This window comes from Pan paniscus, chromosome 8 (genome assembly GCF_029289425.2).
Source record: "Pan paniscus chromosome 8, NHGRI_mPanPan1-v2.0_pri, whole genome shotgun sequence".
Lineage (NCBI taxonomy): Eukaryota > Metazoa > Chordata > Mammalia > Primates > Hominidae > Pan > Pan paniscus.
The window spans coordinates 74916065-74985115 of NC_073257.2; the positions used below are offsets into that span (position 1 = coordinate 74916065).

The following is a 69051-nucleotide window of genomic DNA, read 5'->3' on the forward strand; positions in this document are numbered from 1 at the left end:
GCTTGCAAGAGGTGTGCGGTGTATAACCTCTGGTCTCTCAGCTCCAAGCCCTGCCTTCTGTGCTCTGCTTGGTGATGCTGGAGCCAGGTTCTACAAACCGTATTTCACCTTCGCAAGCTGGGTCTTGTCAGGTGCTGCTCATGGGGGGCGGGCAGAAGAGGAGATTGGAGGGGAAGGTGAAAGGACTTGCTCATTCCTGTTCTGCTTCTTGTTTCTATCGTTTCTTTTCTATGGCCTTCATCCCAGCTATAGTAGCTGGCTCCAGTTTCCAGAGTTTTGTCCGCACTCTCGAACTGCCCCAGAGGAACCTGCACCAGCTGGCCATGCCCCACCCATACACAGTGGTCTTGATCTTAGCTCTGTGTACCCCTTTCCCCAAGCTTCTAGGTTCCTGACCACTCCAACATCCTCCCTCTGTGCCTCTAGCTGCTTCCTGTAGTGAAGATTTATATGATACCTCCTGGGTGTATTTTCAGTCCTCCAAAACCTGTTTACCTAGCTCCTTATTAAACTGTTACTATTGAAATATCTTGCGTGATTTCTGTTTTCCTGACTGGACACTGACTGATACTGTCCTGCAGGAGATAGGAGAAAGGCACAAGGTTTAATTAAGATTTAAATGAAGATGAGAGAAGTGAGGTAATAGCCGAGATACCAAGATAAAAACAAAGGTAATACCAAGGTACAACCAAAGTATGATAAGATATGCTTCCACTACAGCCCAAAGTTGTGACTGTGTTCCCACAGTGAAAGCGAGGAAGTACTATGGTTGCCTTTAATTGGTGGCAAAACATCCGTACCTCAAAGTTCAAAATACGTTACAAACATGCTTCTAAAGCAGGTTTACATTAGGGTGGAGAGGAATAAATCTTTTTGTGTGTCAAGCGCTCTTGTTGGATAACCTTATGCAGAAGTCAGGCCATTTATAAAAATCTTGAGATTTACTGTTGAGCCTGTCTAATGGAATTCCTGCAGATTGAACCCACAGGGAAAAGTGACACTTTTCGGGGTCCCGATTTGTCATTAACATAGTAAGAGACCCCCTATGGAACACACTGGAATTCTTCCTAATTATGGGAAATGCCTTAGAAGTGTCCTAGAAGAGAAGACAGCCAGTAGGGAGGCTATTGCTTGTTGGAGACGATACTGAGCACCAAGGAGTGGTCTATCTTCTCAAGCACCATGGAAACCAGAAAGAGGTGTGGAGATGACTTTCCACGTGGGTTTAGAAGTGAGAGGATCTTCAGTGATCTTAGTAAGTGTAGCCTCTGTAAAGCGGGGGTGGCAGAGGCTGGTGTGGACAGACTCTAGGAGTGAGTCAGGGCAGATTTTTGATGCATCATTTCACTAGTGCTTAGGAGTTGCTAGCAGGCAGGTGCAGAGCTGAGTGGTGTCTGCTAACGCCGACCTCCAGCACTCTGGTTGGCACTGATTGCTGTCTGAGCACAGCCTGGTGCATAAACTGGATCTAATAAAGCCTGGGGAATCATATTCTCCTCCACTCAAAATGCGTTTTCAAATAGACTGCAATAGATTTTGCCCTCAACTCCAGTAGCCCAAACCCAATAGATGATCCAAAAATGGTTAGTATTATTCTCCCTTTCCTACTACAAAATTTTTAAAATGCATCCTTTTGTCACAGAAGGAAGACTTTCCCCTCTGTCTCTCCTTTATGGAAGGGAGATGGATTGTGTCAGTTGTGTGTAATCTCACAGAGGATGGGAGGGAGGATGGAGCATGCTGGTCAGTCCCTGGAGCTCTGAGATTGAATAGAGCTTGAGTCCCAGCTGACTCACTTACTTATTGTGGGCCCAGAAACTTAACTAACCTGCCTGACCTGCAGTCTCTTCATCTAGATTGTAAAGGACATGACTGCATCTTTCCCAGTGACCTGTTATTGGAAATAAATTAACCAAGTGTCTAGTACCCAGCCTGGTACAGAGCAAGTCTACTGGTCAATATGAGATCTTGTTAGTTGGTTTTAGGGGCCTATCTAAAAAGTCCTTAGGTTGCATAATTCTATCTGACAAAATTCCTTCAGAGAAAAATAACTATTTAAACTCTGTTTCATATGCTCTGGGGAGATTTGCAAGGAATTGGAAGATCTCTTATTTAAGGACAAACCTGCTGATTACATGTTGGTTTTTGCCTCCTCACATCCTTTCAACATGGTTAGAGCTGTATCTTCCTCTCGATGGATATCTGGGGTTAGAGGAATTTAAGAATCTCTGGGGCTAAGGAAAAGAAATAAAGGCAACATCTCAGACTGAAGTCTCAATTGCTCTGTTCCAGACCATATGTAGTGGGACCCTAGACTGCAAAGAGGTGTAATGCACATCTGAGATTTTCCACTACAGCAACTCTTCCCCTTTCCTCCTGAAACAGCATTGATTTCTTGGGATTGTTCATTTGCTGGTTTGCGGTGATCTATCTTCCCTGACTCTCAGCCCCACAGGTTGTAAGAATCCACCCTGGTGTGTTTGTGACCTAAACTGATCCAATCATGGTGGAATTTCAGGGATTTAGCACATAATTCAGTAATTCTAGGTCAAAATGTTTGTTCTCTTTCGGTGAGTTTGGCCCTGTGATAAGATAAACCTGAAACTTCTGGGGCACATTGTGGAGCCTGGAAATGAATCCAACATAGGAGAAAGCAGAGTCAAGTGGAGATAAATTGGACTCCAAATTAAGTCAAAACCAAACCAGCATTTTGAGTTTTCAATGACCAGAGACAGTAAGTTCCCCATTACACTTAGGCCAGATCAAGCCTGGATTTTTGTCACTTATAATAGCAAAAATTGTGACTGATACTAGAGGCAACTCTAGAGAGTATTTGAACAAGTATTTACCAGAAGAGAGAAAATTCTGATTCTCCCTGAGCTGCTACAGAATTTATGATTGAGCACTTTCTTTCAGACACTGCTTTGTATGTATCTGCTGCCTTAGTCTGTTCAAGCTGCTATAACAAAATACCATAAACTGGGTGGCTTATCAACTACAGAAATTTATTTCTCACAGTTCTTGAGGCTGGTAAGTCCAAGATCAAGGCACCAATAGATTTGATGTCCAATGAGGGTTCGCTTGCTGATTCATAGATGACACCTCTGACTGTTTCCTCATGTGGTGGCAGGAGCTAGCTAGCTCTCTGAGATGAATCTCTTTTATAAGAGTACTAATTCCAATCATAAGAGCTCCACCCTCAAGACCTAATCACCTCCCAAAGGCCCCCTCTTCTAATACCATCACCTTCGGGATTACCATTTCAACATATAAATTTGGGGGCGACACAACTATTCAGACCATAGCATCTGCCAAAGAAAATCCCATTGACATCCTCCAACAGAGAAATTTAAAAGAAATCAGAATACTTTCGCTTAAATTCATAAGTGCCTTATGAACAATTTTAAATTCCCTGTAGGCTAAACTATGGTGGTCATTTTTAAGATACATTCAATTAACAATAGTATAGCGTAGGATAATGAAAATCACAATAAAACCTTGTAACTACTGATATCATACCAGGGGGTGTCAGAACACAAGAACTTTCAATGAGATGCCATATCTTTGAAGAAGAGAACCCTCCCCCCACTCCAGCATTGAGCAATGCTTTCTCCTTCAGGAGCTATGTCTCCAGTGTTCTGTGGGCACCATGTGATGCCACTATGCAACCAAAAACTAGCTTCCTTAGTGGTGGCCCAGATGCTAATTGCTTTGAAGAGTGAATGAGTCATAATTTGTACCAGAGATGTTGCTGTAATTATAAAACAATGCAAGAGCCAGAACTTTTAATTGTTTTTACTTCAATAATAGACCTTGGGTTTCTTTGTGGGCTAGAAGCTAAGAAGATCAGCCAGCAGCAGGCTCAAAATCTGATGTCCTTGACTCTTTGTCATTTCCATTTCTGCCCTGAGGGCCAACAAGGTAAATTGTCTCTTTGTCTCCAGCTGCAGAGGGGTCTCTGGCAGATTCCTGCTGGGTTCCATGTGAAGCAGTATCGTACTGTTTTTTTCTCCTGAGTGCTGCATGTAACAGCTGTTCTGTAGAAGGACACAGAGGCCATCCAGTGAAAGAGGTTTAAATGATGCCAGTGGAATCCATCCATCTTCCCTGCAAGCCCAGCATTCCCAGGAATGTACCTTTTAACACACTTCTACCTGCCTGGTAACAGCATGGTGGGAAAATCCGTCTTCCTTTTCCTTCCTTCCTTCCTTCCTTCCTTCCTTCCTCCCTCCTTCCCTCCCTCCCTTCCTTCTCTCCTTCCCTTCTTCTTTCCATTTTCTTTCTTTTTTAGCAGAGCCTCTAAAGGGCTTGGAATTCTTCCTTAAAGACTTCTGGCAGATAAATTAAAGAGATTTCCTTGACTTCTAGTTTCCACCATTGATTTTGTTGTTGCTGTTGCTGTATCAGCTAGGGCTTTGTAGTTTCAAGCTGCAGATACTGATCCTGGAAAACTTAAGCAAAAAGAAGAATTTATTGAAAAGAAGTAAGATAGCTGACAGAATTGAAGGAAAAACTAAAGAATCTGGCATGGAAAGAGAACCAGAGTAGATTTAAAAATCAGGTAGCAGCACCTATGAATAATCTTTTTAGGGCTCTGCAACAATCATTTTCCTTTTTTGCAATAACTTTGCTGAGAAGTCAAATTCCTGGAGAGAGAGTCTCATGGGACTAGATTGATTCAGCTGTCTCTGGCCCTTCAACTGCCTGGGGCTTGGCTTTCAGGCACCTTGATTGACAGATCCACCAAATCAGCTCCTAATAGAGGAGGGGGAGTTCCTGCAATGGTTTATCCACAAAAAAAAAAAAGGGAAAAATGGCATCAGGGTGAACAAAAAACAGTTGATGCCATTTATAGTATATTTGATCAGGATGCTTTCTCTATCTGGAATGCCCTTCTCCACTGCAGACCCTACTCAGCCTTTCAAATCCAGCTTGGACATCACCATGTCCAGGAATTGTTCCCTGAGCCAAACACATACCCTCACCAGCTGCTTAGTTAGGCATCCCACAGCCTCCTTGTTTCCTTCTCTTACTGCCTTTAAACAATGAAGTGTAATTATCTGAGTGTCTGACTTCCTTGAGGGAAGAAAGAATTTATTATTGAATATTATTCAATCTTCTATTCCTAGCACCTAGAATGTGCTCATCAGATGCTTCTTGAATGACCAGTTGGAAAGAAAAATGGATAGTGGTGAACAAGTTGGATCCTCCTCCATCCTCCCTCTGGCTGTCCCAGACAAAGTGAACATGTTTTCAACCTTATTTTCAACTATTTTGCTAATATGTACCCCAATAAGGTGAGAAAACCTCGAGTGTAGCCTTAATCTAGATGATGTCTGCTTTTAGTCTAGACTATGCCTTTGTGCAAATAGAAGAAGGCATCCACACTACATGGTCAGATGAGAAATAGGTTCCTCCTTGGGCACCTAATTATAAGATACCATTTAGATAAAAATTAAATAATACACCAAACTTTATATTGTTAACATGATATATTAATATATTATGTATTTATATATATGTTGCTTATATATATGTATATTATATATATCTACATATTTTTTAAAACACATCAAAAGATGCCTGCTCTGGTTGGATGCAACTATGCAAGGGATGCAGACCTGTGCCAGGGGTATATCTTGGGGAGCAGAGCATGGACTGTGTTTCATGTCCCTGCACACCTTGGTCAGCATCTCTGTGAAGTGAAGGGACTACCCACGCACACATGGCCTCTCTGCCCTAGAAGAGCCCGGTCTGCAAAGAACAGAACTTGACATAAAGTCAAACTATGCATATCAAATCCGTGAGGTACAGTAGGGAGTAAATAGACCCATAGGCATTATCTAATTGAAGAGTTAGTTCATTTGAAAAGATATTAGCAAGAAATAGAACCAGTTATTTTCCATTTGTTTTTTTAATTTTAAAACATCAAAACACAGAAAAGTACATGTATCTGCATATATGCCACCAACCACCTAGATTTAACAATAACATTTTATTACATTAGGTTCCAATCTTTTTTAAGTTCCCCTACACCAAATCACTGCCATCCCTGTCTCTTTCCTTCATCTCCAGATTGTCCTCGAGTGATGACATGCTTGTCCAGCCCATGTTTGTTTGTGATACATTCACTATGTATTTTTACATAAACAACATGTGTCTTTAAAAATATATGATGTAGATGTATATAACAAATATATAAGCAACATATATCATATATAAATATATAATGTATAAATATATCATGTTAACAATATAAAGTTTGGTGTGTTTTTTAAATTTTTATCTAAATGGTATTTTATAATTCAGATACTTGTATAGTTTGCTGTTTCTATTCTTATATTACCTTTCAGAGATCGATCCATACTGGCATATGTAGCTCTATCTCATTTACTTTAACTGCTGTATAGTACTGCATTATATGACTAATTCACAACTTGTCCATCTTTTCATTGATAGGCATTTAAATGATTTCCAGTTTTTGCCTTTACAAACAATGATGCAATGAACATATGTTCACCTGTCACTTTGTATACATGTGCAAGAGACTTTTAGCTTACATACCTAGAAGTAGAATGACTAAATCTTAGGATATATACATCTTCAACTTTGACAGATATTGCCAATGCACTCTCCAGCATAGACTCACCAACTTACACTCCCACCAGCAATGTATAAGAATATTTGTTTCCCTGCATCCTTGACAAACTTGGTTTTATCAGATATTATCATTTTTGCCAGCCTCAGGGGTTTGAAATCATATCACACTATGGTTTTGATTTGGATTTCCCTTGATATTAATGAGACTGAGTTGTTTCTTTCTTTTTTCCATGACTGTCCAGTTCATATTAGTTGTCCATTTTTATTGGATTATCTTTTCCTATTAATTTGTAGGAATTATTTAAAACATACATCTGTATCAAGAATTTTTGCTATCTGTAGGCATTATAAGTATCTTCTTTCAGTCTGCAGCTTATATTTTAACTCTCTATTGTGTCTTTGTTGGCACACAAGTATAATATTTCAATATAAGTCTCTTCCTTTGGATGTATGCCTTTTGAGACATAGCTCTGATGTTTTAAAGTGCCCTATGTTTGCATCTCAAAGTTTTAAACTTTCCCTTTCATACTGAGGTCTTAATTCCATCTGTAATTTACCTGGGTATAGAGTATGACATAAGGATATTTCTTTTTTTCCATAGCTAATTATCCCAGCACTTGAGTAGTTCACTCTTCCTCTGCAGATTTGTGTTGCCATCTCTGTTATGAACCAAATTTCCATGTATTCATGGGTCTGTTTCTGGAACTTTTCCCTCTCAATTTGTCTCTCCCTATGCAAATACCAAACTCTTTAATTACTTTCAGAAGGCAGTTTTTACTGACACCTCACTATTTTCTGGGTGAGATGTGAATACCTCCAGGAAGGGTGATGCTCTAAATCAATGACAATGCCATGTGCATACTGTCCTTAGATTCCTTCCAATCTGTCAATCCACTGAGAGGAAATTTTGGTGGAGAAAATCCAAGGGAGATCCAGAGAACACAGGGCTCCAGGAAAGGGGAAAGGAGAGAGACTCAGAGAGAGGGTCTCTCAAGCAAGAAGCAAAACATAGCACCTCCAATTACTCAAACTTTTTCTAGGCTTTATCCTGAACATAGATATATTTGCCCAGAAATAGCGTATTTCAATATATAAATGTACCACACAGCATTCTATAACACTTATCATAAAATCATAACCAGACCATAACTAATATTTATTGGCACCTAGGCTAAACATTGATAGTAAACATGACTTTATTAAATCCCATAATGTGGGTAATTTCCCTGAAATATAGATGAGAAAATTGAAGCTCAGAGAAGCAGAGTGATTTGCCCAAGGTCACACAGCTAGTTAGTGGCAAAACCCAATCTACCTTCCTTGCTACTATATTCCACTGACTCCATGTTGTAGAATGTACCACATTAGAGTGGGATTACCTGCTTTTGAAGGGAGAGAGTGAATCTTGTTTTACCATTACGTTCTCAACCCAAGCACTGTGTTAGTCACACAACAGGCTCTCAATCAATACTTGTAGACAAGAATGAATAGATGCATGTTAGCTGTGGAGTCTGTGGTTTCTGAGTCATGAAAGGTCTACGTGGTTTATTTAGTTGTTTGGGGGAGAACAGTCTTCACCTTACTTCCTCTGAAAGCCACGCCAAGCCTCTTTTCTTCTTACCCTCAGATAATGAGCTGAGTTACAAATACACAGCAAAGTCTTTCCACCTACACAGATCCTAGGAGTGTACAAATTGATTTGGGGGTGGGAGAACCAGGCACACAAAGGTCAGTGCCAGCAGCACTTCCAGCTTGGACATTTGTTTTCATCTTCTAGAAATAATATTCCCATTTCCCAGATGTTTCGGTGTCATCAGCTTTGTTTCTCAGCAGAGGCAACTGCAACTCTTCCTCCTCATGAGGCTGCGTGCTAAATCTGAAAAGCGTTTGCAGCTCAGCCCCACAAAGATTGCTGCTGCAGTGGGGATTCCCAGCCAGCACAGAGCCCTTTGCTGCCGAGTGGATTTCCCCGACATAAGAAGTGAGTGGGCCACTGGTCCCTGGGGGATTGTCAGCACCATAACTTCTTTGAAAAAAAAAAGTATTTTGGGGTGGTGGGGTTGGGAGACAAGGATCTGTAAAGGGAGGCTATAGTGCATTGGGAACTGGTTTGGAAGACATGGCTCTCTCTTCTGCAGAACAGAATGGATTCATCAATGATGGCTTCACAGCAGTTAGGCCTCCATCACCAACCACCTTGGGTTAACTACTTTACCACCTCTGAATTGAGCTCAGCCTCAGAGCTTCTCAGGGCCCATGTGGGCTCCATTCCAGCAATAAGCATTTGGAAAGCTTCGCATCTGAGAAAGTGCCTCCCGTGAGTTATCTGTGCTAGGAACTCACATCTGCTGTCATTGTCATTCACTTGGATTCTGACTTTGATCCAGAATTTCCTAGAAAACACGGTGCTTTCTGACTACTGCTGTGATTTGTGGCTCCCAGATCAGCTTTTACCACCAGCCCTTACCACACGCCTTGCTGTGGCTTCTTGCCTTGTCTCCATAAGCATTGCTCTCTGGAGCTCGCACATGACTTGGCAGGAAACCCCTGGCCTAGAAAAGTCTTCTTACTTTCAACACTCCATTCACTCATTCAACAAACATTTCCTAACACCTGCTATGTTCAGGCACTCGTCTAGGCATTGGGATACAACAATAAACAGGCAAAGTCTGTGCTCTCAAAGTCTTGCACTCTAGTGAAGAGGATAGAAAATCTGCACATAGATAAAGAGCTATTGAACATAATATTCAGTAGTAATGAGCAGCACCATGAAGCAAAAATAAACTAAGATTAGAGAATTGAGATTGGCCTGGGGAGGGGGTAGCACTTCAGAGAGAGGGGTCAATGAAGAAGATAACATTGAAAAAACCTGAACAGATGAGAGAGATTACTGGGGGAACATACCTGGTAAAAGGGCCGAGGTGGAAACGTGCTTGGCAAGATTAAGGACAAAAGTAGGTCAAGGTGCCTAGAAAAGAGAGAGAGAGAGAGAAACAGAGAAGGTATGAAAGGAAACAAGTGTATCATGATGTGCTCCTAATCAGCCAATCCTCTTAGCTCATGAGACCTCAGCCTAGATCCCCAAACCATCACCTGCCATCTTACCCAAATTATAGACACAAGCATAAAGAGAAATGGAAAGTTTCATGCATTTACCCTTTGCTAATCGATCCAATGACAGTAAACTCCAAGGAAGGCAGTACTAGGAATTCCTGAAGCCTATCTGGGGCCAATGAACACTTAGAAATTAGATATGACTGTGGAGTAAAGCAGAAAAAGGCCCCTTGGTAGTCCTGGCAAATACGTGGTACGTGCGTCACCTCTCCCCACCTCCAAACCCAAGCTCACAAGCCCAGTGCCAATCAACAATGTCATTCTCATTCATTGAAATGGGATTAGTCAGCCTGACAGATTATTGACATTCTGGCTCCAGAGTTACCTATAATGGTCTAGTTTCTTGAGATCAGACAATTATTAAGTATCCTTTGGCAACCTTCTATCTGTGACAGCTTTCAGCCACGTTATAAATGAAGTAGCAAAGGAAATATATTTATTAAGCTTTAATCTGAACCCTTTACATAGACTATAGTGTTATGTTTCAGCAAAGCTCATCTTTGATGACAGTTTTAATCACACTCAGGCCCGCTCAGGCATACAGTGCCTTCGACAGTCACCTACTCACCTCACTGTGCTGTGTTTGACACGTCTGCCATTTCTGAGTGATTCTGGATGTCTCACACTTTTGCCTAGCTGCTTCCCAATCAGTACTCCAATTTTGCCATTCTTCCTGCACATGACACCAGGCAGTCAAACCATATATGTACTTAATTCTGCCAAGGATTTCTGTAATACTCTTAAGGTCTCGTGCTAATAATGGGAATTTCTGGAATTGTGACAGAACTTCTGGGAAGAAAGAGAGGAGGTCTGGGGGAGGAAGGGCTTTTAGCACTTTTGCAAGCATTATATCAGATAGGCAACCATCCAGGTAGGTTGCCATATATCATTGCTTGCCACAGAAAGCTAGTTCTTCTCTGCTTATGTCCAAAATAAAGGAAGTGAGTCTTGCCAAGAGCCATTTTTAACCATATCTGGGGCAGAAGAACATTAATGTGCTATCTTGATGCTTTCAAAGCTCTTCTACTAATTCCACATGCATAATACCTCAGGGTCCAGGTGTCACTTGGGTGGACTTCATCCACACCAAGCTACAGGATGAAGAGGCTCAGAAGGGAAATTTCTTAATCGTGTATAGTACTCTAACCACATCCTGCCCAGAAAGGATGGGCTGAGCTGTAGGTCACTGTCCAATGCATCTAAATGCATAGACTATTTTTTTTGGTTGTTTATTTTATTTGGGGCTATGGACTTGGACTTTTGAGAAAATTCTCTGTCATCATTATCAACACAATCTTTCTTACACTTCAGGGAGTTTACTAACCCCACCCACACAAATAGAATGACTCATCCCAGAGGGGTCTGAGTTGGTGTCTGGAAAGACAGTGAGATTAAACAACAGCTTCAAAAAGCAATGTCTTAAATTGTCCTTGTAGCAATTGCCCATCGGAAGAAAGACCCAAAGAGAGGACATCCAGATACTATTTCATAGATATATCGGACAGGTCCCAGCAGAAAACAATGGCATGCTCAAATTGTGTAATAGGAGGAGGGTTTATGATAAAGAGACTCTTTTCAGAGAAGTGGTCAGGGTACAAGGGAAACCACCAGAAAAATCATGTAGCATTTAGTTCTGGCAATTGTGGTACTCCCCATACTTCTCCAGGCCTGAAAAGATGAGGGGAAGGAGCTGTTTCCAAGGAGAGAGAGAATGGCAAGGAGAGGTCCCTGACAGGAGGAAGGAGCTATGACTCACAGTACTAGGACCCAGACAGTCTGCATTGCCCCCACAGGAAGGGAGTCAGGGGAATCAATACCCCAATTTCACTCTCATCTGCTCACCAGATCTCTTTCTGGTGCCTCCAACTGGCCAATTCCAACAGGAAACCAAGGGCAAGGAAGCCCAGCAATGCAGCCAGTGGTCTGCGGGCAGAATGCAGGGTGGTGAAGAGTGGACACTGGGTCTAGAGGGCTGGTCTGAAGACACACAGTAGATATGATACATGTGTGTATATTCAAGTGATTCAAGTCCAAGAAAAAGAAGACCTCTCTGTAAGCCTTCTTTAGCTAGAAAATTCTATAACTCTAAATATATTTACCTTTTTATTTCATTGCCTGTTTTTCTTTCTTTTATTTTCCTTTCTTTTATTTCCCTTCTTTTATTTTCTCTTTTTATTTCCCCTTGGACCACTCAAGTACTCCCTTAAAAGAATGTCTAAATCCAGGGTAGTAAATGGATTTTTCTCACACATGTCAATACCAAGCAATGGGTTGTACCTGACTGTAAGGTAATGTTGAGGATTCGGGGGCCCCACTGGCTTCAACAGGAATGACTGCCATGTTGGTGATCAATGTCTGCCATGGACTCCGGAAGGGTGAGGGCCAGGGAAGTCCACAAATTAATATCTACATGATCCAAAGCAAAAGGAGGAATTAAGGTAATTATCTATGTCATCTGGCTAAAAATAAATTTAACAAAAATATTCTCTTTAAGTATGTATATGGATATATGTTTATGTAAACTTCAACCTATTTACTTTCTCCAATACAAAAAAAAATTAAGATAAATATTGCATACATTATATCATGTCCATTTCTGGGAGCATGAATAGATTGTCTTGATACTTCTGATTTTATCCTACTGATGGTTTTCATGTTCACATGTACAAATGACATTGATGATGTTACAAAATGACTTGTTATTTTTATGTTTATGTTCTAGATCTGTGCTGTCCAGTATTGTAGCCATGAGTCATATGCAGCTATTTAAATTCAATTAGAATTAAATAAAATTTTAAAACTCAGCTCCTCAGTCACACACACACACACACACAAACACACACTTTAAGTGTTCAATAGCCACATGTAGAACAGTGCAAATATAGAGTAGTTCTATCATTGCAGAAAGTTCTATTGGAAGGTGTTGCTCTAGAACCCAAGGCTAATTCTTGGACACAGTGAAACTGATGTGTTGATAAACATCACTTAAGCTTTCAATAATCCTATTATGTACGAGGCAGCAAGCTAAGTCCTTTATAAACATTATCTCATTTAATCTTCACAACCACCCTATGAGGGAGAATTATTCCTGTCATATTACAGATAAGGCCTGGAAAGGTAAAGTAACTCATCCCATAACCACAAGGTAGTAATTAAAAGAGCTCAGATTCAAAACTAGATCTTTCTGACATTAAAGCTCATGCTCTTTACCATTATATCTGCACCTGTGAAAGAAATAACAACTCTATGGAATAATTCACTTAGTTTTGCGTTTAACACCTGAGACACCCTAGAGATATTAATAAAGTTGAAATGACAATTTATTTCCAAAACCAACATTTTTCCTTACATAATAGATTGTCATCTGTTGTTCATAATAAAGCTAAGTATGATATGTTCTTGAATTAACCTTGTTGCTATCTTTAGTATTGTGAATGTGAGTTAATAAGCAAATGAATAATTGTTGTAATACTCATCCCATCCGTCTTAGTCAGGGTCCCATTAGAAAACAAATGGCACACTCAAACTGGGCAATTAAAGAGAGTTTAACTATGTGATTATTTATCAAGGTGTGGACAGTGTCCAGGAAAACCAGCAAGGAAAAGTGGATACTCACGGCGAATAGGAGTGGGAGCCATTAGTACCTAAAGCCTACAGTAGGGGAAGAGCAAGGAAAAGAATACTTCCTAGAACCAGAAGGGGCAGCTGCATGGAGAAGGCATCTGATGGAAGCTGTGGCTTTTTGTAGAGGGACACAGTCAACTTATTGACTCAGCAAGGAGAGAGCCACTTCACTCACTTCCTACCCTCCCAGGTAAGGGCAAGTTTGTCCACTAAGACAGTCCATACAGTGCAGCCTCATGGGGTACCCAGCAAGATGCAGATGGTGGAGAAGGCATCCAGGGGGACAAATAGAAGATGCCATGCACATTATCTATTAGAGTTATTTGGGAAAAGACAAAGGACAGCCATGCATGAGGTTAATATTAATAGAGATAAGGTTAACCAACACCAGACTTCTCTAAATCACAGAGAGTCACTTATGGCTAGTTAGATCCTCAAGGTAGAGGAGATGCCCAACCTCAGGGCCAGGCAGGCCATGGGTCTGCTTAGTCTGGAAGAGATTGGTTTTCATTAAATTTTAGTATACCAGTTCAAATAAGTAACTAAATATGGAACTTCCCTGTGGGATTTCCTTCATGCCATGGCCAAGGATGTGGCAACTATATCATGGGATTAACCTGAAGCCAACAAGCACAGGCTTGATTGTAAAAGCTGCTAGGTTAGTGGTCCAAGAATTGACAGCTAGACTCACAGTATTGAGAACAAGGATCATGGGTAGTCTAAATCCCAGGGCCACTTTTATGGAACAGCAGAATTTAACTTTGGAGACTAATCTTTGAATCACTATCACGTGCCTACTACATCCCAGATACTTGCATTCCAATCATGCAGCTCATCCCATGATTTCCAGGCACACCATTTTCTTTCCTGCAGTTATGACTTGGAACATGATGCTCCCTATGGCTGATTTCCCCTCCCTGGCTTGGTCTGATAAATTCCTACTCTAACTTCAAAACCCACCTTGGGTATCACATCCTCTGAGAAGCCTTTCCAATTTCTGTCACACAGACTAAAGGGCTCCCTCCCTGAGACCTCTGTGGCTCTTGACTCATCCTGCCATGATAATGGGTATCAGAATAGAGTGAAATTAATCTATTCAGCTAGTGGGGAGCTAGTGCTTAGCCTGGAAGAGGTTGGTTTTCATTAAATTTTAGTACATAAGTATCTTTGAAAGGCACTGTATTGGGCATTGTGGGGGTGGGTGTGGGAGTGGTGGTGATGTGGGAGGAAAAAGGGAGATAATAAAGGGTAAATAAAATTACCCATCCCTGCCCTTAGAGACGGGGCTATAAGATAAAACGCAGAATGCCCAGTTACATTTGGATTTTAAATAAGCATATGAAAGATGCTCACATCATATGTCATCAGGGAAATGCAAATTATTAATAAAACAACAATGAGATATCACTACACACCCACTAGAGTGGCCAAAGTCAAGAACACTGACAACATCAAATGCTGGTGAGGATGTGGAGCCACAAGAATATTCGTTCATCAGTGATGGGAATGAAAACTGATATGGCTCTTTGGAAGACAGTTTGTCAATTTCTTACCTAACTGAACATACTCTTACCATATGACCCAGCAATCAGGCTCCTTGCTATTTACCCAAATGAGTTGAAAACATGTCTGCACAAAAACCTGCACACAGATGTTTATAGCAGCTTTATTCATAATTGCCAAGCTTGGAAACAAACAATAGAACATTATTCAACTCTAAAAAGAAATAGCTAGCAAGCCATGAAAAGATGTGAAAGAAACTTAAATGCATATTACTAAGTGAAAGATGCCCATTTGAAAAAGTGGCATACTATATGAGTCCAACTATGTGACATTTTGGAACAGGCAAAATGGTGGCGCCTTTTAAAAGATCTATGGTTTCCAGAGGTTGGAGGTGAGAGGAGATGGAGCATAGAGAAATTTTAGGACAGTGAAACGACTCTGTATGATACTATAGTGGTGGATACATTCCATACATTTATCCAAACCCATACAATGTACAACACCAAGAGTAAATATACCCTTAGGTTAACTATGGACTCTGGGTGATTGTGATATGTCAATGTAGGTTCCTCAATTGTAAGAGAAGTCCCACTCTGGTGGGAATGTTGATAATAGGGGAAGCTATGCCCCCTTATTATCTGGGGGTCGGGGGCATCTGAGGTATCTCTGTACCTTCCTCTCAATTGTTTGTGAATCTAAAATTGCTCTTTAAAAATTTTTTAAAATCTCTTGAATTTCAGGTGGGCAACAGATAATTTTTAATATAACTTTTAAAAGTATATGCCATGCAGGCAGGGCATGGTGGCTTATACCTATAATCCCGGCACATTGGGAGGTCGAGGCTGGTGGATCACTTGAGGTCAGGAGTTTGACACCAGCCTGGCCAATGTGGTGAAACCCTGTATCCATAAAAAAATACAAAAATTAGCCAGGCATGCTGGCACATTCCTGTATTCCCAGCTACTCGGGAGGCTGAGGCGAGAGAGTTGCTTGAACCCAGGAGACAGAGGTTGCAGTGAGCTGATATGGTGCCACTGCACTCCAGCCTGGGTGACAGAGACCCTGTCTCAAATAAATAAATAATGTGTCATGCAAATAGACTCAAATATTCGTGGGATATAGATAAACAAACAAAAACTTTTTAAAGTAAATACAGCTATGTTATAACTATTTTATTTTGATTTTTAAAAAATGAGTCTCTTGATTTAATCAGGGCTTTAGGATCATAGGAGATTAGTCACTATCATAATGATGCATTTATTCTGGGAAAAATTTAACTTTCTTTGTCTTCTTCAGGAACAGCTGCAAGAATGCCTAACATGAAAGTAGTGGCCATCTAGCACACCTTTACTAAAACTTGATTCCCTGGGGCAGACGAAGGTCCTCACTGTAGTTGACAGTACTAATAGACCTTCACATGTGCCGTTTCCAAGCATCACTGCCAGACTTTCTGCCACCACCAGTGTGCTTTTCTCCTCTAAATGCACCTCCAACCTCAGCCCCACTCACTGGAATGTTGACATTTACAATGCCATAGTTTGAATTTCATCTAAAATTCAAATTTAACTGGCTGTATTTTAATTTGCTAAACCTGGTAACCTTGCTCAAAGGATTCATATTCTGGATTGCTGAAATAATATGTGAATACATGGACCGTTTGTGCTACCAGCCAGGGCATACTATGAGCACAAGAAAGGCACAGCCAGGGAGTGCTAAGGGAAGCCCAGAGACAGCCCTCCCTTGCCTCTCAGTACAGAGGATTCCTGCCAATAAACATGGCTTCTCTCAGGCTACTCTGGCTTGCAGAAGCATGGTGCACTTGAAAGCACCCTGGAATTAAAAGAGAAGACCTGGGCTTAAGTCCTAGGCAGGCCACTTATCAGCTGTTTGACATTCAGACAATCACTTAATTTCTTTAAGTCTCATTTTTCTTTCCCATACTGAAATGCTCATAAACAATTTTCTTAAAAGAGTGAGGAGTCCTTTTATGTACTTAAGGATTCACACAGGGCCTACCCTGAGAAAAATCAGAATCTTGCTCTAGCATCATCCATTGCCCTCCCTCTTCTGCCTCCATATTGCTAACAAACACTGGCCCCCAGACATGATCCAAACCATGACCCAAACCATCTAATGCTTATGCATTCTGTGTCTCAGCCCTCAGAATCTTCTATATCAGCGATCAGAAAGCTTTTACTGTAAAGGGCCCAATAGTAAATATTTTAGGCTTTGCAGACCATATAATTTATAAATTGTAAACTATTTTAGGGTTTGTGAGTTTCTGTTGCAACCACTCGACTCGTCCATTGCAGTGTGATGAAAGCCGCCATCGAAAAAATGTAAACGAATGAGTGTGGCTGTGTTCCAATACAATTGCATTTATAAACCCTGAATTATGATTTTACATAATTTTCTTGTGTTATGAAATATTATTTTTCTTTTGACTTCCAAAAAGCCTACAGAAATGCAAAAACCATTCTTAGCTCACGGGCCATAGAAAAACAGGCAGCAGGTTGGGTTTGGGCCTGGGCTGTGGGCTGTGGTCTGTTTACCCCTGTTCTTTAGGACTGGGTTGCTAATGTCTGATAAACTCTCCAACTTGGAAGCATGGTCCATCTCCTACAATTGGTGACCTAGAACAGAGTTACAAAAGGAGAAGATCTGAGTTCTTATCCAGCCCTGGCCTCTGTCGTTAACTTACTATGCGAATCCAGGGAAATTATGTCAGTACTTCCTGCCTCATCCTTCATCTGTTTAAAAAAAGACTGGGAGTGAGGGGGCATTATATTTAGCAAGCTGCTAAATAAAGTGATTGGGAAATACAAATGAGGAAAAGAGAGACATACTTAGCAGTGACGGTCCAAGTGTTGAGTAACATTAAAAATCATACAGCAAGAGAAATAGAGGAATCAAATTGATTTTCTGAGAAAATTTCCATCACTGCTTTTTACTTCATGGAAAGCAAAGTAATGGGTGAGGTCATTTTTCCTTCACACACAATTCACTTTCATGAAGTTTGCCAAAAAGGGGAAGTTTCTCTCAATAGTGAAGTCCTGATGCCCGACTGAGCCCCAAGGGAGCATTTTTTCACAAAAGCTGTTTCTGTCCCTCTCTGGCCCCTCTCCTCTCTTCCTGCACCGCTTCCCACTCCATCTCAGACTACTGTCTGCAAATCCCACTTTTCCCAGTTATTGACTTCATCCCTTTCTCCTGTGGGATTATGGTGCTAACAAATACCAGGTATATTGCAGAGCCAGAAACCAACACAAAACTACAGGGCTTATCAATCGTTGTTTTGATGAGATGATATGAAGAAACTTTTAAAACTGAAACAAAACCCTTAAAACTTATGAAAATAAAACTTCCAGGTAAACAGTGACACAGAAAACTCAAGTATAGAAAAAAAGAAGGTGCATGTTTTAATAACATGGCTCTTTTGCTGGTGAGACATGGCAATCAACCTTAAATGACAAGCCTAGGGAGATTAGAAAAAGGGCCCTCCAGGTGACACAAGGGGAAAAGATCAGGTTTTGTTAGAAGTAGAAAGCATCCACCAGAACAGAATAATGATTAGAGATAATTACAGTCAATTACAAAGGTGCCAGAGTACTGGTGTCTACCCAGCAAGTTACAGTACAGTTGAACCTCATTTTTAATCACTTCGAATGTGCCACTTTTATTTCTTGGCTGATGAATCTTTCACAGACAATCTCAAGTGTATTTACAGAGCATTTTGGTTCAACCAAGGTCAAAGAAAGTAAGAGATACATTCTCCTTAGAGCCTCATTCTCTCTCAGATGCTTGAGTAAGTGGCTTAAGAGAATCAACTTGGGGCCAGGCGCAGTGGCTCATGCCTGTAATCCCAGGACTTTGGGAGGCCGAAGTGGGTGAATCACTTGAGGCCAGGAGTTCGAGACCAGCCTGACCAACATGGTGAAACCTCATCTCTACTAAAAATACAAAAATTAGCCAGGCATGGTGGCGTGCACCTGTAGTCCCAGCTACCAGGGAGGCTGAGGCATGAGAATAGCTTGAACCCAGAAGGCGGAGGTTGCAGTGAGCTGACATCACCACTGCACTCCAGCTTGGGTGATAGAGTAACACTCTGTACCAAAAAAAATAAAATAAAAAGGAAGCAATGTGGAGCACAAAGGGGAATGCTAGAATTCAGGGCTTGGTCCTGCCTCTTTTGAGGCAGGTAAACACGAACACATTGATTTCTTTGAACCTCAGTTCTTTCATCTGTAGAATGAAGATAATGTCTTGTCCCACTTGCCACATATTCCGTCAACTTCAAACAACTTGAAATATAAAAGGACTTTGCAAACTATAAAATATAGGAGTGCTCTTTATGATTACTATTGTGATTGAAGGAGGAACAGTCATTCAGGTCAACTGCTAAGCTATTGACCGGCTGCTTCAGTCACTTGAACAGATGACTTGTGAGGGTTAATAAGCACATGGCTTGGTCACCGCTTAGGCCTGGTGAGTCAGAGCCCCAAGCACGAGGGCCAGATCATGGGCTTCATGGGACCAGCTCATCTGACCTGGACAGCAGGAGCTTCAAAGCTAAAGAAATCTGGGATTGACTCCCATCTCTGCCCATTTCTCACTAGGCAAGTCCCTTATGGGTTTCTCCATCCCTGAAACTGAGAAAATAATACTACCTGGCAGAGTTGTTGTGAGGCTCAGAGATAACACACATAATCTCTGGTGCATAGCAGGTTTTTTCACAAGTAGGAACAAGTGTGGCTAAGGGAAGAGCTGATATCTCTGACCCTTACCAGCTATTCTGCAAATGCACATGGAGATGGCTTATGTGGACAATCCGCTCAGATTCCTTCTTACTTCTTGGAAAAAAACCCAAAGACATGGCTTATGGGTGATGAGATTTGCACCTACAAATGATAGCACATTATAAACCTACTATTTTCAGTTACTTTTCTTATTACAATATAGTTCCTGAGACACCAGAAAGGAACTTCTGATCATTTGACTTGAACTGGTCATAAGACTGCTCCTTAATCTTATTATTCCTGTGCTCAAAACTGCCAACCCTCCCCATCCCCCAACCCTGCCTCTGTCTACTGTAGTAAATCCTTTCCAAACTTCTACCTCACTTTGCCCCTGCATCAACCCAACATTCAAGCCAAACTGGACATCTCATTATTTACCAAAGTCACCCTCTTCCTGGAAAGCCTGACAGTGACTTAAACCAGGCATCCTGGAAAAAGACACTGAAATGCTGAGATTTGTGTGTAGGAGGCTTACGGGAAAAGCTCCAAGGAACACCTGTGAGGGGCAAGGACAGAGAGATTGGGCAAAGGGAGATGTTCAACCATGATTTGTCCACAGCTGAGGACTTAGCTCACACCACAAAAAGCTCTGGAGCTGAGATGACCCCTCAGAGTTGCCGTAAATTGTGTCAAGGAGCTGTGACCTCTACCTATTGACCAGTCTCTGGAGATGGGCTGCCCCCTGGGAGGGGACATAACTTTTGGATAAGGGCAGTGCTCAGAGAGGAAGTCAGCTGAGATCCATCAACAGCCAGACCTCCCTGGGGAATGTGTGTCTCCTCCTGAGGGGGCATCTGGGCCGCCGCCCACCACACTCACTATTCGACTGGCCAGCCCACAAGGCCCATCGTTGTCCCTGCCTCACTGTGAAGCCCACTCTGACCCTATTTCTCTCCCTGTTCATACATGAGATATGACCAACACACTTGCAAGACACTTCCAGGTGTCTCTTGGTGTCACCACTGAGTTCAGAGGTCACAAAGCTCAAAGCCTATACGTGGTGCCACTTCTCAAAATTCCAGTGAACGCAGAGAATGAGAAAGTTATACCCCTCAAAAATATGCCATGATGTGTAGTATTCTCATAGTAAAAATTTCCAAGATCTCAGCATATTTAAGTATACTGAATATTTCCTAGGGTGGTTCCTCATTTTGTTTATAGGAAAGAATATTTCATTGGTAATGGTACAACTCTATTCTTACACAATATCCATTGGGGTTTTCATTTCCTTTATTTGCTGAATAATTTTTCTTTATAAAGTATTCTGTTGAAAATGTAACAAGAAGTTCTACAGACTGAAAGGAAAATTCAGACTAGATGAGCAGAGTCAAATTAATAAGAAATCTTCCAAATTTTACCAAAGTATCAACCATAAAGAAAATATTATTGTAAAGCAAACCCAGTATTCAGCTTAAATATACCTGTCCAGCTCCCTTACAAACTGAAGAAATGAAGATTAGTGTCATCATTTCACATATTGAAATGATTTATTGGATCAAAAACACAAAAATTGGTGCTTTGAAATAAATAGATTGCATAAATTTTAAAAAATTGAGTGAATGAATGAAGTCATACGCTTTTACCAAAGGGGAGAGATTACTGGTATATAAAAGATATACATAATATTTATATATGCACATTTATAAAAATATATACATTAAATCATATTAGTTTATATACATTATATATGCTTATTTTATATGCATTTATATATAAAATGCGTGTGTACACATGTGTGCATTAGGTGAATACACACACATACATACACATATATCCCTAACAAATTATATATGGCTGCTGTCTTTCGGGAAATTGTACCACTTCACTGTGACAGACAATTGCAAAGTGAAAGGCTGAAGTTTCTCCAGCTCTAGTTCAACAGTATAGCTGTCTACACATCGTCCCTCCAATGCTTCCAATCTACAATGCAAGACCCTACACAGTACCACCCTTAGATCCAGGCCTATGACCCACCCTGCACACCTCAGGTTACCTGCACTTTGGATGTCTTGTGCAAATTTTTCCAAGTCTTCCTCAGGTGTCTGGGATCAGGCACCCCATCCCACACTGGGACTTGCATGAGCTCTGGCCCCCATTTCTCCTTTTCAGGATACTCTCCAACCCTCTGCCCCATTGTGGGGTTGACCACATACCCCAAGGAACCTCTCTGTGGTTATCCAGGCCTGTGATTAGGCCCTGTTCCAGGAGAGTGGCTTGGTAAACAGGTCATCCCTACGGACAAGTGTGGTGTTTATTTTGCAGGATCTCATAATGTTGTGCCAGAGTGGCAATGACATACTGATTTGGGGTGATTCACTCATGTTGGACACAGGATTATTCAGGGTTCTGCATTCACTGCCCATCCTGGACTTGAGTCTGCCTTTTGTGGACCTATCAGTGTTTCCACGGTGGTGCTGCCTCCGGTCTACAGAACCCCAGGCTGGTAGGGCAGTAGCAGGTGTCCTTCATCCTATGCCACTCCCACCCTAACTTCTGACTCCACCCTTACAGGCTCCTTGCCACATGCCAGATGGTCAGGGGTGGCCTCACCCATCTCTGAGTTTTCTGGAGACTGTTGCTCCACAATGCAAGTGGCCATGGATCTTTACAATAGACATTCCCTCATCTTATCAATGTGGACCTTGCATTTTCCCACATTGATCTTTTTGTGGGAATGAAACTACTCTTCTCACTAGGCCCATGGAAGGAGAACCCTAGAATGCAATGAGTATAGCCCAAAGCATTCAAGAAAAGACACACTTGAAAGGCATGTTATTCTACATTTATACTATAAAGATGCAAATAATAAATTTAACATGACCAAAAAGTGAGTTATTGTTCCCATTTTTTTACATACTCTAAGTAAGGCTTGCATTTGTGATGATCATCTAAGAAGCACAGTAACAATCCTAGAGAGTCACTGGAGGCCAGTATTTACAGTGTGCACAAGGGAGGATGAGGTGCCATAAGTAATGGTATCACCAGCACTACATAAATGGTTATTAGGGATGTAAAGAGGCAAGAAAGTCTATCCATATTGCTCCCATACAAACAGGCTCCAAAGAGCTGTATGGGTATTATAATACTCTCACAGGCTCTGTGAGTATTATAATAACATATTTCTCACCTTTTTCCCATGGTGGGAGATTTGAAGTTAGCCAGAAATGGTGTATTTGACAACAAAGAACACAGAGAAGTGGTTTCTGAACCTGAATAGGAAGCAATGGTGCCTGGACACCATGAAGAATCTTTACATGCACTGACTGGACAATAAACAAATATGTAAGTATCACTTCTTCATCCATTATCCTAAATCTTCATTAATAAATGACTATACCTCACATGGGTCCTTGAATTTTATGTGCTTTAATCCAGTAGTTTATATAGATAGGGGTCCTGCAAAAAAAAAAGAAAAAGAAAAAGAAATTTCCAGGGCCCTGTAAGTCTAGAGGTGGCCCTGATCCCATATGAGTTAGAAAAATCATCCTGAGACCCAGAGATACCAAATGAACAATGACTTTCACAAGTACTTTTTGAGTGCAGCAAGTTCTCTGAACATTTCCCAGGCTGTGATGAATATCATTATTGGATTTACTCGACGGTACTTTGTAGTAATCCAATGGAACATCTTCCAGTGGAATTTTTGGGAAATACATTGACTTATTAAAGTCAAAGTAGATCTTAAGAGGCCAATAAAACCACCTCCCTTGCCCCATGTAACTGATATTTCCCCATTTTCTCCATTATTACCTCCTGTTTGTGATCCACTAAAGTGAAAAATTCTACAATTGTTTTAAATGTCAAATGGAAGTAATTTATATTTACAGATAATCTAGTATAGCACTAACCCAAGATGCTCACTAGAGCTGGCCCAGCTGCTTCACCCAGCTGTCTCTCTCTCACCTTGAAGTAGTCAAAAACCCACATAGACCAATGAAAATGTTTCCTGTTTTTCATAACCTCCTGAGAAGGAGACTGCATTGTCTCAATTACCCACCTTAATGTTTAGCAATGTTTACACTGCTTCTATAGGAGGCATTCATTCTCCATCTGATGAACCCATCTCTGGATTCATGGTCCATGTCTCTGGGTCTCTAACCACCCAATGACCCCATCCTGTTTATCCAGGCAAAGGAGAATTTTTTGAGGGACGACTAACTTTTCCATGAAGACGTGCCTTAAATCTTTCCAAATTTACCTGCCACTCTTATATATGGACTCAAATTACTTATTTCTTAAAACTAAAAAATTCATTCCCAGAGATATTGGTAATCTCTTCCCTAGAAGAATATTTAAGCTCCTTTGACTAACTCTGTGTGGTAAGCTGTAAACATTAGTCCATTTTCTTTCTAGTTTTATTTGTTTTGGTTTTTATACTTCTTCCATTTTCTTTTTTTCCTATTTGAAATCAAGTACTCCTGATTTTAACTCATGTGAAAGAAACATATTATTCAGCCTCTTCTTTGTCAAGGGTTTGCTTGACAGCTTTCCTCAATCCCTAAAAAGTAGAAAGGTCAATTTCTATCATGCCAGCTTGTAAGTGAGACTCTACTGCGGTAATACACCCCCATTGAGCCCTTCTTTCCACCCTCTAAAATTTCAAAAGAACATGTTTCCCCTCAGATCTCCTCTAGCAAATGCCTGATTGCTTTAGAGGCTTTGGGGCACATTTGACATCGAGATATGAGAAGTGAAAGCTCAAATGCAGTGATTCACATTTGTAGCAGTTATGAATTTTACATGTTAAAACAAAATGGAGCTCTCTTTAATTCACTGTAAATGAGCTTAAATTAGTTCACAAACTCATAGCGGAAAACTTAAGCTTGACAATCAAGGTAAACTTAGTCACTTCCGGTTTATGCCAGTCTCCTTGGGAGGGCATCACCAGTCATTTCAGAAGGCTCCCTTCTTTTTCTTTTTTCCTTATCCCCATGGGGAGATACAAGCTGCAGGAGGAGGCGTTTGAAACTTGCTGGCATCAGGCAATAGGCATCAGGCCAAGGTCATCAGTAGGTGTGATACTCAAAAGGTGTAACAAGCAGTTGGAACAGACACTGACTGGTATACAGTGGGGTCTTCCTGATTAGTGCTAGCTGATGGTAACCCTGCCTCCATCCACAATGGCTTCCAAAGGAGCATGTTCTTTGATCTTTGGGACCGTCACCAGGGCATCCAAGGCTGAACAATCCACTTCCTGCTCTGTTCTCAGGCTGCCGGTTTCGAAGATCACACAGTTGATTCCAGAAGCTTATAAGCTATTTGACATCTAAATAAGAGAAAGGAAAACTAGAATGCAACATGATTAACATTTATAGAAGTTATGGATTTTATGTGTTAAAAAATGATAAACCCAAAAGGCCACTCTAATACTCATCTCAGGAGAATGGGAAATGTTTGGCTCTCTGGCATCTCCTGAGACTGCAGGCCTGTTGGGTACTGCTTCAGGATTTCTCTGCCTAGACCTTCCTATTGCTGCTGCAGAGCCATGCTGGAATGGGAGACTTATCTACAATCATTGCTTCCTTTTCCTAAAGCTTCATCAGCAAGCAAGATACAAGGCAGCAAATGCATCCTATCCTATGCTATCATTAGGTTCCCCAAAGACTTGGCAGGAGGTGGATAGGCACAAAGCACTTTCTCTGGTTCCTCACCAGCCTCTGTCCTCAATTTCTTCTCCTGGCTGCCTGTTGCTTAAACCCGATCTCCCCATAGGCAGGAAAATACTCATGAGCCATTCCTTCCCAATCAGTGGTTTCCATGTGCCAAAAATTCCAGGGTCTTAAGCTTTTGGAGTTCAGGCTCTTGCATTAAAAGTCTCAGCTTTCAAGAGTATTGTCTCTTTTAAGGCATTAAAAAATAAATTCAGAAACTCAATTGACTTTCTTATGAGTGATTTTAGCTTTCTCCTAAAGAAATAAATTCCACTGGCATAATGGGTGGAGGGTTGTAAAGAAGTAAGAAAATTGTGAAAAATAAAACAAACAGTTATACAAAAAATCTCATTATCTCTAAACTGTGTTGGTTGCATACATTTGGGGATAGTTTCTTTCAATATTTAAGACAGAGACCAGAGGCCCATAAAATAATTTATATTGATGAAAACCAGTCAATCCTTTTTGGCTGTTGTAATTAAAATGTACATATCAACAGTTAATAAATAAGATGTGATGAAGATATTTAAAATATAAAATGTCTTCATTTTAAAAATTCTACTCCATGTAATATACACTTGTTATATGACCTCAAGTCAAAAGAAATTCAAGATAGCACAGTTATCCTTCCCTTTTTTTTTCCAAAGAAAATATTTCAAAAGACCACACTTCCCACATATGTGGCATCCTATTGTAAAGGCCTCCCATCTGTAGAAGGAAGGAGGTGACTTTAAGGACAGTTAAGATTTTCACACTGAATTTTAACAGCAAATGGCATTAGTCACCCCCCACCCCCCGCCGCCGGGATGCTAACAATTTGCTTCCTTGTTACACAGTTTAAAAGGAATACCTCCCATCTTGTTTTTTCCCCCAAAATCCAAAGACTAAACACACACACACACACACACACACACACAGGTTGAGTATCCCTTATCCAAAATGCTTGGGACCAGAACAGTTTTGGATTTCAGATTTTTTTTGTTGTTGAGCATTCCTAATTCAAAAAAAAAAACACCAAAATCTGAAATGGTCCAATGAGCATTTCCTTTGAGCATCATGTCAACACTCAGTTTCAGATTTGGAAGCATTTCAAATTTTGAGTTTTGAGAGACAGAGATATATATATACACACACACACTATATATATACATATATAATGTATATATTATATATGTTATATTATATAATATATTATTATATTTTATATATTATAGTATATATTATTATATAATACATACATTTTAATCATATACAAGATATAAAAATACATCATTTATAATTTTGTATCTTTAATAAGATAGAAATTTATATATAATCTATTTTATATATGATATATTTCATATAAAAATTCATATACATAAGATATAAAAACATATCTTATATATGAGTACATATATTATTTATTTTATATATATATATATATATATATATATATATATATATATATATATTCAGTTTCTGAGGGACTATGAAAAACTATGTTTAGGCCAGGCATGGTGGCCCATGCCTCTAATCCCAGCACTTTGGGAGGCCAAGGCAGTTGGATGGCCTGAGGTCAGGAGTTCAACAGCAGCCTGGCCAACATGGTGAAACCTCATCTCTACTAAAAATACAAAAATTAGCCAGGTGTGGTGGCGCACACCTGTAGTCCCAGCTACTCAGGAGGCTGAGGCAGGAGAATCACTTGAACCTGTGAGGAGGAGGTTGTGCCACCACACTCCAGCCTGGGTGACAGAGTGAGACTCCGTCTTAAAAAAAAAAAATGATGTATAGTCTCCTGGTAACAAAGGCATCAGCATCTCTATCAGTCTTATAGCCAGGTATATGCAACAGATCATCCCAGAAGTAAGAGTGGAAACTGGACCCAAGGTGAGGAGGAGGAGGAGGAGGAGGAGGAAGGGCAGGCACTTATATTTGCACAGCATCTCAAAGAGTACAATAAACTCTTCCTTTGATCTCATTTGACCCTGAAAACAACCTATGCAGTAAGTGAGGCAGACATTATTATCACCCTTATCTAATAGTTAATGAAACTGATGCTCAGAAAGATTGTGTCCCATGCAAGGTCCCATAGCTAATAAGTGAAAAGCTAGGACAACTACAAATCCAGATACTCTGATTCCAAATTCCACACTATTTTTGTCAAAGCACAATAACATCTCCCATTAAATGAATATAGATTTGGGAGCTGTAACAATTCCCCTGTGAGAGTATTTCAATCTACCAAAAATTTGTCCGTTTTTACATATCTATTGAAGGCTATGGCAGAGACTGCTACTACTCACTTACATGCATATTTCTCCTCTTCTAGGAATTTCTAGAAATGTCTCTGCCTTCCTAGGTAAGACAATATGACTGAGTTATGCACAATGAATTGTGGGCAGAAACGAGGCATGCCACTTTCACGCCTTGTTTCTATGATCACCATCAGCCATGAGCTTTCTGTAATCCCATCCTTCTCTAATCCAGATCTAGAGAAGCCAGTGGAGAACACTAAATGGAAAGGATAAGGGTCCCTGAGTAACTGCATGGAGTAGCAGTAGCCTGTGACATGAGTGAAAAATAAAACTTGAAGGTGAAAGCCTCCAACATGTGGGGGCTCTTTCCTACAGCACTAGTAATTTATCCTAACCAATACAAAGAGCAAAGAAAAGATCATATTTTAGCATGCAGGATGCAGTGACACCAATATTTTAAATGATAAAGAGAGGATGGAGGAAATTGTCTTCAGTTTTTAGTGTTCTCTTATATTTGACACGAAAAATCTTAATGATTGGTTCAGGAGAGGTACAAGATGGCGAGTCTCTGTCTCTCTCTCTCTCTTTCTCTCTCTCTCTCTCACACACACACACACACTGTCACACACACAGAGACAGACATTTTGCTTTGCTTTGTATCACATCAAATTGTTCTTAGATAAGGTGGAGTCAGGCTTTGAAAAGACAGAAACATAATTTCAGGGGTCTTCTTGAATAACACAAAATTACAAATAGAATTAGGCACAAAAGTAAGTATTTATTGGAAACTACAAAATAAATCACAACAAATTACATATTTTAAATACCACAAATGTAACCAAATCCAAAAAGAGAACTTAATATGTTTTATTAATAAACTGCCTAAGTATATAATATTCATTTTTACTTTTTTGGCTGTATACTCTTTTATCACCCCTTTCTATGACAATGATTTTATAATTTTATAATAGAGAGCACAAAGATAAATACCTTTCTTCCAACATATTTCATCAATATTGTTCTTATTATTGATGGTAATGTCATGTGTACTTTTAGGATTATTGCCAACTTTGGGAAAATCTCAGTCAAGTTTCTGCCATATAAGAGCTGTAATATTTGGAAACATTGTACACAGACTAGCTTTCAACTCTGTATATTTCAATCCTTGTTTCTCCTCTTCAATTTATGTACTTCCAGTGCTGGAGACCATCAGATACACCAATATTAAGACAGAACCTCTGCCCTAAATCCTTGTGTTATGATGCCAAGTGAGTTGGCACAGTGGAAAATAGAAATGTTCCTGGAAGACATACTGATATGGTTTGGCTCTGTGCCCCCACTCAAATCTCATCTCAAATTGTAATCCTTATAATCTACATGTATCAAGGGCAGGATCTGGTGGGAAGTGATTGGATCATGGGGGTGGTTTCTCCCATGCTGTTTGCATGATAGTGAGTGAATTCTCATGAATCTGATGGTTTTATCAGGGGCTCTTCCCTGTTCGCTCATTTGTTCTCTCTCGCCTGCTACCATGACTGTAAGTTTCCTGAGGTCTCCCCAATCATGAGGAACAGAGAATCAATGAAACCTCTTTCCCTTATACATAGTACTTTATGGGAGTGTGAGAATGGATTAATACACATACTTATGCCAGGATAACTTGCAATAACATAGAAGTGACTGAAAGCCATATAAATGTGTCCCTTTTAATCCATACAAGTCTATCCCCCATTGCACTTTCTCTAAGTCAGATCAAAACAACAAACAAATCTATGGCTGCCCCTGTAACACCTGACAGGAGGGGAATTATAACAAAGGAAAGTTAAAGAGAAAATAATGAACTTAATTGATTGCAGCTAAAATATCTAGAAATTTCCCTAGGATTGAATGTTTTAATAAAGTTTAGGCTGATGTCCAAAGCTAGCATGGTCCATGGCTTTTGGGGTTAAATGCTCCACTCCTAAATTGCAAACTTCATTCAGGAAATTATAAATTGGCTTCATGACCATTTTTGATGAAAACTAAACTTTTTTTAATGTTTTCATCAGATACAATATAATAAAATCTCTTTTGGAAATGGGTCCAATCATTTTCCCAGGTATCTCTCTCTCTCTCATTGTAACATAGACAGTCTAGAAAATAGCAGTTATATTGAATTTTGTGATCATCCCCAGAAGCTAAGACTGCGCACCAAGGTGCCTAAGGTACAATGTCTATTGGCACCTAAAAGTTTCAAAGCAGGCACATTAGCTAAATTATGAAACGCTGGATTTTTAAACTACTTAAGAGTATTGTGAAATGGAAGAAGAGTTGAGATTATCCAGGTAGGTTAGAAACTGGGTGGAATTAATCTGGGAGAGCTCCTTAGGGGAGATGTGTAACTTGGGGCACTATAGGACAGTGGTTAAGCTCCATGGAGGCAGGGACTTTGTTTTGTTCTTTGCCATCTTCAGTGCCCACAATACTGCTCAGTATACACCAAGTGCTCAACTTTGGCTTGGATGGAAGGAAGGAAGGAAGGGAGACAGGAAGAAGGGAAGCAGGAGAGAAGGAAGGAGGGAGGAGGGGAAGAAAGGAAGAATGGAAGTATGGAAGAAAGGAGAGAAGGAAGGAGGAAAATAGGGAAGGAAGGGAGGGAGGAAGCGAGAGAGGAGAGAAGGAGGGAAAAGGGAGAAACAGAGGGAGGGAGAGAGAGGAAAGAAAAAGAAAGAGGAAGGGAGGAAGGAAGGGAGGGAGGGAGGGAGGGAATTGGTTGGATGGAAGAAGGATGGTTGGCAGGAAGGAGGAAAGGAGGAAGAAAGGGAGGAGGGAAGGCAGGCCTTTGCACTAGGTAAGTGTGTTTCAGGTTCCTCACCTGTAAAATAAGGATAAAAATAGTCCCTCCCTCATAAAGTTGCAGTGAGGATTAAATGAACTAATATACAAATAATTTATAAGAAGGTCTGGTACTCAATGACTTAGTTATTACAATGAATATTTGCCCTTCACTTAGTTCCATGGGGCTGTCATTCATAGCATCCAACAAGAGAGGATATTGTTACTGATTGGCACAGAGAGAAGGAAGCTGAATTAAGAATAATAGGAAATCTGCCAAGGGGCCTGAAATCTCTATTCTGAAAATTCGTGAGAATTGGAAGATCTGGGATTTGATCTGCAGGCTGGAATGAAAAGAAGAGGGTGCCCTGCAATGTGGCAGGAAGACCCATCTCAAGCCCCAACTGGGTAAACGCAATCAATAACATCCTGTCAGGAACTTTTTGTGGTCTCATGTAAATTTAGGCTACCTGAATAAAAGATAAAAACTGTCATTTCCTCTATCATCATGTAGCGTGATGATTTATCTATGCCTTTGAAAGAACCAAACCAAACCAACTAATGCTTAAACGTTCCTGGTTATATGTGTCCATTGTGAAATATAAGAGAAGAATAGTGCAACATGGTGAGATATTTTAGGACATTTGCCTAGAGGAACACTAGAAAGAAAATGAGGAATAATTAACTCGAGACAATGGGCAAGTCATTATAATTATTCCTAAGGCAGGCTAGAGGGAAAAAGTGTCATGGGTTGTTTAATCAACCCTGAACTGCGGGGGTGACTAGTTATAACTTAGGTGTTTTCCAATTAGCTAATACCAAACATTAATAAATGGCCAGCTGCATTCGTAACACAATGCTTCCATATACTTACAGAGAGTTAGTGTAGCATCCTCTTAAAAACTTTAAACTTGACTTGGGATGCTCTTAGAAAATTCTACTTCTCAAAAGTTGTTATATCTTGTTTATTTATCAAACCCATGATCTTCAAAGGCATTTAGGCTCACAAAGGCAATGTGAAAAACCACTATGGCAGGAACCGAGGGTGATTTTCACATATAGGCAAGTCATTGTGTTCAATACATCCTTTAAAATGGGGACAAGGTTGAGGTCTAGACTTATGAACTGTGTTCCACATAAAAGACTAATTCACAACTTGTCTCCCACCATTTGCAGTCTGATCTTGCTCTGAAGGGCAGGGAGTGTCATATTCAACACTATCCATATTGAAAGCCCCTGGTTAAAAGGATGTACAGCAGAGAGCTTGGTGTTTCAGATGATCCTGTGGAGAACTGTAAAAACAAAATCCTGCAGAATTACGAGGAGCAATGGCTTCCTCATTTGGGCTCAGCCTGAAGGCTCATCTCATCTCATCTCAAGGTCAGAACAAAAGTTGACCTCGTCTAGCACAGACCTTCAAGACCTAAGTCCTCCGGAACACATACACAGTCTTACTGTGACCAAGTGGAAGGGAAAGATGGATTTTGTTTGTCCTACGCCTCAGCCAATCTCTGAAAAATCTACACTTTGGCTCATTTGTATCAACAATGCTAAGCCCTGTTTTCTTTTATTTTTCTTTTTTCTATTCTTTTTTTTTTTTTTTTTTTTTGAGGGAGGGTCTCACTCTGTCACCCAGGCTGGTGTGCAGTGGCACAATCGTGGCTCACTGCAACCGCCACCTCCCAGGTTCAAGCGACTCTCCTTCTTCAACCTCCTGAGTAGCTGGGATTATAGGCGTACACCCCCATGCATGGCTAATTCCTATTTTCAAAGGCATCTTTCTGGAGTAACTTGGTATTATTTTAGAAAAATCTTCACTTGTTTGTCAGAGAGGTCAATATTCATTAAAGATCAAAGTAAAATCATATCCACTCAAACTCCATTAACTAACAAGGATGGGGCATAGAGAAAAGAACTTGATCCATGAAGTTAGATAGACCTTTAGTAAGATCTCAACTTATTAGCAACAGGACCTGGAATAAATGCCTTGACTTCTGAGGGTCTGAGTTTCTTCACCTATAAGTGGGACTGAGAAGCCTCACCTTAAGAGATAATTGTGAGAAACAATACATATCAAGGGTTTGGCACAGTGTCAAAAAATAGTAGGGGCACCATAGATACTCTTATGCTATTATTATTGTTATGATCAACATGAAGATTTTGTGATAATTCAACCAAGAAAACATTAGTAGATCTAAACTCCACTCTTGAAGACCCAAAACTTAGCTGTGTGACTGAGATCAATCAAGTTCGGTTTCCACACCTTTAAATGAAAATTGTAGTTGGAATCGCAATATAGCATATACTCTCAATGGTGAAACACAAAAACATAAAATTTTTTACAGTTAAAAGCACTCTGTGGAGTGTTCCTTTTTAAATTTAATTTAATTATTTATTTTAAGTTTTGGGATATGTGTGCAGGATGTGCAGATTTGTTACATAGGTCAACGTGAACCGTGGTGGTTTGTGGCACCTATCAACCCATCACTCAGGTATTAAGCCCCGTATGCATTAGCTCTTTATCCTGATGCTTTCCCTCCCCCGAACCCCCACCCTGACAGGCCCTGGCGTGTGTAGTTCCCCTCCCTGTGTCCATGTGTTCTGATTGTGCAGCTCCCACTTATGAATGAGAACATGTGGTGTTTGGTTTTCTGTTCCTGCATTAGTTTGCCAAGGATAATGGCTTCCAGCTCCATCCATGTGCCTGCAAAGAACATGGTATCACTCCTTTTTTATGGCTACATCGTAGTCCATGGTGTACATGTACCTCATTTTCTTTATCCATTCTATCATTGATAGGCGTTTGGGTTGATTCCATTTCTTTGCCATTGTGAATAGTGCTGCAATAAACATATGTGTGTGTGTATCTTTATAACAGAATGATTTATATTCCTTTGGGTATATACCCAGTAATGGGATTGCTGGGTCAAATAGTATTTCAGGTTCTAGATCCTTGAGGAATCTAATATTGTTATCATTGCTGGTACTGTTAGAATGGTTAAATACCCTTTGAGTTTGTGTTTTTGCTGCTTTTTCTGCATGTTTTCAGCCGAATGCACCAGAGTCTTAGATTCCATCAGCTAGAGACTACCAGAGTCATGGGGGTGAGACCAAACCACTTTTGCTCCTCATTTGGTTAAAATATGGCATTTTTTTCCAAGCTAAGATTTGACACTTCTCAAAAGAATGTGGTAGGTGCTCTCGAGTGAAACGTCTGAAGCAATTTCTCCCCCTGGAAATGTCCAAGAGAAGTCCTCACTTATTGAGCTGAGCCCAGTTGTCAGGGATGCCTTCCTCCACCACCTATGTGGTCCTTCCCTTCTCAGTACTCCCCGAGCTTGCCTGTTGCCCTTTCTCCTGTTTCTGAGCCTTCTGGGTGTGCCTTGTCTCCAGTACTCTTCTTGAGGCCAGGGTCTGTATTTTCATGTTCCTTGAATCTTCTGTGTCACTTCCCACTCCTCTTCATGTGCTATTGGTTGATTAATTCTAACCTCTGATATATGCTTCTTTTTATCTATTCATCACCAGTCTAAACTTAGCAAAATTGTCCAGCAAAATAATGGAGGAGCCTGAGTTCCACCACCTGTTGAAAAGAATAACACTTCCTAATGATGAAAATAATGGCAATTATAATAACTCTTACTGAAAATTTACAATATCCCAGGCATTATACTAAGTGCTTTACTAACATGACTTCATTTCATCCTCCAAGCAACCTCATGAGTTAGCTATTGTTACCTCTCATTTTTAGAGAAAGAAACAGAAGCACAGAATAAAATAACTTAGCCAAGCAATAGAGTAGTCTGTCTGTTTGTGGATTTGGAGCCAGGATCCTGACCCAAGTCCATACCACCTCAGTATCTATAACCCTCTGGTTTTTACTGCACCAAACCAAAGCTTTAAAATTTACTTTGGAACATCAAAGTCCTTGCATATAAACCTATTGCTAATTGGAAGATTTTGATTTGTGGATTTGTATATACATCTAATTAACCTTTCTCATTTTATGAACCAAACCCATCTGTAACATGCATTGCCTTTTAAAGAATGAAACTGCCCTAACTCATAAATATCCCGTTTCTTCAAATTGTACCGAGGACAGGGATTGCTTCTTGTTGACAGGGTCAACTTATCCATTAGGTACGGCAGATGCAGTGCTCACATCCCACAATACTTTTACAGCGCCCATGAAAAGTGTTTTAATTTCTTTTAAAATAAGAAGAAAAAAACGAGCTTTCAGGTGGAAGGAAATATTGTGACATATAACACGAACACATTTGTCTGTATATCAGTGTAGCCATAAAATAGAATTATGTATTTATTTATCTTTAGGAAGAAGAAGGCCTACCATGGCAAAAGTGCCTAGGACCCCCGAAGTCCTAGTGTGGCTCGGCCTGTTGCCCATGCAGGGTTTACCAGAGCTCTCTCTTCTGGTGGAACTTCTCATAACACCTTCCTTTGCTGCCCCTACTATCAGGTTTCTGCTGCTTTGTAACATCAGGCTCTTCCATGTGGATTTCAAGTCCAACAGGGAGGCCTGGCTGGTAAAAATCATGACAGCTGCTTTTTAGCATAAATAGCACACAGCGGAACCCTGGTGTTAAAGGGTGGTTTCCTTCTCCCTTTCCACATCATGAGGCAACATAGCTGGATGGCACATCTAGAACACTCACCACGTGAGGGTTTTCTGGCCACAGATAGTCTTGCCACAGGAAAATAGGCCACAACAAAAAGGATATTTCAGAGAGGAAATTTTTGAAATGGCAGGAAAAAAAGCATCTTAGCTGTTTAGCAAGAATGCTCTTAAGTTAGGGTTCTAAGAAATGCACCTGTCACCACCAATTATAATGACAGGCTCCCAGAAAGCCTGGAGGCCAAGGTCCTAGAAGGGAAGACTGTCCCCAAATGGAGACTGCTTTGTGTCACTTCTTTCCCTCCTCATGCCCGTAATCTTGAGCGCTTTTTAGCAAGCTCAGAGATTCCAAATGTCTACCGAAAATACTTACAAAGCTTGAGGCAAGTCTCGGGTTAACATGAGGACTCGGTGAGGGGATCAGTGTCATCTTGACCCCAGCTGGACTGGGAACTCACTGAGAGCTGTGGACTTTAACTTTTGTTTCGTTTGAACTTTAGCGACCTTTATCCCCAAGTCTGGCCTGTGAGTAATGAATACGAAGCCTTCCTTTCAGCCTCTTGGTTTAAAGAAAGAGGAAGGAAACAGTCCATTGTTTTTCTAACTTCGCAGTTTCCTAGTGTAAAATGGAAAATTAAGGATGGCCAGTGAAAGCGGCAGGCATCGCTATAGAAGGACATCCGGTGAGGCCCAGGCCTGCAACAGACGAGCATCTGTTCACCGTGGGGCAATGGGGGACGGGACCGAAAACAAGCCGAAGCAAGTTTCCTTAGCAAACGGACGTGAATACTCACTATGGCCAACTCTTTCCTCCAAAACCTAATGTACAGCCTGTCTATCCTGTGTCTGGAACCCAGGGAAAGGAAACCTCGTTAGATTTACAAAAGTGGGAAAATATACCAGAGCAGCAGTTTCCTCCAGCTCCAAGAGAGATTTTGTTGTACCCAGAAGGCTAAAAGGGACAAGAGTAATAACAACAACAAAATTTTTAATATTCTGTTCTGTTCATCCACTAATGTGGTCAAAAATAGCTCTCAAGTTTGTCCAGCACAATTCGACCTTCATAATTATGTGGGTGATTTTGGGGCCCTATTAGAGCTTTCAAAACACTTTGTACATAAGGGGCCTTTAAACATTTTACTATAATAAAAACAAGCTCATAAAAATCCCACACATTTCACATAGGCCTTTGATAACCCATCACACAATAATGACCTTGAGTGACTAACAGCCTGTACTACATTCAAACAGGTGGCTTAGAGGTAAAAGGTTTTTTCTCTTATTATCTCTGTCTGGAGTCACCCAGGGGCTTAGAAAAAAAAAAATACTAGCTTTGCCTTTAGATGAGCAAATTCCATGAGTCATCAGAAACAACCTCTTTCTTCTTTGGCTGCTTCTTCTTGCAGGCACGTTTGTCAGAGTGGAAGGCATGGATCAGGGCACAGGTGACTTGGGCCCCAACCCCAGTCTGGTAACCACCTGTCTGTGGAGTCTGAGGTCCCTTCCTCTCTCTGTGCCTTGGTTTCTCTTCTGTAAGGAGAGGGTTGGACTAGAATCAGTGGAGTTCTGTGCAAGCACTCTAGGGCCTTCAGGTTGGGGAAAATCAAGCAGGGAGGTGCTACCCACCTCCTCTCAATCAAAGCAGACCCCTCTATATTTTATAGACAGGTTTATGAATTATGTTTTATTTGGAAAAAAAGTTTGAAAGCCATCATATGAGATGATCTCTCTAGGGCACCTTTCAGATTGTGAATCTATGAGTGCCAGCAGCCTACCTTGGGTGAGCTGCCCTTCAGGTTAAACAATTGCTGGGGGGTTGGAGGGGTCTTTTCTAACCCATCAGTATCCATTAATGAATGAATAGGGATGATTTTATCCTATTTAGTAGAAAGTCGAGTTCTGAAGAAACAGGATACAGAAGAGGTAAATCTTGATATGGAAATCAAAGGAAAGAAGTGTGGAAAGATCAGAGGAGGCTGAGTGCACCGTAGGGCCTTGCCTTAGGACAGCAGGCCTCAGTGGGCAGCTCAGCAGATGGTAATGGGTACCCAGGGACCCCAGAGAGGGCACTGGGCAACAGCCAGAACCACAAGCCTTCACTGACCACTGGCTCTCACACATGCCATCTTAGCCTTTACAAAGGACTAATCATGCCCCCATTTTCCAACTGCAGGAACTGAGGCTAAATCATGATCCAAGATCATCAGGTAATCAATTCCAGAGTCAGAATCCCAGCACAAGGGAAGGAGAGAGGTGCCAAAATAGGAGGGGAAAGAGAAGGGCAAGTTTTCAGGCCCTTGTTCTGATTTTGTTCCAGGTACCTGGTAAGTTCTACAGTGAGTGAGTGAGTCAGTCAGTCAGTCAGTCAACTAACATTGCTCACATTTATACTGCAGGCTGGTGCTGGAAGAAAGGCAAAGAGGAACAATTCTTGGCCATTACCTTCCAGGAGCTGATGACTAGTATAAATGTGAATGAATCCCATTGTGGTAATTTAATGTTAATTAAAACTTCTTTCAAAGTTTCTGCATCGTAGGCTTACAAACATGGATAGAAAGTTTTGGTATATTTATTTTTATGCCAGTTACTTAAACAGCCATAACAAACTCCTAGGGAGAAAGGGCGTGTGGGGGAAGGGGAGGAACTCGTGAAGCAGGAATGGGAAATATAGAAGGCGCTTCTATTTTTCTTTTTAGAGTGATCGCCAATTTCTCTGAGTTTGTATGGCCACACAATATCTTCAACCAATTCTCAATTTCAGCCTTCCCTTTCTATGATTATTCAAAACACTACTGTATTACTTGTTATAAATTAAAACTCTCTGTTCTGATGTTTTTCTCTTCCATCGAGAAGTTCTCTATATCCTAATTCCCCTCTAAAGTCATAAAGCCACATTGAAAGTAAGAAATAAGCTACCATTTGCACTGTGGGCCAAGCTCTTTGCTTTGTGTCAGTTTCCACACTGACCTTCAAAACAACCCTGTGAGGTGGGCATGCTTGTTACAGACCTGACAAATAAGGAAAATGAGGAGTTTTTAGGGGCCAATACCTTACTCAAGCCCCACAGCCAGTATATAGTGGGAACAGGTAATTTGCCTTCGGCACCCATTTGCTTATCTCACCAGGAGCGTGCTAAGGGACACGCTCCTAAAAGTGGCTTGGGCATCTTAGACCTCAGCCCCTTATTCACCCACCATGTGGCTTAGGAGCAGAGACGGGGCCAGATACACAGGGCATTCTGGGGCACAGACAGACAGACACAGAGCACGGAGGCCGCCCACCCCTGAGAACAGACTGTGCGGCTGGAGGCACCCAGCCAGAGCTCATTGTCCTGGGACGCTTATGAAAGAAGGTCTTAAAATAGCATTTGCCTATCTGGAGACACACAGATACCTTGTGTGACTAAGCTCTGGAACTCCACGAATACCACTGAAATCTACACTCTGGAAAATGCAGGGGAGTCAGGAGGTCTGTGTCCAGGCCTGGCTGTGTCTTCAACAAGCTCCATGACCTTAGCTAATAATAATGGTAGACAGAACCTAGGCAAGGAGTACAAACATGGGTGTCCAGTGCTGGGCTCAATGCTTCCCATTCATGCTCTCTTGCATTTACTCTTCCCTAAAACCACATAAAAAATAGGCATTGTTATTATCCTGCATTTCAGAGATGGCAAGTGACAAGTAAGTGACTTGTCTATTTATTACACACACAGGAAGCAGCAAAGTCAGGATTTATTCCAGCCATTTCCTTTTGCTGGGCCTCAGTTTATCCATCTATGCAATAAGAAGTCTGGAGCATCTCAAAAATCTATTTTTAAAAAATCTATTTCAGCTCTAAAATCTCAGCTCCTTCATTCTGTTGCAAAGTTCTGTTTGCACAGGCACAAATAGCCAGAGAAAGTGAGATATTTAATCATCATCATGAATTTGCAGAAAACCATTGTACCACTCTCCCTTTGCCTAACTTTGTTAGAACTGGCCAGAATGGACCAAACTCTAAGCAACACAGCTCTTTTTTTTCTGAAATTTCTAAACATTAGAGAGCGCTTGGCAAATTCACTATGAGATTAATCCCAATGGCAGAGCTGATAATGAGAAAAAGATTGATGTTTAAACATATCTCCTTTTCTTATAATAAAATAGTGTGACTCTTGCCTCATCCTGGTGGGTTAGATTTATATGAGGAAGTGGTTTGGAATTAAGACCAACTTCACCTTCTTTCCACAGTGCTGAGGTTAACACTGCCTCTGGCTCAAGTTCTAAATGAATTCACAATTTTATTTATTTATTCGTTTATTTATTTATTTGTTGTCATTATTATTATTATTATTATTATTATTTTGAGATGGTATCTCGTTCTGTTGCCCAGGTTGGAGTGCAGTGGCGCAATCTCGGCTCATTGCTAAGATTACCTGGGAACTTGCTAAAAATGCTGAGTTCTGGGCCTATCCCCTGAGAATGATTTTGCAGGCTGGGATGGAGACCCAGCAACTGCTTTCTTAACCCCACTCCTCCACCCTGATCAAGCAAGACTGAAATCTATGGTTTCTGGACCATACATTTGAGAAATGCAGTCTGATTTTCATATTAGACTCACTTACCCTCATTTTCCTCAAGAGAGATATGGACTGTCCTAGCCATTTTGGCCAGACACAAATCAGTCAGGTCAGGTTAGATGACCGATTCAGTTGTGGTTTGTTTACTTTGTTGGGGAGGTTTTATTGTTTTTGTCAATTCAGATTTTAAAGCTGTTTAATTGTGGCATACAACTGATATCCAATAAACATACTTTCACACTGAACAAAATTGCTGTTTGACTTTTTTGTTACACAGCGAATAGACAGGTTTTTTCATTGGATCAACAGGCTCTCTTACTTGTTTGGGGCCATTAGTCACTGCCTTCATCCTATTTCACATGATTTTTCAATAGCACTTTATCCTATCCCCTCAAAAAAGTTGAATTTGGAAGTACCACCCTAGGGCAACCATGTAATTTATCATCCAAAACAGGCCACCTGTGAGACTAAAAGGAAGTGCTATTAATAATTTCACTAGGGGCAGCCATGGACACATGGACATAGAGTGTGGAATGACAGACATTGGAAACTCGGAAGGGTGGGAGGGAGGCCAGAGGAGAGGGATGGGTACAACGGGTATCACAATTATTCAGGCAATACATACACCTAAAGGCCGGACTTCACCACTATGCAATGTACTTAAGTAACAAAATTGCACTTGTAACCCTTAATTTTAACTATTTATTTATTTATTGAGACAGAGTCTGGCTCCATTGCCCAGGCTGGAGTGAAGTGGCGTGATCTTGGCTCACTGCAACCTCTGCCTCCCAGGTTCAAGCGATTCTTCTGCCTCGGCCTCCAGAGTAGCTGGAACTACAGGCACCCACCATCATGCCCAGCTAATTTTTCCATTTTTAGTAGAGACGGGGTTTCGCTTTGTGGGACCAGGCTGGTTTCAAACTCCTGGCCTCAAGTGATTGGCTCCCCTTGACCTCCCAAAGTGCTGAGATTACAGGCATGAGCCACTGTGCCCTGCCTTACCCCTTAAATTTATACAAATAAAAAAAGCAAAATAAATAATTTCACTGGGACAACAGGTATAAACCAATAAACCAAGAGTATCAGGGAGAATTGAGAGATATGGTCACCTGAATTTTCACCAGTGTAGAAAAGAGACCACCAGGAAGCCATCTATTTGCCCAAGACTCCAAAGTGACCCCTCCCCTCACCCTCCCTTTGTGAAAGTCCACAGCCCAGGATCACACACTGCCTTGGGTTGCTTTCATCTTTCCATGAGACTTACAGCTGCCCAGACCCTAAAATAGTTACCACTGCTGAAAAGGCAGGGGCCATGCCTCTCTTTTCATCTCCCTCCCACTTCCTGGCCTAGGTGCTCGGCAGGTACACCATCTGATGCGGAAGTGGGTTAGGTGGCAGAATCCACTGTTCATATGACATGACACTGCAGGGGTCTCTCACTCAACCTAGAGAGGAAAATATTTTAAACTATGGAGCCACAGGGAAGCTTGGGTTTGTGCCCTAGCTGTGTGAACTCGAGGAAGTCACTAAACCTCTCTGAGCCTTAGTTCTCTGAACAGTAAGGTTGATAATATTTATCTATAGTGTTGCTAGGAAGATAAAATGAGATAATATATGTAAACCGCCTAACAGGGCCTTATCAACTATTGATAACTCCCTCTCTCTCCTCTCTGCTAAACTGATTCTCCTGAAGAGAAAGAAATGAGCCAGAAAAACGCATCACTATTTACTATTATAAACAGTGATATATAACAAATTGCTACTGCTACTACTGCAAAACAAATTGCACCAAACCTAGCTGTATACACAACTATTTTATTATGCCCACTGATTCTGTGTGCCAAGGATTTAGAAAGGTCACAGTGAAGACAGCTTGCACTGTTCAGTGACACCTGAGATCTCAGCAGGAAGGACTTGAAGGCTTGAGGTGACTTGACCTCTGGGGCCAAGGATCACTCAGAGACACTTTTAACTCACATTTCTGGTAGGTGTGGCCTGGATTTCCTCACAGCATGGAGACTCTGGACTTCCTACACAGTGATTAAGGGCTCCAAAGGTGAGTGTCTTAAGAGAGCCAGGAGAAAGCTTCATGGCCTCTTACGACATAGCCTTGGAAGTTACCTGGTGTCACTTCCACCGCAGTCACAAGCCAGTCTGAGGTGAAAGTAGAGCCCACCTCTCTACAGGAGGAGTGTCAGAAACAGGGTAAGAAGACTGTGAGATGGGAGATCTTGATTTGGTCATTTATGGAAAACAAAATTTGCCACATTTACCCTGTAAAGTAATCACAGTGATAAGGATGGATAAATTTAAAGCAAAAACAAAAACAGCAATGACCACACAAAACATTGCAAAATCCCAAAGTGCTCTGGAACTCTGGAACACATTAAACACATGAGTGGCCTCGGCTTTGGTGAAGCTGGCCATGCCCTGCCTTTGAAACACCGAGACTTGGCTTAGCAATGTAGTCCAGTGGTGCTCTACTTCTAGAAAAATTTTGTTGGTGAAAATTCAAACCTTAGGAAGCAAAGTTTCAGGAGATGGGCATTCATACTTAGTGAGTTATTGAGTTTACTTGCATACCAAATAAGATGTTAGCATGGCAGTCAGGTCATCTCGTAACCCAGACTCTATCCACCTACCCATTTAATCTCCAGCTATACTGAATCCCCTGCCATTCCCAAAACAGGCTTGTATTTTCTGCCATGGCATCTTTGAGCTATTTTCTTCTTTCTGGAATGTTCCTCCATCTATACCTACCTATCAAAACCCTATCTATCCTTCAACGTCCCCTCCTCTACAAAGACTTTCCCAGTTACCCTGAAGGTATCCTCTCCTTCAGAACTTCTAGAGACCTTTACTTACACACGTCCTTTATTTATGCCACATTCCACCTCATGTAAACTTTGCCATTTCCCAAGACCGACCTCACTCTTCCACCTCAGTCTTCCCTATTTCCCCCCAAGCCCCACCCGTAACTGTTGCTAAGAAGAAAGAGAGATGAAAATTTTTCACCCATTTCAAAAGTAACTGGGTTTTCACCAGTTAAAGCAGAAAGTGTTGGCATCAAGAGGTGGCAAGAAGTCAAAGTACTAACAAGAAGTGGAGCTGCATCAGGCATGATTGCCCCTAGCCAAATGACTGCCCTCCCCTGTCTCTCATGATTTCTTCTTCTCTTACTACTCCCCTTTTTTTTCTTGAGACACAGTCTTGATCTGTTGCCCAGGCTGGAGTACAACGGTGCAAACACTGCTCACTGCAGCCTCAACCTCCTGGGCTCAAGCAATCTTCCCACCTCAGCCTCCCAAGTAGCTGGGACCATAGGTGCACATCATCACGCCTGGTTAATTAAAAAAAAATTTTTTTTTAATAGAGATGGGGTCTCACGATGTTGCCCAGGCTGGTCTCAAACTCCTGGCCTCAAGCGCTTCTCTTGCCTCAGCCTCCCAAAGTGCTAGAATTACAGGCATGAGCTACCATGCCCAGCCACCACAGCACTTTATGACACTGCTACTACTACACACACCACAGCCACACACACACGCACACACACACACACACACTTAACTCAGCCATATGAAAGCATTATGAATCTCTATGAGGAGTGCTTTTTTTTTCAACCACTGCAAAATAATTGTGTATCTCATAAATGTAGAGATCCATTTTTAATATGGAAACTTGTGAACTTACTGATTCTTTCCTATTTGACAAAAACCTTCAATCCTTGGATTTCTATTTCTTCTCCAGACCACGCTCATCTAACTTCCCAAGCAACACTCCAGTACACACAAAATTACATTTTAAATTACATTGATTTTGACTTCATTTTAAGTTACATTGTATTTCTTTCTATTGAACCAAAGGGCAAATTTGAGCAACTAATCTCCTGCTAAATACAGCCATCAAAGAGGAGAACCCCCCACCCAGCGCACACGCGCGCACACACACACACACACACACACACACACTGCTCTTCATAATTTGAATCTAATCTGAGGAAGAAGAGCCCTCATCAAGTCGAGCACCAAAGCTCTCTGGCAAGATGCAATCTGACCTTAATGGCACAATTATGACTCTCCTGCACATCCTGTTACTTGTTTCCTTCAATCTTCATTACATTCATGACTTATTTCACATCTTCAATTTCAGCTAGTGCTTAATTGAGCTCCTAAAGTAGTTTAATTAGTTGCTGGTAAACATTTATGACTTAGGCCACAGATCCACTGTATGCTACAGCACCCACCAGAGTGGGGGCGAGGGGAGAAACGGGAGTCTCTGCTGTCCCTGTTTGTCCCATCAGCTAACTGGTAAGAGATCTTTATGTGTGTTCTCTTTCAAATGACAGCAACTGACTAATAGCTGATAACAATCCCTACTTTATCAAAGACAACACCATTATTTTAATATACTAACGCTATCAAAGAAAGTGCCGCCCCTCAAGTAGACAGGCTGCTGCCTAGTTAGCAATGGGGCAGTCCAGAGGGGTCCCATCTCCTAATTAACCATCTGTCTAGGGACCTCAGCCTGTCTCTGCATTAATCTTTCGAGAGCTATCAAAACGAGCAAAGCAAGTAGTAGATATTTCAGCCCTTAGCTTTATGGGATATAATTCCTGTCTCATTGAATCATTCATTCAATAAATATTTCCTGAGTACCCACTCAACCCAACTGAGGACACCATAATCCAATAGTTCCCAGAATTTAGACTTAATAGATCAGTAAAATTTCAAAAATATTTGATGGGTTAACAAATGCTGCCAATTTTTACTTTTGTTGAGGGAGGCCAAGGCAAGATGAGCAACGGGTCTCCCCACTCAGAGAGTGGAACAGAACTGGCTAATGGTACAGGAATGGCAGGAAAAAGGTAACTGTAAATAAGCAGACACATGTGCAGGATGAGAAACATGCAAAAAGTAAAAAACATTCTCTGGTCTCAAAGTTGAATGAGTTAAGAAGACTTGAAAATGGTAACACAGGCATACCCATAGCCAAGTTAGTAAAGCTTGGAGGAGGGATAGCACCATAGCTGTAATATTAATAACTAGGCAGACTGTTTTTCCAGCTCCCTCCCTCCCCACCATATTCCCAGAGACAGGCCCACATCACCCTAGCAAAGGGCTCAGCCACCATCAGGGTCTAAAGCCAGCTACCTCATAGCCAGGGAAACCTTGCTGAGTCATCCTGGGCCCATCCAAGTCAGCTGTGACCCTGATTTTGGTTACTGGGCTTTCTTTGTGACCCAGCCTGTACCTTCTAGCCCAGTTTCTGTTAACCCTTTTCTTCTTTGACTCCTGGGGCCTTTTCTTGGCTTCTTTCCAGTAGCCCACCAGTCTTCTCCAGGATGGGAATTTTAACTCTTTAAGTCTCAGTCCTCATGCTGAGTCTCTGACACCTATAGCCAAGCATTCCCAGTAAGAGCTCCCACACAGATGAAACATCGACAATCGCTTATTCCCCCTCCTGCTGCTGGGAAGCCCCTGGTAGGCTTTCTCTGAACTTCCTGCCAGCCAGCCTCCCTGCCTGAACCTACAGGTATTGCTTGTTACCAGACTTTGCTGATGCTATTCCACCCACCAAAGAAAACTGGTTCCAAGGGAGCTGGCAACCCCAGAAATAGTGTTCAACATTCTGCTTGCATATATATGTGTGTTTGTAATTTCTAGAGAGAGCTCTTAGCACTTCTCAGCTTCTAAAAGAGTTCCATGACTCTTAAAAGGCAAACACAAAAACAAAACCCACTGCACTAGGGCCATTTCCTGACTGAGAAATCTGACTTTTGTATTCCAGGCTGGTATTTATTCTTATTTTATAACAAAGCCAGGCTTTAATGAGGGGAATGCATTTACAAAGGATCCCTAGTGTTTGCAGAAACCAGGATTTAAGTCCAGTTTTCCTATTTCCTTTCTAGTTCACCTCTGGCCTATGTGCGATCTTCTATCAAACAACTTTTATATTTCCCTTTCTTGGTCATGCTACCCACTGGCATCTCTTTTTAACAAGATAATACAGTGCTTGGCACATTGTAAGCACTTAACATATGTCAGCTGTTGATATTATTTCTCTCAATGAAGTGGGACCTCTTAGTTTAGAAAAGTGAAAATTCATGTTTTCATGGCTTTTCTCCCTGGAAAACAATCAGTTTAATTCCTACACAAGTTCCTTTTCCTAAGAAAAGGCAGACTCCTCCACATGTGCCCTTAGTTTCTCTAAGCCTCAGAGAGATGCAGGATGACAGGAAAATGCAGACCTGCCCCCAGACGATGTCATGTCTCAATGGCCACGAATATGAAGAAGTATGGGTTTGATAGTCAATGCCTGTCCAAGGAAAACTGGGAGGTAGTTTGTACAGTCCGTGAGGGTACCCTGGGAGTTTTCCTTCATCATTTCATGCGGTCTCTCTGTCCCTCTCACTACGGTGGCTACTTGCTAAAGCATTAGCTGGTAAATGAGGAGCTGAGAGGGATGAGGTCTGAGAATTCACTGGCACTTTCAAAGGGAACCCAGGTCTCAGCTGAGGTTTTCTGAGGTCATCAAGCTGCCTGCAGTGGCCAACTGCTGAAGAAGCCACCCACTGCCAAGGTGTCCCGAATGCTGGGCATCCCAGGTCTGGGATCTGATCCCTGGAGTATCTCAACGTCACTCCTGAAAACCAGCTGCACTCAGTGAGCTTTCCCCTGTGACCCTCCATGCCATCCTCTGGCTTCTCACGGGGTGAGCCTTGGCATAGCACTTCAGAAATATCTAAGACCTTAGATCTTATTCTTCTGCAGAGACCCTTGACTCAACATCATTCAAAATGTGTATATCTTGATTTTACAGCTCAATCGGAAGAGCTTCCTCTCATAATTTGATTTCTTCTTACTTTTTACCCAATTTCTTTATTATATATATTCCCCCAAGATATCCGTCCCACTCCTATCTTGAATTAAGTCTGTCAATTAATTTTTGAAAGAGGCAGCAAAACTGACAGGATACAGAGGTGGTCCAGACAGCTCTTTTCTTGTGCAAAACTTTCATCGCAACTTGGAAATCTCAAAAAGAAAAATTATTAAGCAAGTTACCTTCTTGAGAATTTTAAACATGAGACACTCTTACTGTTTTCTGGAAATTGTTTAACCCCATGATGCAGTAACATATCTAACTTAATAAGTCTTTTGTATTTGATAACAACCATGGTATTTAGTCTTTGGTATTTAGTCCTCATTCAAAATGGAAACTGCCTTTATTTCAGAGCAATCAAATAAATCTAATTTAAATAGCAAAGCCTTTTGGAATACAGAGACTCACCTCTCAATGCAAAGAACAAATATTTGCATTACCTATTTATATTAAAATATGCAGAAATTTCCCAAGCATTCAGCCAACTTATAAATTTTTATAACTTCTTTGGATTGTTAACATTTTTTTTAACACACTGCATTATTTCAGCTTTGTGAAGGGCTCAATAACAATCTTTCTGGTCAGGAAAAAGGAAAGGACATTAGAATAAAGAATGCAGAATAAATAAAAACAAAACAGTACAGCCCGTACATCCACTCATACAAAGACAACTTTCATGGTGAGCTATAAGCAATTATAATAACACAATGCCTTCATGTTGATTTCAGCAGTGAAAAGAATTTCTCTAGTTATTGAAGACTTTCCTGGCTGAGTTTCAGAAAAAAAATATCTGATTCTATCCCAATCTGACTTCTGTGCAATGCAAGTCATGCACATTTTAAACGCTGATATATAATGCTGCCATTCTTCCACGAACTGTTAACAGCTGTAGAAACTATTATAGCCAGCTTCAAAACATGTCTGTGTAGTCAGTGCTCTCCAGACACTTAGCAATCCCAAAGCTATTCCTGGACTCACTCGGATTGCAGTGCGAACACAAAGTTTTGATTTATCTTGGTAATGAAACAACAAACTTCTGATCTTTCCTCTAAATGGCCATTCAGATTACATGAACAGCATGTGCTTCGGGGGAAAGTGGAGGGCAGAATTTACAGAAACAAAAAGGAAGCAAGAAAATAAATGAAGGGGCCACCCACAGTTACCTTAAGGAAAACCCACAGTTGTCAGTACAAAGCACTGTACTGGAGTTCCATCTTGGGACCACAAAAGGCACTTGTGCTTGGAGAGAAAGAAAGAGCAGTGCAGGCTTTGGATGGGGAGGTGATCCAGCAAAAGCTTGTGCTGTGATCAGGGAGATGGGCAAAGCTGGTGGTGGACATTCACATGCCCAAGCTGCCACTCTGGCCATGAGCAAAGACACACAAAAGCCATGAGATTCACATTTAAACTGAAAGTTCCACTTCAGTGAATGACAAAATCCCCTGAAATTGACAAACTCATGCACGGGAATTTTTTAGTTGTAGCAATCCAACCACCCCCAAAAGCAAAATGTCCATGGGAGACCTTAAGCTACAAAGTTCCCTTATTCCATATTTGCCAGCTATAACTCAGCTAGTTAGCAGTGCTTCACTAAAATGCTGTATTTCAAGCTAACCATTACAAGATTTCACCTAATCCTGCATCTAAGTTGTTCATAAAAATGGAAAGATTGATACAGATGCAAAATTCAAAGACTGTCCACTCCTAATGATTAGTGATGTAACACGAAGAAATCTCTGTAAGATATTATAAGGCTTCTGTTTTCCAACTTAGAGACCAAGAAGGTGGTAAACTTGTACCTTCTTAAGATAAGCAATGTGCTTACTTCCCTCTTGCTGGCTTGGATAAAGAATGAATGCCACAGTATTCATTCACTTCCCAGTCACTGAGACTGCTCTCCACACCCAGTGCGGGAAGGAACACCAGAAGCCTAAAAGGTCCAGCCTCTATTCTGAAGGAGTTTCAAATCTAGTAGGAAAGAAAACACACATGGGTATAGGAAAATGGTAGAAAACGAAGTATATTCTGAATGGGTTAGAGTTGAAGGGCTGTCTAGCTGTGGTCAAGTTATTCAGTCTTTCTGAACTTAGAATCTAGGTATAACTGAAATGTTGGAGGAAGAGAGGTGCCAGGATAGCTGTAGTATCTACTTGAGATATTGTTCATTGCTTTTATATCAGTTTGTATGTATCAAGTTGCAGGTCATAGAATACCCAACTCCAGTCATTTAACAAAGAGGCCATTTCGTTATCTCACATAACCAGAGATTTGAAAGTTGGTAGTTCCCAATTTGGTCTCATGATTCAGGATCTTTTTATCTTTTGTGCCACCATTCTCTAACATGATTGTTTTTCCCCATGATTGCTGCCTCATGTTGTCAATGGGGCTGCTATAGCCCCTAAAATCACATTTACATTCATGGCAGGAAGAAGATGAAAAGGGAGGTCCCAGTAAGCTTTCTTCTAACACTTGTCCCTGTTATCAAGAGAACAAAAGCTTTCACAGAAGCCCCATCCCCAAAGGTTTTCTGCTTATTAGCCAAAATTCTATTATATGACCACCACTAACAGCAAGAAAAACTGGGAATGTGTGCATCTAAGCCTATCCTAGCACACATGCAGTCAGCACAATGCTGCCAGCAGTCAGTCCCAGCAGTCAGCACGATGTTGCCAGAAGAAATCAGGTTTCTGAAAATGGCAGCTAAGTAGTCAGTTAATAGTGTTTCCTGTATTCCCTTCTTTTTTGTTTTCTATCTTGATAAAAAAATAAAAACTTAAGGTTTTCTTTTTGCTGTTACAAAGAAGCAGAAATATGAGTTCTGTTTTTCATGCAGAGTACTTTTATCTTGTTTCCAGTGATGGTAGGGTATAAATCTCAGCATCATCTTCTCTTCCAGTGCCATAGAATCATTTCATTAAATGAAAAGGGAGCTGTGGTATTGAAACATAAAGTACTTGGAGCAGACAGTATTGGTCGCCCACCTTACAGCCATTAGCCCCAGGTCTTCTTTAAAGTTAGCTGGACCCTGATCTTGATCACCTTCTGTATGACAATATGCTCAGTGAAGATGCCCCTTTAAAACTTCAGGGATGAGTTTTAATTAAACTAAATTAATCATAGTCACTCTATTTTCTAAATCAGAAATTGGTTGAGGAATGAGTATGCAACATAATTCTGGCCAATGATTCATGAGGGGAAAGTCTGCTGAGGACCTTCTAGGAAAAACTTTCTTCTTTGATAAAGAGACAAATGGAGAAACTGTCCCTTTCTTCATCTCAAAGAAAATAAGTGAGGATGGGCCAGGCAGGGTGGCTCATGCCTGTAATCCCAGCACTTTGGGAGGCTGAGGCAGGCAGATCATGAGGTCAGGAGATCGAGACCATTCTGGCTAACATGGTGAAACTCTGTCACTACTAAAAATACAAAAAATTAGCCAGGCATGGTGGCGTGCACCTGTAGTCCCAGCTACTCAGGAGGCTGAGGCAGGAGAATGGTGCGAACCTGGGAGGCGGAGCTTGCAGTGAGCCGAGATCACGCCACTGCACTCCAGCCTGGGCGACAGAGTGAGACTCCGCCTCAAAAGAAAAAAAAAAAAGAAAAGAAGTGAGGATGAGGATGAGATACCTGGAGCATTAGCAGCCATCTTGCAACCATGAGGGGAGAAACCTAAGACCAACATGTTAAGAATAGCAAACACAACCTGGGCCTTGACATAATTGTTGAACCACTGAATTAACCAATCCTGAAACTGCCCTACCTCTAGGCTTTTTATTAGGTGAGATAATAAGTCCCTCCTTACTTCAGAAGCTTAGAGTTTGTTTTCTGTGCGCCCAAATCATCCTCATTGACATGGTACTATCCTAATTAGCATATCTCCCAGGCTCCATATTTTCATTAATAACCTTATTTCTCTAGCAGCAGCATCAAGCTCTCATCAATGCTCAGCTATCTGCAGGATAATGTGCAGTGCTTTGATAAGCTCATGATGGCTTATCCTCATGCTCCATGCTGCCTCCTTAGCCTCAGCAGAACCAGATATTCTGAAGTCTACGTGGTCAGAAAACTCCACTTCAGTCATGGTTACAAAAGGCTCTGAGGCTCTTCCGGTTCACCGCTGAAGGTTCTCTATTTCCCTTCAGCCACCCACAACCTGCCTACCCTGAAGCGTCTCACTGACTGACTCTAAGAGGGGGCCGCATACACTGCTCCTGAACTCACAAGCAAAGGGGTGTTAGATGCTCGAAGGAGAAAGCCTATGGAAATAACAAAATCATTTGGCAGAGAAAAAGAGATCTATATATGACAAATTTGCTATAATTTGGGGCTTTTATTCTTATAAGTGAAGATATAACATGTCTTGTGCACAAATTATATGGAAAGATGAAAAAGCTGTGAATACACAAAAATATATCCAGATAGAGATCTATTATAAATGAAAAATAGCATTTGGTCCTATTAAGTGGTTTATCATAAATTATCTTTTCATAGAGAAGATTTAAAGTGTGGTTAAATGTCTAAAATGTCAACTGACACATATGCATGTATCTTTTTTTTCCCCAAAAACAAAGTTGTCATGCACAGCTGCACGCTTGTTATGGAAGAAAATTTTGCAAAATAAAATCATGTGTTGTCCTTACCCAGGACTCCCAGTGTTCAAACACCACTCTGAGGGGGCAGTGAGCTTGCAACTGATTCCCATGACTTCTCTGAAACTCATTTCGGGACCACTTTTTAAATGTTCACTCTCTCATTTTTACATGAGGACAGTACACTAAAGGGGCTCTAAATAAATACTATCTACATTGGCATAAGAAAAGTATACTGCAAACTTTTGTCCCAAGGTTTCATACCTACAGGGCCTTTGCAAGACAGCATCAAAAGGATTTAGGATCTGACTCCCAATTGAGTGGGGCCAACGACTTTATTTATATCTTCATGATATAATATTCCATGGGCTTCTTTTTTTTTTTTTTAAGACAAAGTCTCTCTCTGTTACCCAGGCTGGAGTGCAGTGGCACCATCTCAGCTCACTGCAACCTCTGCCTCCCGGGTTCAACCAATTCTCCTGCCTCAGTCTCCTGAGTAGCTGGGACTACAGGTGCGTGCCACCACGCCCAGCTAGTTTTTGTATTTTTAGTAGAGACGGGGTTTCGCCATGTGGGCCAGGCTGGTCTCAAACTCCTGACCTCAAGTGATCTAACTGTCTCAGCCTCCCAAAGTGCTGGGATTACAGGCGTCAGCCACTATGCCTGGCTAGTATTCCGTGGACTTCTGAAACTAGTGATTTCTTATATTCACATTTTAAAACTGTTTGTCTTAAACCAAAAACTTTGGACACTGAGTTTGTCAAAGATACTTAGAATCAAATAAGTAGGTTTTGAATATACAAAAATATATCCAGATATACAGGTATTATAAACGGAAAGATAGTATTTGGTTCTATTAAGTGGTTTATCATAAATTATCTTTTCATAGAAAAGACTTAAAGTGTGGACAGGCCAGGAAGGGACAGACAGGTTACCAAGAGAGCTGATTAGGTCCCATCTGTTCAGTGCCACCTTCAGATCCACAGGGCGGCTGAAGTCAGAGCCAATATAAATAGAAAACAGAGAAAAAAAAAAAAAAACTTGACTGGCTTCTAGTTAACAATGTTTTAACAACTGCTTTTTTCCTGAACAAATTAAAAAAAAAAAAAAGTTCAGGTATTGTAGGTCAAGATGCTCTGGGAGGTTGATCGCAAAACACCACAGCTGGTGTTTACACAAATAGAACAAGACTTTTCCACCTAGAAAGGGGTCTAGGTAATACTTGGGGAAAGTATACATTTCCCCTAAGGATGCTGCTATTGCTTAAAACACTTGGAGAACTTCTCCTTCATAATTTCCTTTCAGAGCCTTAAGCACATTCTTTAGAATATTCTCAGTGATGATGTACCTTTATAATTTAAATATTTATTTCATTTAGGGGATGGGTGGGAAGATTTTAAGGAAATGATGGGGAGATTTAAGTAGCCAACAATCTTTTGAAGGAAAACCCAATGAATAAAGTTGGTCAGTAAAAAAGGTTAGTGCTTTTTCACATCCATCTTATTCACCAAAAAGAACAGTTTTCAAATGGGAAAAGAAAGGCAGCTATCATTAAGAAGGCACTAAAATTTAAGATAGATTTTTTAATAACTGCTAATTTAAATGAGAAGAATTGCAACCCAGGTGCCTCCCTGCAAAAGACAATGAAAACAAAAATGTTTCAGATGTAATCAGAGAACCATAGTCAGTGACATTTTAAAAATCAGGGAGAAAGACTAAGGATAGATCAAAGCCCCTAAGACTAAGATATAATCCTAAGACTAAGGATATTTCAGAGAGAAGGAACAGATTGGGAGAGGAAAAAATGGAATCCAGAAATTTCACGTTGTTTCTAGAAAAATTCTATGATAGGGTGTTAAAATATGACTCCAAATTATAGAATGCTAGATATAATTGAGTTCATAGTTTTCCAGATTTTTTTTTTTAAATGGTGGGTAAAACAGACAAATTGACTTGCCTGAAGTGATAAAACTAAGCATCACGGGGAAATCCAAATAATTACCCAAGTTTACATCCTGTTGCCTTCTTACAACACTTAAAAAATAAAATAATGATCACTAGAAAGAACTGGGTTCAGAAAGAGACCAACAGAATCCACAAAGTCACAGCAAAGTCATCTTTAATAAGTGATTAAATAGGGAAACACCATAGAGTCAGTATATCAGCATTCTAGCAAAGCATTTCATGCAGCATTGGGTGATATCCTTGCAAACAAGATGGGAAAATGCCACCAGGTGCTAGTAACAGCCAGGAGGATTTAGAATAGTTGGGTGGTTTAACAGTCATAGCAAACTTGTGGGTAGAGGCCACCTTCTGTGTGCAGCAAGGCTCTCATTGAAACATCTGTATTATGACTTTGGGGTAGAGATGGCAAGTATGTTTATCAAATCTATGTTACAATACTAAAAGAAAATTTGAAAAATTGACGTAGAATTCAACCACCACCATTATAAATTGTATATATACGCATATATATACACATACACATATATAAACACATATATGTATATATACATATACACACTCATATATGTATATGTGTATATAGGATGGAGGAAGCTGGCTTATAATGGTTCACATTAAAACAAATTTAAAAATAAACAACAGCAAATAATTCTTACTTGACCACAAATTCAATAGAAGCCACCAGGGCAGTATGGATACCAAAAAAAGCAAACAGTCTTAATCCGTATCAACAGATAGTGTCACTGTCCCCCCCACACTTTGGTGTAGGGGCTTCAGTGACTCCATCCAGAGGATTATGTTTCATTCCCAGCCCTAGGTTTCATGAAGAACCTCCACAAACTAAGTCAGCCAAGACAAGGGTGACCAGAACAATGAAAGCCAGAAACTTGAGAAGGGGAGAATCTGATATGCTTAGCTTGAGAAGAGAAAGCCTAGATGTTATAGGATGGTTGGTTGTCTTCAAATATTTGGAATAAGTCATTAGAAAGGGAGGGAAGGCATGTTGTATGTAAAAGGAAAGAACTCTGGCTGCATAATAGAAGAAGCCAGATTCATCTTCACATCAAGAACTTTCTTACCAGCCTTCCTGGCCAGCAAAAGGATGGATGGCTGCCTCGCCATGTGTGGTCAACAATGGGTGCTCCAGCACCACAAGGGTTCGAAGGAAGTCGGGTGACTATCGGTCAGGGAACCCCTGGGAGACATTCCTGCAGCTGGAATCAGAGGATAGATCAGAGGCTTTCCAAGAGCCTTTTCCAAAGTTAGAGTTGGGTTTTGTTTCCAAGAGTTGTGACCATGAGGTTTTGAGAATGATTTTCTCTCACAGCTCATCTAGCATCTCTTTGGGTAATTTTCAAAATAGGCTAATCTTCTTCTTAAGATTTTTATTCATGAAATTCTCTTCCACAAATTAGAACTAACATCCTTTCCCATTTCCACAATGCCTCCTCCACTAATCCCATTGCCTCTTTCTAGGATATGGAGATAACTGTAAACTTGGCCAGAGAGCCAGCTTCAGGTGTTATTTTCCTATATTTGTCTCCTTCCTGTTATTGTCTGTTTGTGGCTCTTTTAGATTCTGAATCTCCTTAATAAGCTGCTGGGTCTAAAATTGGCCCTTTGCCCAGAGTGGGGTTTCCCCAGCCTAGAGGTATGAAAAGACACTTCACACTCTGTGGCACCGGGGAAGTCCCAAGGCCCCCACAGAGCTAAACTATTTTATTTTAAATATTAAATAGAAAAGGAGCTTGATTAGTGGGTGTAGAAAAGAGGGGAATTTTCAGTTGTGAAATAGTGACTAGATTTTCAGTTGTGAAACAGTGACTATTTTAACAATAAAAGATCATGTCTCATCCTTGACTCACACATATACATCTGTTTGATCAATTTGCTCTTTTACCAACTCTCCAATATTCTACTAGCACCATCACAATAAGCTGTTCAGCCTGTGCAACACAGAGAGACCTCATCTCCACAAAAACAAAAACAAAAACAAAAAACAATAAAAAAAAATTCGCCAGGTATGGTGGTGTGTGCCTGTAATCCCAGACACTCGGGAGGCTGAGGTGGGAGGATGGCTTGAGCCCAGGAGGTTGAGGGTGCAGTGAGCTATGATCATGCCACTGCACTCCAGCCAGGGCTACATAGCGAGACTCCATCGCTAAAAAAAATAAAATTAAACAAATAAATAAATAAATAAGTAAAAGAAGCTGATCCAGAGGTACCAGAGTTACAACTAGATAACACGTTATCATCTGAACCAAACAGAAAATTTGTGTTTACTTTTTGAAAATATTGAGAAAATCTCATTTGTAGTCAATGTCCAAGTGTTTCCCACATACCAAAGGCCTTAGACAAAGTTTTGAATAACTTTCATCCGTTAACAACTCACTGGAAAATGCCAGCGAATTTGGGAGTAAATTCATTCACCTTCTATGGGTTAAAAATGGGACTCCTCAAGTCATCTGGACCCTTTAAAAAAATCTTCATAGCCTCCTTTAACAGACCAGTGGAGGAGAAAAAGCTGGGAGAGAGTCTATGTCTACTCAAGGCGATCACTACTGAGTCCAAGTGCATGGTAAAGATGAAAGAGAAACAGCTTGCATGGGTCTACTCATCCTATTAACCCGCTGGGACAAAGATCTAGAGGCAGGTCACAGTGCTTAAAGACTAACAAAGGAAAGTTAAAGGAATTGGCAATGAGGAGATGGAGGAAGCAGGAGGTGGAAGACGTTCACTCTAAGCATCTGGATCCATAACTGGGCACTGAACTTTAAATTCCAAGCAAGGAGAAAGGAATGGGGTCCATACAGGTTAACCCTCAAAGGGCCCATAGCTTCCTCTTTGCTGTCCCATCCCCAGATTTGGAGCACGTGTGTAAATTGAGCCTACTGATACAACAATCTTGTCTGTCAGGGACCTCTCTGGTTCTTCCTACGTTATACCAGCAAGAAGGGATGGAGGGTTCTTTGAGGATGATCCACTGAGATGCTAATCCGCATAATAATAACCCCAGGAGATGGGTTAACAAAGAACAGAAGGTGTGAATCATCAATAAAAGTAAAAATTTATATTTAGTATACATTAAGAAGCATACCCCAAAACTAGTTTTTTTTAAGCTGCCAAGATTATTCCTGCCTGAGAACATCTGCCAGGAAAGTTCTACTCAGATCTTACCGTGGCCAACTCCTTCTTGACCTTCAGGTTCCACTCAAGTGCTACAATCACAGAGAGGATTTCTTTGGTGTTCCAGACTAAAGCAGCCACCCAGTGGCTACTCTACTATCCAGTTTATCGTTGTGTCACTCTATTATTTTCCTCTCAGTACTTAGGGATTTTTGCAAGATAATTATCTTCTTCCCTTGTTTCTTTTCTATTGTCTGCCCCTCCTTCTAGAATATGAACTCCATGCAGACAGGAATCTTGCTTGTCTTTTCACTGCTATATTCCTCACCCATAGGTACCATGGAATGCATGGAATGAGTGTTTAATACACATTTGTTGAATGAATGAATGACCAAATCAATGCTGGTAAGTTCTCAGTTCCTAATAACTCAGAACTAAGCAATTTTCTGGTTTTTAATTGAATATCTAACAGATTTTCTTGTGGGGAGAACTTCATTCCCCAATAACACCAGGCAAATGGAGCATGTAAATAGGAAACCATATTGTCATTGAGATTTAAGCAATTTTACAAATAAAATTTCTTTCTAAGCACACGCTATTAGAGAAGACAGACTATGAATCACAATTGTAAAATAAAACTGTCTCTCACTTACTGTTTCTGACCCCTATACCACTACTCATCTTTCTCCTGACACCTAGGAAGCTGCTGTATGCAAAGACCACCTCTTTATTTCACTGAGCATCTTTTTCACTCAGCTTCATTGTGTGAAATTATTTCTCTTTTAACCCTGCCCCAGAAATCTACACAGAGTCCCAATCTTACATCTAGGAACAGCAGAAGACTGGTGCGATATAAAAGTATTACTCTCACTGGTGGCTGGCAAGATGGCCGAATAGGAACAGTTCTGGTCTGCAGCTTCCAGCGAGATCAACACAGAAGGTGGGTGATTTCTGCATTTCCAACTGAGGTACCCAGCTCATCTCACTGGGACTGGTTAGACAGTGAGTGCAGCCCACAGAGGGCAAGCCAAAGCAGGGTGGAATTTTGCCTCACCTAGGAAGTGCAAGGGGTTTGGGAACTCCCTCCCCTAGCCAAGGGAAGCCGTGAGGGACTGTGTCATGAGGAATTCCATGCTCATGGGTAGGAAGAATCAATATCGTGAAAATGGCCATACTGCCCAAGGTAATTTATATATTCAATGCCATCCCCATCAAGCTACCAATGACTTTCTTCACAGAATTGGGAAAAACTACTTTAAAGTTCATATGGAACCAAAAAAGAGCCCACATTGCCAAGTCAATCCTAAGCCAAAAGAACAAAGCTGGAGGCATCACGCTACCTGACTTCAAACTATACTACAAGGTTACAGTAACCAAAACAGCATGGTACTGGTACCAAAACAGAGATATAGACCAATGGAACAGAACAGAGGCCTCGGAAATAATGCCACACATCTACAACCATCTAATCTTTGACAAACCTGACAAAAACAAGCAATGGGGAAAGGATTGCCTATTTAATAAATGGTGTTGGGAAAACTGGCTAGCCATATGCAGAAAACTGAAACTGGACCCCTTCCTTACACCTTATACAAAAATTAATTCAAGATGGATTAAAGACTTAAACATAAGACCTAAAACCATAAAAACCCTAGAAAAAAACCTAGGCAATACCATTCAGGACATAGGCATGGGCAAAGCCTTCATGACTAAAACACCGAAAGCAATGACAACAAAAGCCAAAATTGATGAATGGGATCTAATTAAACTAAAGAGCTTTTGCAAGGCAAAAGAAACTATCATCAGAGTGAACAGGCAACCTACAGAATGGGAGAAAATTTGTGCAATCTATCCATCTGACAAAGGGCTAATATCCGGAATCTACAAAGAACTTAAACAAATTTACAAGAAAAATACAAGCAACCCCATCAAAAAGTGGGTGAAGAATATGAACAGACACTTCTGAAATGAAGACATTTATGCAGCCAACAAACATATGAAAAAAAGCTCAGCATCACTGGTCATTGGAAAAACGCAAATCAAAACCACAATGAGATACCATCTCATGCCAGTTAGAATGGAAATCATTAAAAAGTCAGGAAACAACAGATGCTGGAGAGGATGTGGAGAAATAGGAATGCTTTTACACTGTTGGTGGGAGTGTAAATTATTTCAACCATTGTGGAAGACAGTGTGGCGATTCCTCAAGGATCTATAACGAGAAATGCCATTTAACCCAGCAATCCCATTACTGGGTATATGCCCAAAGGATTATAAATCATGCTGCTATAAAGACACATGCGCACTTATGTTTATTGCAGCACTGTTCACAACAGCAAAGACTTGGAATCAACCCAAATGCCCACCAATGATAGACTGGATAAAGAAAATGTGGTACATATGCACCATGGAATACTATGCAGCCATAAAAAAGGATAAGTTCATGTCCTTTGCAGGGACATGGATGAAGCTGGAAACCATCATTCTCAGCAAACTAACACAGGAACAGAAAACTAAACACCACACGTTCTCACTCATAAGTGGGAGTTGAACAATGAGGACACATGGACACAGGGAGGGGAACATAGATAGCATTAGGAGAAATACCTAATGTAGATGACGGGTTGATGGGTGCAGCAAACCACCATGGCAAGTATATAGCTATCTAACAAACCTGCAAGTTCTGCACGTGTATCCCAGAACTTAAACTATAATAACAACAACAACAAAGTATTACTCCAACCAACAGTATCCCTTGCTATATACCAAGGCAATTTTAACATGCTCAAATAGTCACCTGCTAAAACGTGAACATTCCACAACCAGTAAATTCCACAAAAATTTCAAAAAGATTTTTCTCTGCAGACAAAATAAACATTGCAGCATGAAATGTACTTTGTGAATTGAATAATTAGATGCCGGATACCAAAGGGCCTAGATAAAAATAGCAGCATCCACCAGGCTTCCTACATTCTTTATGATAGACTAAGCCGGCAGCCTGTACGGGACTGCACTAACATGAAAAATTTGTTGCCACTAATCCTGTTCCTGTAGGCAGAAAATTCTCTTTGTTTAGCTGCAGAGTGAGAAAACTCCACCATCACCTAAAGTCCATTTTGTACAGTTAAAAATAAAACTCGTCAAATAGGGATTTGCTGCATGACCCTGACCTGTGCACAGCTGCAGGCTTCTCCGGGCAGGAGAACAAATGTCTGCATGGGAAGAGAATGCACACTCTGGCTGGATCAGGGGAGAGTAGACGCTCATGTGGGAAAGTTCAGGCAGGAATGCCTGAAGGTTGGAAATAATTCTATAAAGTAAATCACACCATACGCCTCTGTGGGCTACACAAATGCACCTGTGGCCAAACAGAACACCGTGTGGCTCTTCTGTCCATGCACAAGTAGAGAGACAAAGTCTGGGTCTTCACTTCTCTCCTGTCTCTTTCCCATCAATGTGCTCCCAATTCTTGCGTAGGGACTTGGTTCAAGCTGCGTATCCTCAGAAAGGCTTTTTCTAAACATCTTGCCTAGAGTGGACTCTGGTGCATTTTGTAAGCCCAGGCTTGTATTTGTTAATAGGTAACAGGAGCTCCACAAATCCCCTTACCCTGCATCTTGCTTCCTTCCAGCTCCTGTGTGTCCTGTCTGGAGGGAGATTCTAATCTCCCAGCAGCAGGGAGGCACATCTTCTGTTACTCCCACAGTTTAGTACAGCACTCCTATCAAACGGCTACGTAGTAAAATCTGATGAAGGACTTAGCAAATTACTTTCTCATAGGATTCATTCCTGAAAAAACAAGGCCTCCTTGCATGAGAAGTGGATCTTGGGGAACACTGAAATTGGGTGGGAGCGAGAAAAAGGATTAAACACAGGAGGTTAGAGAGGAAGAGGGAAGGAACGACTGGCCTTCCCCCAAAAGAGCTCAAGGAGGACCTCTGAACTGAATGCAGCATTTCAGGGTCGCGCAGAGGAGAGGAGGCACCGAGGCAATCCAGGAAGGAGCAAAGACTCGCGATCCGGAGAGAATGGTGGCACTGAATGCACAGTGCAAAGGGGGTTTCTGGAAGAAACGTGCCAAATGTTGAACAGAGAGTGAGGCAAAGTGAGCATCTCTGGGTGTGTGTGAGGGGGGCATTGAGATAGAAGGAAAGTAAGATAGTGGAAGGGACCACAGTTGCAGCACAATCAAGGCTATTTGCTGACACTGAAGGAGAACTGTTAGGCAAGTTTCCCCCCGCTGCATTTTTGTCCTAAATGCCACCCCAGAGTGGTATCTTCCCAAACCACACCCAGCTCTGACGCATGACGGCTGACACCTGAGTTTCCAAGGTCTCGTGGTGATTAATATGCTCATTTCCATGGTGATATTTTTTGGTTCTTCACCTAACTCTCCTTTAAGGGTAGAATAAGGACTAGTTAGATAATTCCCTCGAATTCCAAAGTTATTCCAACTTCTCAGGTAATCCAAGTTATCACAGCTGCACTCAATTCTCCCATCCACTGCTGGCTATTCCAGGAGCAGCCTTCCCTGATCACCTAGGAGGGACCCAGGATAGAGCCTGGCTTCACTGGGGGACCCCAAGGTACCAGCAGAAGATGTGAGAGGGAAGCAGTCTCCTTCCAGGACCTTTTCCCTGCTTCTGGTAAGGCCTGACACCTAGGCAGTCACATGCATGGGGCAAGAGTGCTCTCTGCTTAGACAGTCAGTGACTACAGCCAGGAGCAGAGCATTTTGAGAGGCACCCCTCACCAGGGATGGGAGAGATGGGGAGGTGCCAGTGCCATCACCAATCACAAATTCTCAGATTGGTTTATTTCTTTGACAGTTCATTTTAATGCTTTGTACATGATGCTGAGACATCTAAAATAAGACAGCTTTTCTCTCCTCATTTTTTATTAGGAGAAAAGAGGAAAGCAATCAGAATCCATTCTTCTCAGCACTTGGGCAAAGCACACATTAAAGCACCTCCACGTCAGATTCCCTTTCCTCCTCTGCAGTACTGTCCGTACTTCTCCAAAACATTCCCCAACTATCATCCCTTCTAGGAATGTACTCCAGAATATGCCCTTGAAGAGGACAAAAGGCATAAGCCCCACAGTCACTAGCATGTGCTAACATACTCATGGGTTCTGTCATCCTGGGTTCATCCTGTTATCATCCTGGGTTCTGTCAAAAATACATTAAGTAGATGTAGTCTTCATCCTCAGGAAATGTATAAGCCAACACAGGAATATAGTTTTCAAGGTGTGCTCATCCCCCTGCCTCTCTGGTCCCTGCCCCTAGCGGTGAGGAAACGGCCCAGGTGGCTGTGCCTTGGCTTCCCACGCTCGGCCTGCGCGCCTACGCTTTTGCCGCTTCACCTCTTTTTGGTTTGGTGACCATATTCTTCAACCCCAGTAAGACACTGGGATCTATTTTCATAGATCCCTATATGTACATTTTTTGGGGGACAGGGTCTCACCCTGTCGCCCAGGCTGCAGTAAAGTGGCACGATCATAGCTCACTGTAACCTCAAATTCCTGGCCTCAAGCAGTCCTCCCATCTCAGCTTCCCAAAGTGCTGAGATTATAGGCATGAGCCACCACACCCAGTGATCCCTCTACTTTAAGAGGAAATCAGGCTAAAGCAAGTTATTAAAAGGTGAACACTCATATGGCCATCTGTATTAGTGTTCTATTGTGACTATTAGTAAGAATAAAATACTATCTTTATGTGAAAGCTTACAGGAAAATCTGAGCTGAGAAAAGAAAGGTAAAAACAAAATGCTAGATTGGGGAAGTTATGCCAAAAGGGACAACTGTGAAATCTGTCAGTTAAGTATAATATCATGACAACTGCTTACATGATACATGTAAGTCAAACTACAAAAGAGGAGCCACTTAGTCCAATTTGAGGCAAGGAACCTAAAAAAAAAAAAATGAGGTTAATGCAGAATGTAAACTGCAGAATGTTATACTATTCAGCCTGAAAGTAAGAACTGGTGAAACAAACAAGAAAGAATATTTCATTTTATTAACACTAGGCGGGCACGGTGGCTCACGCCTGTAATCCCAGCACTTTGGGAGGCCAAGGTGGACGGATTGCTTGAGCTCAGGAGTTTTGAGACCAGCCTGGGCAACATGGCAAAACCGCTGTCTCTACAAAACATACAAAAATTAGCCAGGTGTGGTGGCGTATGCCCAGAGTCCCAGCTACTCGAGAGGCTGAGGCAGGAGAATGGCCCAAGCCCAGGAGGCAGAGTTTGCAGTGAGCTGAGATCACACCACTGCACTCCAGCCTGGGTGACTGCGTGGGACTCTGTCTCAAAAAAAAAAAAAAAAAAATCATTTTACTTTTATGTTCAGTTGGACTTTTTGAAAATGGGCTATGTTAACTACTAGAAAGTATAGGATCAGTAACTAGTCAAGGAGTCCACAACTTTATACAGTAAGTGGCAAAATGTTTACATAAATAAATCAGGTTCTGCATGGGCCCCTGCAATGCAGATGCTTGTTGTCTAGTCCAGCTGTGATCTGTGGTGTATTTTGGCTCCTTCGCTTTAGGAAGAAATTAAGAAATGAAGAAGCAAGTGACATTCGATGGGAAAAAAAATAAACACAAACTATTCTTAGAGTTTGGTCATGGCCTGAGGGCCATGATACAGTAATTACATAAGAAAAGTCAATGAGAAAAAAACCCAGCATGAAAAACTGAAATCCCATAGCCTGAACGGAAGCCTAGTGTGCGGAACTGCTAAGGGATTGATGAAAATACCCTGGAACCCACTTCAGCATGTCGGCCATCAGATCGCCGTGTCTCTCCTATGTTTCAGAAAGTTCCTTTTTATGGAGCACTACTTCAGTGATTAGAAAGGTGTGTTTCCTAGTGAGGGATGCTGAAAGGTCCAGGAAACAAACCATCTTCTAGGTCCAAAATTGCCAGTCGCTAATGTGTTAGGAAACAAGGGAGGAAAAGCAGGCACCACACCTCTCAGGCCTCCCCGTTAGCACAGATGATAGACTTAGATACCTGTCCTTCTCTAGACTTTTATATTTTATTTACAGTAACTATCCAAAATTAACTTGGGACACCCAACATGAAGTGGCAAAGAAAGTGCAATAGACAACAACTACTACACCATCTATATAGTCTTCTTTACCTTTTTTAAAAATGGAGTTTATTTTAGAGCAGTTTTAGGCTCACAGAAAAACTGAGTGAAAGGTACAGAGATTTACCATATATCTCCAGCCCCCACACGTGCATAGCATCATCAACATCCCCACCAGAGTGGCATTTTGCTACAATTGATGAGCCTATATTGACATATCAGTATCACCCAGAGTCCATAGTTTATATCAGCATTCATTCTTGGTGTTGTACGGTCTATGAATCTGGACAAATGTTTACTGACATGTATCAACCATTATAGTATCACACTTAGTAGTTTCACTGCCCTGGAAACCACTGATCTTTTTACTGTCTCCATAGTTTTGCCTTTTCTGAATATCATATACTTGGAATTACACAGTATGCAGCCTTTTTAGATTGGGTTCTTTAATTTAGTAACATGGATTAAGTTTCCTCCATGTCTTTTCATGGCTTAGTAGCTCATTCCTTTTTATAACTGATTAATATTCCATTATCTGGATGTACCACCATTTATTTATCCTTTCATCTGTTGAAGAACATCTTGGCTACCTCTTCATTACTTTTTTTAAAAACAGGATTTAAAGATACGGTGAGGAGTAAAAAAAACAAACAAAAACATGGCAAGAGCAACTCAGGCTACCCATCAAGAACTATAAAGAATCTCTTTAGTGCTTTCTACTTTCATCACTCCTTTTCCCAAGGTGATTGCTTCGTGTTCATCTGCCAACTCTTGATATGCAAGGTAATTTTCTCCGGGGTCTTCTTCCTGAAAGATCTTGTCATAAGTAGAACAGTATTATAAGTATATATTAATAACCTATATATACATATAGTTATATATTAATAACATGTTAGCTTTTAACTGAAAACTAAAGTTTCAGTTTTTGTGTAAAGAAATTCTCCTCTCAGGAATGTTTGCATTTTAACAGAAGGAACAAATTTCCGACTAGAAATTTCCAACACTATAGCAGCCTGTTTGGGAAAATCAAGTGGTATTTGGAAACACAAGTGTTTTTCTGGTGTCTCTCAAATTACTCCAAACTGGGATTCACCAAGGCTCTGATTTATTTATCTCTATTAAGACTTCACTTACTGCCTGGGCATAGTGGCTCATGCCTGTAATACCAGCACTTCGAGAGGCCAAGGCAGGTGGATCCCTTGAGCCCAGGAATGTGGGACCAGCTTGGGCAACATGGTGAAAGTCTCTCTCTACAAAAAAAAAAAAAAAAAATAGCTGGGAGTGGTGGTGCATGCCTGTGGTCCCAGCTACTCTAGAGACTGCGGTGGGTGGGAGGATCCCTTGATCCCAGGAGGCAGTGGGTGGTGATCCCAGGAGGCAGATTGCAGTGAGTGGTGATCTTGCTACTGCATTCCAGCCTGGGCAACAGAGCAAAACCCTGACTCAAAAAACAAACGAAAAAAAGACTTAACTTACTAAAGTTAAGAATTTGGATCTAGACATCCAAATTCAACACTCTTTATTTGTTTAATATTTAAATGCTTTTAAAGGAAGAAGTTGCCAAGATCTTATTCTTTATAACTGATTCTCAACCGGGGTGATTTTGCCCCATATCCTGAGGACATTTGGGAACAGATGGACGTATTTACGGTTATCACAACAGGGTGGGGTATGGGAGTTAGTGCTACTGTCATCTAGTGGGTAAAGGCCAAGGATATTGACAAACATCCTACAATGCACAGGCCAGCCCCCCACTACAAATAATTAGCCAACCCAAAAGTCAATAGTACTGAAGTTGAGAAGCCCTTCTCTATGTGAGCTAACTGCACTAAAGTTGATGCCTGGATAATATAAACATCAATGCCAGTGAAATTAGTGCCCAGCTTAAGAGTAAAACTGACCATAATTTATAAGGATCTGCACTATTTTCTTAACATTTCTGGAATATCTTATCCCTGGCTTTGATTTACTGAAATTACCTTTTCAAAAACACTCAACTGAATAAAATGAAGAGGGTTTATCTACTGTGTAGTTCATGCAAGTTTTTCTATTTTGGAAATGGAAGTAGTGATTAAAATTGGCATTTCTGAAACTCTAATTGCTAGTTGTTGCACTGCTAGGGGGAAAAAAAAGAAAAATATTTCCAAGACCAGCCAGATGGGAAGTCTCAAGATAAGAAATTATAAGCCAGTGTTCATATTCCAACCAGAAGAAACATTCTGTTTATACATTTTAAAATTCTGCTTAAATAGTAAGCAATGCATTTCTTTAATGAATTCCTAAACAGCTATTAATTAGCTGACTAGTTTTCTAATACTGGGTTTAATCTCCCAAACCCTATTAGATTATTAATAAGTAGAACAGTCTGTATTAAAAAAAAACTCTGTATAATGACAGCTTTATAAATTTTAATGGGATTAGACTGGTTTCTGATATTGTAGGTGATATCTCTTTGTAGGTGTATAAACTGCCAGTAGAATCTCAAAATGTCCATTTTTCAAAACTCATTATGTTACCAGCAGTGAATCCGTACAAGTCTGAAACAAACTTGATCCTTGACTCCTCAGAGAAAATAATTTGGCTGAGGAGCAGATGCAGGTTTAAGGCAGAGGGAAAGACCAAGGCAACTTTTAGAGTAGGAGTGAAAGTTTATTAAAAAAAATTTAGAGTAGAAACAAAAAGAAGTAAAGGACCCTTGGAAGAGGGCCAAGCGAGTGACTTGAGAGATCCAAGTGCCCCATCTGGCTCTTGACCTGGAGTTTCATACATTGGCATGGTTCCAGGTTTTGGTTTCTTCTCGCTTGAGAAGAAAGGACTTCCCTTGGAGCAGGCTGTCTGCATGCACGGTGGCCTGCCAGCACTTGGGAAGGGCTGCATGCACAGCGTGTTTACTGAATTTGTGCAAATGCTCACTTGAGGTGTTGTTCCCTTACTAGCTGACTGTTCCTAGAGGAAGGTCATACACCCATTAAACCACCATTTTGCCTCTTAGTGCGCATCCTTGAGCCCACTTGCCCAACTCCTGAGATCTCATCAGGAAGCTGCTGATCACCAGATGTGGGTGTTTTCTTATCTATTGGGAGACTGCCCTTCCCTGGCACCAGCTGTGCCCAATTATTATTTTACAGAGACAGTTTAACAACCACCTGACCATCACCTGATGGTCGCCTGACATTCCTGGTGGACAGGGCCCTTTCCTGCCCTGCTCATGTCTGCCTAACTACCTACTCCAACAATTTGTGATTGAAATATGATGAACTCTTTCAGCTTACACATCCAGAACCAGAACAACACAAATGTCTTCATGACATCAATACTCAGAGTCTTCGGAACACAATCTATATTTCTTTGGTAACTTCTGCTCTTCTGAAAGCTCTCTCTCCTCCCTTTGTCACTCCCTTTCCTCTCCTTCTTTTTCTCTTCTGCCATTCCCCTAAGAAACAGTAAATGGATGGAAAAGACTTGCAGTGGAGGTATGTGAGGAAAAGCCGTAAAGGTTCCATCTGTCATCCATGAAACTAAAACTGCTCAAACAAGAAAAGACAGCCCAGCAAGGGCTTTCACTTACTGAAATTTATCTCAAAATTTCCAAACATAAGAATCTTTAAGCCACGAAGAAAGGCTTTTTTTTTTTTTTTTTAACAGGCTCTTGCTTTTGGTAAATTTGTGTAACTGTTTTCTTTTATTCAAGTCTGCTGAAAGCTACTGAGTGAGAACTACAAATTGAGGTACATCTCTTGCTAGTTGCTTGGGTTTGACAAATAAAGCAATCATCAAAATCATGGAGTGTGCACTGTTTTTAAAAGCCCTATTTGCTTGACATAATATAGCAGCTGGATGGCTAGGCAAATAAATGGCATTACTTAACATAATCACTTAATGTTGTGCAACGAAATTCAGGTCTCATTGCTTTATCGCTTTCAAAGAGTTTAATGACAATGAAGTTGATTGTTAGTGTGAAGATATAAATTGTTCAGTAGTTAGAGTTGTTAATGGCAGCAAAGAAACACAAAAGAGGAAAAACAGGCTTTAGTAGCACAAATTCATTGCTAATTGCCTGTGCATTCATTATAGGCTGACCAGGCTAATTATCTAATTAAACTAAAGCTCTGCTGCCTTAAAGAAATTTCTATGCACTGTGATGTTGGTTGTCAATTCCTCAGCATGTCCTGTTGAAATGTGTAGTTAACTCAAGTCATGTTTTGCTTTTCCCACTAGCAATACACGGCAGTCTTATTGCATGATAATTTGTGCTTAGAATGAAAAAAAAATTTTTTTCCTTAAAAAACACATTGTGGAAACTAAAAATAATGACAAACATTTTAAACAAGAGCTCCTGCTCATTTTACTCAATGATCTATATTCAGGAAAAGTCAATATAATCTACTTTAGAAAGGGAAAACACAGACATAAAAACAAGTCAAGTATCATTATATGCATGCTACTGAGTGTTCTCTTCATGTTAAAAATACATTTAAAAGTGTCTTTTGTGATATCTGTGCAGATCATGGTATGAAATTAATCATTACAATCTTCAAAATTCATAGGTTTTTTTTTAATGCTGGAAGGAAAGTGGTAAATCATCTAAACCAAATTCTTCAGTTTATAAATAAAGGAACTGAAGTTCCAAGAAGTGAAATGACTTGCCCCAAGTCACACAGCTGGTTGCTAGAACCAGGAGGAGAACTGGTGTCCTCGCAGTCCATTATTCTTTCCATGTTCAGTCCTGCTGTTCCACTTTCAAATCGTACTGTTATTTCTCACACTTTCTTAAAATGCCAGAACAGAGCATCTATGTTATGTGGACAAGGTTATTTTTGTTTGTTTTTCCAAAAGAAGGCTTTGATTAGCAGCATTTCATCTCTCCAAGGAAACACGTGTAATACTGCCCCTATTTATTTATTTCAAGTCAGTCAAATGCCCAGGAGTGTAATTTAAGGTGAATATTCAAGGGAGAAGCTTAAAAAAACAAACAAACAAAAAAAAAAAACAACAAAGTATCACTTGCCTTCTCCAACTAAAGAGAAAAAGATGATAAACTTACAGTGGATTTTATTAATCAGAGTGCTCAAACAATTTAATTGCATCCTGCTATTTTGTTCCTAAGGAATTTGATTCTAAACCAATGATCCATGACCATAAAGCAATATTTATTGGGTTGGTGCAAATATAATTATGGTTTAATGGCAAAAACCACAATAACTTTTGCACCCACCTAATACTAAGTATCCTGTGGGAAAAGCGTCTTCCAAGAAAGTACAATTTCATTCTAAAGAGTTTCCCCACCTTCATTTCCCTTAATCCTAGTATACAGCATCTCTTCCCCTGCAAGGACATAGAACTCTGGAACCCTATCCTGCCCCTTTCCCAGTCATTTTTCAGGCAGGCACCAGCAATGAACACACAGTTCTTTGCTGGCAAGTTAAGGAAGACAATTTTCCCTTTCACTGCCTCTTGAAGCTGAACATCAACTGTTTCACCACTTGTGATTCAAATCCATTAATTAAAATAAATATAAAGTAAAACTCTCTCAGCCAGGAGGAAGAGGACAGATGGGGAAGCGGAGGAGGTAGAGATAGCTGATGTCTTCTCAGAGGAAAAAAAAAAGGAAAAGAAAAACAAGAAGCATGAAATGGGGCGGGTTGGGGGGAGTTAATTAAGAGAGGTAAAGTGTGTTTGAATTTAATTTACAGTTCACAACAATTTTAAGTCTCATAATAGTTGCATTGCTTAAATGAGAAGAGGAAAACCCCTCTAATACCAAATTGGTGGAGGGAGTGTTATAATCTTAAATCACCTCCAAAAATCATAATACGTGACCTCTGGCAGTTCTTCAGCCTGAGCTATAGCAAAATCATCTCTTCATTAATAACTTGT

General features: G+C 40.8%; 1 long non-coding RNA gene across 1 annotated transcript; it reads right to left on the bottom strand.

Moving 5' to 3' along the window:
• Positions 1–3789: 3789 nt before the first annotated feature.
• On the bottom strand, positions 3790–60065 carry LOC117974610 (uncharacterized). The gene is made up of 3 exons (XR_008619945.1): positions 59854–60065; positions 9505–9568; positions 3790–4451 (listed from the first exon to the last, which is right to left on the bottom strand). It is a non-coding gene; the product is annotated as an uncharacterized LOC117974610 (long non-coding RNA).
• Positions 60066–69051: the final 8986 nt, after the last annotated feature.